The following is a 72,089-nucleotide window of genomic DNA, read 5'->3' on the forward strand; positions in this document are numbered from 1 at the left end:
TTCTCGAATCGAAAATTCATTCGGAACATTTGATTCTTTCGCCCTTTAATATGACTTTATTATTTTGGGTTTTATTCATGATACTGAAAGTTCCTTTATATTGTCATTTTATAACTTTGATAATTACATTATTTGTTAAATTTTACAAAACTTATAGGTTCTGCTTCTTTCAGTTACATAGTTCATGACAGTAAATTAGTAACAATGTATAGTTGCAAATTTGAATGACAACTAGTTGATGCAATTGTTCCCGTGTGAATTATGTTATACAGATTATTAACATTATAACATGTATCATACGAAATTTGATTTCTTATCTTTCTTGTTTTTCTACGATGATATTCCTTGCAAGACTATTGACAGAGGTGAGGTTACGCAACATCTTGATCTAATTCTTAGAACCTGTGTTAAATACATTGGACCTTCTTCTTCATGGATGAATGATATGGTGTTGTTACTAGTGTATTGTACAGAGATACTTGTCTAAGAAGTCAAAATTGTGGTTTATAAAGACATTCTCTCTCTACCATTACCTCTAGCAAGTATGCATAACCCTGAAGATTCGGGTACGCTCAAAAAACTCATATATATATATAGTATATACATACATATATACATACATACATTCATATATATATGCATATAGTCATATATATCTACATATATATATATATATATATATATATATATATATATATATATATATATATATATATATATATATATATATATATATATATATATATATATATATATATATATATATATATATATATATATATATATATATATATATATATATATATATATATATATATATATATACGTAATTGACTCGTGGCACATATATCTTATATGTGTTTCTGCTGGAATATGTCACTACAATGCAATCAATTTCGATATCAATACATTTTTCAATTTCCTTAGATGAGATCATCTTGTTTTATAAGGATCAATATTAATGCTATGATTTGCAAAATATATGTTGTTTCTTTTCTTCTTGGGATAGTATGACTTTTTAAAGTATGACCAAATCGTAGCCCATTTTATCCTGAATCTAACGGATGCTTACGAATGTAAAACGTTCTTAGAACGTACCAAGCCTTGAGAAGCAAAAGTTGTGTTACTGATGCAGGGTTGAGGATTTTGTGACTGGTCATATTACTATCGCTAGGAAAACACTTTCAATGAATATTTTATATAAAGACATCATCTACAAGACCGAGATAAAGTGGACAAATGTTTTCATCAAGATGTGCAGGATCTGAATTTACTGTTTACAATATGTTCCTTAAACTCCATACTATCTGAACGAATTTATTCTATTCCTTATCGGGTTACCTGGGATCAGAAATAATTGGATCACTATGTATATCGAGTCCTATGGAATCTGTCTGACTGGGATAAATATACCCTTCAATCTCAACTAAATCAAAAGGAACATCATTGAGATACCTATCTTATTCTAAGTTTTCAGAAAAAACATCATCAACATTTATGTCGCGTTGAACGGCATCTGAAAGAATACTTTCTATATTTTCATCACGTTCCCCTGGATATGATGGACTTAAGTCAACGGTTGATATATGGACTCCCTTGTAATCTGAAGGATTAAGGTCCGAAGGAATTGGATGGATGTATTCGCTAATATCGCAGGCATGTGACCATATTGGATGGATATATTCATCGGATTTTGTAGGATCAGAAGGAATAGGATTAATATAGCCTTCATGTTCTATGGAATCTGAAAAGCTTGTCTCGATTTCTACAGGGTCTGCATTTATTGAATGGGAGTATAATTCCAGCTCTTCAGAACTGTGCTGTCTTGAAGTTATGTTTGCATTAGATTGCATGAGCACTGAATAAGCTGGATTGACAAACTCACTGCGTTCTACATTAACATTTATTTCGAGATTAGTACAAAATTCTCCTCTTGTGTTTGTCACAATTGTCCAGTAATGTTGCAATGAGGATTCCTCTTGATCATGTTGATGAGATTCTCCTATATCAGATTGCGCATTTATGGTATTGTTTGATACTCTGGCTCCACGTGAGCTGAAAAATAAGACAGTGCTAAAGTTGTGATTAAAATCACAAACCTTAGGAATAAAATTGAAACGTGCTATCCGTATATTTGCATCAGCAATTACATTTCTTGTAATTCAAGGAATGAAGTTGATAGGAATTCGATTATAACGTCATTTTGTAATATTCATTTTATAAATAATTATTTATTAGATTGACTATACAATCTTACGACTATAATCTTCATATCAATGCCTCATACTATCGTGTATTATTCTGGATTAATGCCATGATCAACCCATTCAATACTAATCACCTTAATCACGTTGTGAGACATACAGCCACATATAGGTGATTTCCTAACTATGGCACGAGAAGTAATAATTAAATTAGTTATAGTGTTTGGCTAACTATGCTTTAAAATGAAGCTAATATTTACATGGAAGTTTAAGTAAATGTGTATCAACACAAGCATAACTACCAGTGGTAGCTCGTTTCTTGTAACACTACGGATGCTATCTCAATCTCTGTCTGTCTCTCTCTCTCTCTCTCTCTCTCTCTCTCTCTCTCTCTCTATATATATATATATATATATATATATATATATATATATATATCGCGCGTGTAAACACACAGACACATTACCTTGCGAGGTTTTAGGACTGTAAGATGTAAACGTGTGCAATATATGTACATGCACCATCGACATACTATCGACCTATAATATACCCCTGCAAAGTATACGTTCTATCAAGTTAAAATATTTAAACTTCCTTATGAATTTATGAATTTGTGAAAACATGGTATTAGTAAGCGAGAACACTTAGTTTAATTATATTAGTCTAGAACTTATATAATTTGATTAACAGTATTATGAACTGAATTGAACAATGTCATTTAGGGAGTCCGTTTTGTTAGCATTTCAATAATTAACATACATTTCTATTTATGGTGCGAGTCCTTTTTCCTGTTGAAGTTATTCAAATCAAGATCATATTTAATCGATTAAACTAATGAATTTAAGCGAGTCTTATAAATATTATCTCATTTTAAAAGCACTGTTATGTCAGTTAAGTGGCAATACTTTTTCTGGCCCTTTTATTCTGAACGTGATTGTTTACGTCATGTTCATAATCACCCGTATATATGATTGTGGTGTAAAGAATATTTTGCATTGGTTATCTTAGTGAAACGTTTGAGATAAGTACACAAAATCAAAAATACAAACATTAATTGGCTCGAGTGAATGGACTTCGTCTTTCAGCAGATGGGCCTTTGAAAAAGCAAGCATTCCGCAAGATGATGCAACAAATATCTCGGGTCCGTCTTAAATTAATTTCAAATCATTGATATTATATTTATATGTTTACAATATTATTATGATACCTCCTAATGGCGGTGCAAATCGAATGTCGTTCAAATAATATATCTCACCCTCTAATCTATCTATATTATAAAAAGTCTTTCAGACCTTTACATCTAAACGCACGCCTATTCTAATGCATTTTGATTGTATCTTTTGCGTAATGTTTGTATTATGCTTGGAAAAGGGAACAATCATATGTACCTGTGTATATATTTCTTCAGTAAACAGCAAAGAACAGCTATAATCGTTCCAATAACTCCAATGCCTGGAATAACATGTACCAGGTAACGTGTCGATGAGATGTCTGAAAGACATTATGGTTGGTTTTTCTTTCTTAAAACATCTCATATCTCTCTCTCTCTCTCTCTCTCTCTCTCTCTCTCTCTCTATATATATATATATATATATATATATATATATGTGTGTGTGTGTGTGTGTGTGTGTGTTTGAATTCGTTATAAATGCTTACATAAGGTGAGAAGTTAGCGAATCAGCAAGTGCAATAACGAAACTTTATCTTTATTCTTGATGCATTTTATCACCCGTTCTTTATAAGTGATGTTGCAAAAGTATATACTTCTTACTAGAAAATGCAAGATTAACAGTTAGATCGCATTTAGATTCAGCGCATATATCTAACGACCATGTCTTTACCATACCTATATGCTTCAATATATATTTTTATGTACAATATTGCGAACGGAAGAATTCTGATTCATAGATACATGGACAAATTTGTTTTTCTGTTTGATCTTTTTATTGTAAATATTTGCAAGGCTTTTATTTGTTCGAAACCGTCTTCATTTTATATTTTGCAATATGATTTCTGCCCGATGGTGTTTTTATTAATTGTTAACACTATTATTTTATTTAGTTTAGAAATGATTCTGAACAAATTATTATACTGAAAACTAAGATGTGCATTTGAATATTTAAAACCTTTAATGAACAAATATATATTCTGCATATAGCAACATCTTATCCGTTGAGGCAAAAGCCTATGAGCTTATATATTTATATCAGAATATACAAAAATGCTTTTTACCTATGATAACTTCTTTATCCTGGTCTTTGTCTGCTGTTGATGTAATATTATGAATGTGTTCTACAATACAAAGAGGTATAACATTACACGCAAACAGTCAAAAGGTTTCCTCCGTTTTAAGCCTATTAATGTTTACTATTCATTACTTTATAGACATTTTTAGAAACTGAACACACACAGTGAAAGCTGTCTTGCAAGCACACTATTTTTGACACTGCTACCCTTTAATCAGATAATTTCAGTTGGATTTTGAAATACTACATTGCTTTAGGCAATAAATTCCCTCACAGTGGAAGATATAAGTATGTGGTACAGTTATATATAAATATATATATATATATATATATATATATATATATATATATATATATATATATATATATATATATATATATATATATCCATATATCTATGCATCTATCGTATATATATATATATATATATATATATATATATATATATATATATATATATATATATATATATATATATATCCATATATCTATGCATCTATCGTATATATATATATATATATATATATATATATATATATATATATATATATTGTGCATATAATTTATTTATGCACTAACGTATCATTGAATGTTTACGCCAAATGTATTGCTACAAAGGAAAAGATGTTATTGTATTAAATAACTGCAGCAGGCTATATAAATAAATGCAATTTTCAGGATATGAAACGGACTGCTCTGTGATTGATCGCCACCTATGCCACAATATGCAGAAATAATTAAATAATGAAGGTCTATATAAGCAACATAATCATATTCGTCTAAATATTTGCTGAAATGTTCATTCGATTCTATGATGTATAAAATATCCGTTTATAAAAATGGAGTGACACCATCTAGCATTCTCGATATTATACCTTTTCTAGATATATAGTTATTCCACTATGGTTTTATTACTAGTGGAATAATTTCTAGGTATGCGGGTTCACGGTCTTAGTTTCTTATTGTATATGTCTATTTAATATTGTACAGATTTTTGTTTTGTTCTCTCCTAAAACTGTAAATATTGTTGTTTTTTTTTTACTCGTGCAATTCCTTGTGTATTTGTATTTGAGCTTTTCTTTGCCCCCTTTGGGAGACATTGTTTTAAGTATGGGCCTATTTTATCTTTTTTGAGGTTATGTAATATATTTATATTTTGTCTGCAGTGTGCATTCTCATTTTCTTTATTTTGACTTTCGTGAGAATCTAAAATAATCAAATGCTCGGCTGCTGTCCGTGTCAAATTCAATGAGATTACATGTTCGTTATTTCGTTCTTATTAATTATTATACTTAGACGATTCGCAAGGATAACGGATGTTACATGTGAAGGAAATATTCGACATTCTCGCTCGAAAACAAAATTCTCAGATAAACACAGAAGGGATATCACCTTGAATATTCAGTTAACTTGTATGAAATCTATGCATGTATACAAAATGATGTTATTAATACTTTGCATCACCGAAACATATTTACCTGACTGCATGATATGAATTGTCGCAGAGGTTGTGACATTCATATTAATTGGATTTTTTGCTTGGCATGTGATACTACCAGTAGTTGTTGCATTGACAAGCTTCAGTTCTGCACCTTCTGTGACTATGTCTGTATATGAGAATGTCCATCTAAACATACAAGGTGGGAAGCAGTCAGCAGAACAGAATACTGATGTTGAACTAAATTGATATATGCCTGTACTGTTTTCGGACGTGAATAAAACTACTTCATCTGGGCCATCTAAAACGAAGAATAAATAATAGATATAGCATCTGATATTATATTAATTAAATCACTGCTAAAGATTTATCAACCACATAATCAATGATTGCAAGATGTATAGCATTGCTCACGGTTATATATTAGATATTCTTGGTTCTGGTTGTGCATATAATTCATGTTTTACATTAATGAAAAACAATAGGGACAATACAAAGAAGCATGAATAACAACCAACGATCACCAGCAATATACTGATTCTAGCAAATATGCTTGCCAGAAAAAAGAACAACAAAGGAGCAAGATATTTACCAATGTACTCATATCCAATGATAAGCTACATTGTTAAATACAAATATTACATAGTATCTGGTATACCCCAACTAACTCCGTCCTCGTTCTCAGAAAAAATGTAGGTGGGGAACACTATATTTACTACTAAATTATTGCAATGTCAAGAGGTCACTACCTGTAGCTACAGTAATTTAAGCTTAAACTATGAAAAATAAAATCGGGTTTATGGAACCGCATGGCTAAAAGATGTAGTTCCCATGTCTTTTATGCTATTGAAAAGTAATATCGAGGAAATCTTTAGTTAGACGTTCAGTAATTCAATTTTAAAATAGTGTTAGTTAAACGTGCTATAATTTAATTCCAAATAAGTAGAATATAGTTATATTCCTCAAACTGGATCTCTGTTTAACAATCAACATCATGAAATGCAACAAATATGTAAAGATATACAGATAATTACTGTTACATAAAGCTGTTGATTTACATTGGTAGCTGAAAGAAAAAACGTGGTTAACTGGTAATGCAAACAAATTCAGAACAAGTTTCAGATTCAAGAGTTATACTAAGATTTGCTGTTAGTAAGGATGAAATCTTTGATCATAAATGCCAACATATACGGCAATGTTAAAATATTCAAATGGACCAGAAACAAAATGTTAACGATTAGAGTTTAACAGAAGATTAAACGTGCAGCGGGAGAAAACGTGTGCAGCGTCGAAGAAGAATCAAGCAAGTAAATGTAAAACCAAAAATTATAAAAAGGGGTACAAATAAGCACGAATAACCTGGAGATTTTTGATGATTCGAGATCGGCCAAATCATCCATGTAATTGCCATATATCGTCATCCTTGCATTAAAGTCTTCGATAAATATGGGTCTAGCATTTGGATATATGTATTAACTATATACATTGTTAAACAATACTCAATGACAAGAAATAACATTTAGTACATTCATGGGTTTTATGATTTAGGTTGAGATATTCTCCATATTCTTTGAGCGCTAGCCGGATAATTTTAAAATAAAATTAATTTTCCTGGCTCGGCTGAGGAAAATACAACATTATACGCTGTCAGCAAAGTCGTGTTAGTGGATAAAAACAAACAACAACACTACAAATAAATCACCTTCAAGAAGCATCGAAACTAATGGCATACCATGTGTACTGAAACCATTGCAATCGCTGTATTTGTTTCTCTTGCTTCGATATTATCCGCCATTATTTATGTATAGCTAGAATACAATGTGTAGGCACTTCCCATTGTAAAATTCGTTCTAAAGTCTACAAAGGAGATACGCCTTGCCGGTTTATGTTATATGGTTGTTAAAAGAAAATTGAAACGAGTGAACTAATGGAACCATGATAGTATATAGAGAGCATTAAGAAAACAGAACATAAATTCAGAAATAGAAAATGTCTATATATATATATATATATATATATATATATATATATATATATATATACACACAAATGTAGTTTTTATCGCATTTAAATCGAATTAAAAGATACAAAACTGAGAGAAAATCAAAACAGTCATCCACTTACATATTTTCATTGGGAAAGGATCGCTATGAAATCCACTTCCGGGTTCTGTGCACGTATAGGAGTTATATTGATCATCAGCTGATAAATGTCTTACAGAAAGAAACATATTGTCTTCAGAATATCTATCACTGTTGATTATCATAGATCCATTAACTCTCCACGAGAACCGTCCCGCTGACGTACGGAAAGAAATACACTTTAAGACTATGGAATAATTCAATGCATTATAGTTGGATATATCTATCTTTGGAATCAGTGTTGGGTCTGAAAAGGTGAGAAAATATATAACTCTATTTGGAAACAATCTAATCACATAATAATGACTGTAAGCAGTTTCTACGTGGCGAAATATGGCTAGTTTACGTTATATTTTGCGGCACCAAAATTGTATTCTAAATTCATACACTTTATGGAGAAACCATGATATTATCTAATTTACCACATCATGGTAGCATAGGCATGAGCTTGTACCCTTTGCATGAAGCATTACCACCTCTCCTAGCAGCTGAAAATAAATACATTTATTCTTCTAGAATGGATACATAATAACTTGTCTGCAATTAATCACAACTGGTCTTGTGTTGTAGATCGACTCAGGTAGCTAGGCATTTCTGGGCAAATATTGTCGATAATAATGTGGCATATACTTGAAGAGAAATTCATATACTGATACTTCAGAGTACTTTAAGTAATGTACAAGTATACATAAAGATGAAAAGGATAATAGAAATGTATAAGTTTATCGATACCATATTTAACTTTTATGATAATAGTCTCTAAAATTGTGGCGCTGGCCATTTGCGGATTCGTCGCATGACAGGTGAAGGTACCATCCTCTTTCACATTACGTAGCTTTAAGACTGCTCCACGTCGCATCATATTTTCTCTATATCTTTCAGTCCAGCTAATTAGACAAGGGGGGAAACATTCGGCAGCGCATAACACTGTTATGGCATCAAACTCGTTCACCTCAGTAATGTTGTTAGATGTATTAAACACAATTTCATCTGGACCATCTGAAAGGTAAAAAGCAAACTAAATTAGGCGTAATATCTAAAATGCATAGGAATAGAACAGACATAATACAATAGATGAAAAGAGTCGGTGACACTTCCTATACCCTGAACATTGATGCAAGACAGCAAACATGGGACGAGAAGACTTGTTAGTATTTCAGGCCGACACGTTTATTGGTGCATTCAAAAAATATTCCCCGAAGAAAAGTAATTTGCTAATGCTAAGCTGTATAGTGTACGCATATTACCCGAATGATTATTTTTTTTGGACAGTGCGATCATAACTAGACAATATTCATATGCGTTTCCAAACAAAGCTATCATCCATAATTGCGTCATTCGATGATAACTATGGATACTGCTAGATGGCACAAAACACTATCGATATGATTGTTTGATATTGTACATAACATTTGTTCAGTAATGACTTAAGAAGATAATAATACAACTACTACTACTACTACTACTACTACTACTACTACTACTAATAATAATAATAATAATAATAATAATGGTACTAATAAGGCCTTTAAAACAACCACTGATAATATTATACTCACAAAGAACATCCAGTGATAAAGAACTTTCATTAAATGCACCCGTTATAATATTTTGAACTTTGCACGAATAATTCCCAGACATTCCTCTTGTAATATTCGTTATTTGCAATGTTTGTTCTTCAGACGAAACGTGCTTTTGGCCAGAAGATGGGTCCAATTTAAGCCATTGAAATGAGCAAGTCGGATAGCAGTCCACGTGGCAGTTAATGTTTAAGCCATTATACTCTCTGACTAACACGTTTTCTGGATTGAACTTAATGGAAGTAGGTACAACTGTAAGAACGATACACAGAATTAATTCAGTTATATAAAATGACTATCATCAAAAGATTGCGAGTCAGTAATTCGACATAATGTTGAGGTTGATTGATCATTAATTCCACTGTTCTACCATTTGTGCATGCTATTCAGAAAAGCATAGAATTTAAAATATCGCAATTTTGAATAAAAGTGAGAATAAATTATTCCAAAATACCATATTCACTTGAAAATGTAAGCTTCCCTTTCACTTTAGTACATCATATCATATTTAAGTTACCTCTTGCAACGGATATTTGATATCTAACTTTCACATTATCAACTCATCAATTTTATTTTGTGATTCGTTTGGACTCAGGTGGATGGATGCATATTTTTAAAATCAGACAATGTTCAGCTTAAGCGCTTACGCACCATTTGTTCAAAATAACTAGCATACTAATAACTAGATGAGAACATATTTGCAGGGCTATGTGTGACATTATTTCCTGTAATAAACACACACAGTCATGAACTTACATGCTTTTATCCAGAAAGGATCACTTTGGAGCTTACTTCCTGGTTCTCTACATGTGTACGGGTTATTTTGGTCTTCAGCTGTTAAATATCTTATAGAGAGGAAATCATTATCAGGTGAATATCTATCACTGTGTTTCACCAAAGATCCATTAACCATCCAAAAAAACTTTCCCTTGGACTTGCGGAATGAATGACACTGTAACACTACAGCTACAGAATAATCCGAAACATTATGTCTGACTCTGCTTATCTTTGGAATCAATGTTTCATCTGAAAAAGTGAGAACAATATTAATTTCAATTTCCTCCAGTGAGAATAATGATTTGATATTTTAAAAAGAAATATAAGTTTCCGCTGCAAACCTAATGGCAACCATTGTACGTATTATGTTCTTACATCAATTGGGGTTAATCCTTGATTGACTCGCCCTACCCTTCACGGAAAAATCGTATGAACCAATTGATTTGTTCCGTTATGATTACATCACTGTGTGTTTTTGTGTTTGTGCTGCATTTACATCACACTTATCAACTGCCGGTACACATATATAGATGTGTAACATGGACATAATTGGAACATATTGATAAATATCGATATTGTTCTTGGGGTGAAGATCAACCCTGGTAGTAGTGTCATTTGAGGTGTTTACCCTCTGTATGCCCTTTTGGCCTTGATACAGGTCACAGTCACAATCCCACATGATTTGGGATGATTATTATTAATACTCCAGGAGAGCGCGATTCATCAGCTGTAGAGGTTATGACGTAAATGAGAACTAATAAGGCCAAACGTGACAAATCTAGGCAGATTAATAATACGCATACCATCTACACGTCTACACTCTCGTCTAATGGTAGGCACATATAGTAATTTTAGGCTAATCAAATATTGATTGTTCTGTCACTAGAACTAGTTCAGTTATTTTTTTATATTAGCAGGGCTATTCTAACTCGATGCACATTAAGTAAAATCTAGTTTATTGCTTTATCTAGATTCAAAAGGTACCTAAAATGAACTGTTTTGATAAAATCTGCTTCGGTACGGATGATGTAATTACGCAGTGAGCATATGAGTATCTTCAAAGTAACGATCAATGCAGCCTTGGCTATCAGGAAACGTGCCACTGATGTATACAGGTACTTTACACAGTCTCAAAATCGTGTGCGTGTTTTAATTATAGATGTTGCTGGCACGTTAAGAGACAAATGTTCATGTAAACTAATCCAATAGTATATGTGACTGCAACCTAAAATATATCGTGTCGTGGCTGTTGGCTGTTGGCTCTGACACCGTCAAAAAAGATAATGACGTCCCACGGGTTAATGTGTAATAGGATTTCAAACACAACACGGCACACACAGCAAATATCATAAGGTGTCAAAAACTTCGCATAGGTGTTTACTGAAACACTAAAGTGAATGTGTCCACACTTGAAAAAAAGCAGTATATACTCCCAGATGGTATTACCATATACGCGTATGGCCATCATGCTGTTGTAAATCTACCTAAGATTGCGAATTGCACAGCGATTCAATAACGTACTAAAATCCTGGTGCCAGTTCTGTATTCGCTAGACCGACTTGCAATTACTTGTATATGAAAGAATAAGCCAGTCTATCACGGACATGTGGAAGAGAGAACAAGTGCTTCCTGATGACCCTCAATATGTGACTGGACATGAACCAGCTATGCAAAGTCGTTGATAAAGCACTTGATTGGGCAACAATGTTCGAAAAATTAAATGAGTGACCTTTGCCACGCTTACTAACGTTTTCACGGCAGCTTCATATATCCGATACCTAGGAGAACTGTACTATATCTTGGATAATGTCCAGCTTCACCAGGCTTTGGTAGGCTATTATAATCGATTTGTATATCCGGGCCGGTACCAAGTCCATAGTAATTGTATCTAGGTATATGTATTTCACCAGCGTATTTACTCCCTGGTGTCATCGATCTCTTTATTACAGCAACCGCGACATCACTGCCCATAGTTTTTTTTTTTTTTAAACAGACCCAGATCCTATGCCTCCTCCGATGGAAATGAAAGTTCTAATCACGTTAACTTTTTTGCCGCAAAGAAGACCAAACTGCATTATATTCTGTATTATCTAATCGTATTTCACGAAGACATTTCAATGTCATTGACACTTCCATGCAAGCAACACCAAACCATCAAAGCAATGTGATACATTTCTGAAATCTATTCGTGCCATGATCATTGCTCTTGCTAGATGAAGGAAAACACATCTATTGCTGACTAAAATTGTACGATGGTTGCTGTGAGATCCTTTGTACTCAACTGCACCGTCGCCTGATGATAACCTTGTTAATTTGTTTTGAAAGATCTTCAAAAAGTTCTGATAATTTGCAGCAATGGCAAGACAACTTTATCTTCCATCGAGTTCTTTACTACCTTCGATGAAGCTCTTAACTTTTAATATTTGGAAAAAGACGAAAAGAATTGTCTGGTGTATGAGGATATGCTGCTTGAACACCAAATCAATCCTAAACACATATTTGCACGAGATATACACAAAAACACAGACGTGATCTATCTTAACGATACGCAAGTTTAACTTAAGAAATCCGTCATAACTGACACATGCTAATATGGCGTGGCATTGACGTGCATTGTCCTGGAAATGTACATTGCACTTTTCGTGCCGCCGACCACACGTGGGATGAATTTAATGACATCTTTACGGGAATCACATGGAATCAGTATATTGTTTTGTACCATTCATTTGACTGAGACTTGCAGGGACGAAAATCATGCGGATCTGGATACACTATTTTAAAAATCAAAAGCAATTAAAACAAATTTGTGCTAGTGATGTCATATAAGAGTATGGACGTGACAAAAGTAAAATAAGTCAAGAACAGCAGAAACTGATTTATAATGTTATAGAAGGCCCCATAAATATCAAATATATGTTACAGTAGCAACAACATGCACGAAACTACCCCAAAGTGTGCTTTGAATATACATTTGCGCCGCTTATGAACCAACAGTGAAAAGTGCCAAACATGATGATGATATTGATAGGGCTATACAATTATCAGTGAAACAAGTTTTAGCGCCACTGGGAACAGAAGGAGAACCCTGTCCTATTACTATTTAGATTTTGCACAGCTGTTCGCAAAGTTATTGTGGGGTTAAATATACAGCCACATTAACCCCCCAAAATAACTCCAACGATGTCATTCGGCGATGTGCAGCTGTTGATGATGGTAGAGTTGTGCTAAACATTAGTACTTGAGATGCTTGTGTGATCTCCTTCATATACTAAAACATTACGTCATTTTATCGTTTATGCAATCTGAAACCACTTAAATGCGGTCGTTTCTCTTACATAACACCGATGTGCAATTCGAACATCAATTATACGACAATTTACATGACAGAAAAGAATTCAGCATGACCTTACCGCAACAAAACACTTATTCTTGGCGTATCATAATGATTACGACTCTATGGTCATAAACTAAGTAACAGAAAGATTCTAAACTAATATGTTTTTAAACCTTAAATACTAATTTAATTATCAAATTAGTTAAAATTCTGTGAAAGTTCAAATGAATGAAAACCTAAGCATAAATTTCGACACAGGAAATGTACTGGTCCACCAATAATAGTGACGTTGTCCATAATTCCTTTGAATAATTCACAATATTTCCAAAATAATATTATAATCAAAATAATAATCACATTCTATTCATACTAATCAGCCCAAGCAAACATTTTTCCTTTCGAATTATATCTAAGAACAACATAAAAAATAAACTACAGACTTACAACTGGAACACAAAAAATGAGGGCGACTTCAACATAGGAATAAATCTGAATCCACAGTTATCTCCTTATATACACCTGCTATTAGGACTATATTTCCCAACATACCTCACGTGACAGATAACACTACTCAATTTATTTCAAAACCTGCTTGTCAAGCGACTTAGCCCAACCAATGGGAAGTTACTCACTTCTACATGAGCCGTCCAAACCCCACCAGTCAATGAAAACTTAACGTAAAGTCGCAAGTATGTATTTACACATCTGTTTAATTATGTACTTTAGTCACGTAAGCAAAATCTAAATAAAAATAATCTGTACAACAAACAACCACCAAAAAAACTTATAAAAAATTTAGATAAGACCATCTGAAATGAGTTACACAAATATATATATATATATATATATATATATATATATATATATATATATATATATATATATATATATATATATAAGAAAGTATAATTTGAGACAATAACCAAGCTCAGGGTAAGATGTTATTTGACAGCTTCGAAGTGACTGGGGTTTCTTTGCTAATCAACGGTCATCAATAACATCATAGAGTAATTAGTTTTAACTTTTAAAACCATCATTTATCACGTGCTTATGACAATCTTCTGTCCTATATAAACCAGTGTGACAACGTAGACCCGGGTTTGAGAATTTCCAGACATGATTTTATGACACTCTACATGCTTTATTCCTTTTTCATGGAACACTTGGGGGTGTTCAGACAATCAATTATCACCGTGTACTTTCATGCACGTCATTGCCGATCCAGCTGTTGGTTATCGATGGAATGATGTGACACTTTCTGACATAGCACTATTGTTGGAGGGTGCTTGTGGTCAGATGAAAGTGATCAATGTGTATGTGGAAAATTCATAATTAAACCTGCTGCTTATCCGATTAATAATGTCCCATAATGTGAACTTGCGAAATAAGAAGCAAATGTGGGGATCATATTGAAACTTTCTTCAGCAGTATGGACCAAGAATGTTTCTGTGTGATTATCCCAAACACAGACTGTCCAGCTTAATGCTGCCAAACACAATAACACCTGATTGACATTAAAAGTTTATAGATCAGAGGCGACACAAACGTAAAAGAATATTTCCATTCATTGAAGAAATTCCAACTTTGCTAGCATCATCTGCTACAGCGGTTGCCATGACGCTAGGGGCTGTCTGAACAGCATTAGCTATGACTCTTAAAAAGGCGTTCGATGGTCGTATAAAATAAGGAATAGGCCTTTGATTATCTTGAAGAGGCTGCTGAATACCATCGGGCAGAGGCCGTCTAGTACACGGTTGCAGAAGATCATGCCGTTGACCAAGCTTAACTTACTCGCTAGATCAGTCGAACGACAAGTGTGCCATTAAAATAGTGTAATTAGCTAGATGTGCGTGCACGTTATATGTTTGGACGTGATGGGACCGGACAAGGTCTGCCTGACGTGCATTTGTACTACGTTTATTAGTAATATCAGAACTATGATGGACCATCATTGCTATTGACGCGAAATAGCAATTTAAGCAGAACAATAGTTGTGAGACGAAATTACGACACCGTGCTGATCGTAATATACAAAACGGTCGTGTTTGGTCTTAGATGCTGTTTGCGGTTTTGCCGCGCAAACGACTGTAGGTCTTGACGTGAGTGGTGTTACAACCATCGTAGGTACACTAGTCTGAATTATTATCCGGACAATGTCGATTCTAACACAATTATCTGGTAGCGGTAGAAAATTATTTTGATACAATTGTTTTCACGACCACGTGTCTATTCATAGGTGCTTACAAAGTGTATTCACAATAAATGCTGCGTAAAACAATATTCCCTTTCGTGAACTATTAATCTTATCAATTTGTTATTGATAGTATGAGTAGTGATAGCCTGCCCGGTTTTTGTCACTTTTGCGTTTTGGGGTTTTGATATACCTCATCTCTTATATCCACCATGCCTGGTACTTTCATATATTATTAATGATAATTATATATGGGTTGTGAACATAATAAAATCGCTTGCCGAGTCATTTGGGGATTTCAGGGCCAAAACGGGGCAAAAAGGGTACAAACGACATAACGACACTACTCAAATTGCTGGGTTTCATATTGTTATATTAATACTGTTTCAATTAATAACATAGAAGTTCGTGCGATTAGTGTTGATATAAAATCAAGATTCCGTTTAAAGTAACTACCGACCAGCAAGAACAAAATCATAGCTCCAAGTTGTCATATTCAATGAGTAGGTCCGACATGATGTTTCTGGTGGAGTTCTATAAATGAAGAAAGTCATAACAAAACTGTTCTCACTATACTATGCTAGTGTATCCTTACCAAGTTTAACTGATATGTTGATTGTCTGTGCAAGTTTGGTGCCAAGATTACGATTCCACGCAAGACATGTGTAGGTACAATTGCTTGTCACATTGACTACCTTTAGTGCTGCACCTCCTATATAGTTGTTTGCAGACGTCTCAGACCAGTTAATAATACACGGTGGGGAGCATTCGGCTGCACATAATATTGTTATGGAATCAAATTCGTCCACCTCAATAATGTTTTTAGATGTATTAAGCATAATTTCCTCTGGACCGTCTGAAAAGTAGAATAAGAACTTAGATGCAATATATACGGTACATTAGAATCGAACGGATCTAAAAATACACGACATCAAGAAGAAACGTTTCTAATGAGGTTGACATTATAAACACGCTTTAATAATACAGTGCTTTATGAGTATTTACTTTACAATTCTTAATGTTGATGGAATGTGGAATGACATAATGCTACAATCGGATAAGGGGTGGTTTGTGTTGATATCACATCCTATAACGTGAACATGGATGCAAAAAGAAGAAATACCCAATAGATTGATTAACTAAATCAAGCTGTGAAATTGATCCTAGACAGAATCTGCGCCTCTGAAACAATTTTATTTTATTATCTTAAAGACTTAATGATATCTACTGATTCTTATTTATTGCTCCGCTCTTCATGCAAATAATTGCTCAATATAGCAGATGTAATTTGTTCAATGTTGTGTTAAGATGCAACTTGTATTACTACTTTAACACTTACTACAGTCACTACCACCACCACTAATAATACTACTACCACTACTACTATTATTCTTACTACTATTATTAATATTGCTAATACTATTGCTACTACTAATACTACTACTACTACTACTAATGCTACTATTACTACTACTAATAATAATAATAATGATAACTAATGTTAGTAATCGTACTCACAGTGAACATCCAGTGAAAAAGAGCTTTGAAGAAATGCGCCATTTATAAGATTCTGAACTTTGCATGAGTAATTCCCAGACATATTTCTTGTAGCATTCTTTATTTGAAACACATCATCTATCAATAAAACGTTATTGTGGACTGAGGACGGATCCAGTCTACTCCATTCCACAGAACAAACTGGATAACAGTCTGTAAGACAGCTAACATTCAAGTGATCATTTTCTTTTACCATCATGGTGCTTGCTGTTACCTTGATGACAGACGGGCCAGCTGCATGGATTATATAAATTAATTACACGATAATCAATAACATTTGTAACTGTTTATGCATGAATTTTGTATGTAATGTGTGTACGTAATGCACAACAACGAACTGAATCGAGTGCAACATTATTGAACCAATATATCAGAATGTATGATATCAGCGTGTCAGGCGAACAAGTCACGAATTGGTACCACCAAAATGAAAATATTAGTAATTGTTGAAGTTTTGTCATTTAATTATATCATGTTGATGTATTTAATGTGTTTCTGCGCTCAAGGAAGGCGATATCAAAGTTAGGAAATGGTTTTGTTACAATAAGAATTTAAAGCACTCCGATGCCTCGTCGGAGTTTGGATTTAATACGTCATAGCTAACCGATAGAGTTGAAATTTGTATAGACGATAATAGGAAACTATCGATTATAATACCACAATAGGCAACATATCAGAAGGTGATTACTACTGATGTCGATCACCTCACCAAGAAAAACGAACTATTTTCCAAAACGACCACACTAAAATAAAAAAAAAATTGTAATTAAACTGTTATTGCTTCAATTCATGTTCGCTTGTATTGGTTGATATCTTAATGCTAATAGAAATTATACTGCAAAATTATAATCCAAGAATTATTGCAAGTCATCGGTGTAGCATCATCTTTTAAACAAAACAAACCATTGGGAGCATTTCGTTTAAATGACTTTTCTGCATTTGATTCAGTGATCTTCGCTAAAATCTGACACATACTATTTTAAATAATTAAGTATTTAGCAACTTTCTACGTGTAATTCATTAGCAAATGCAAATGAACATAAATGTCGGTGTAAGTGAATGACTTGCTTAATGTCCACTTTACTAACAGATGATGCAACTTTACCTCTTTATACATTTAAGCCAATATGACAGAATCAAGTTGAACATCAATAATGTATTTTTCGTACATAGTCGGTCTCGATCATTAATTAGTCACCTCTACTTTAAACTATGAATTCACTATTAGGTGGAACAGAGAAGACTAAGTATAAGATATTTGATTCTTATTTCCTTGACAAATTTAGATTATAAATAATAAACTTAATTTGCAAATTTGCAACAAGTCTTTGAACAGTAAACTCGGTAATATACATCCTTAAAATTACACCAATTATAATATAATGATCGTGACGGTTTGTAGGGTCATTGTAGACCAATTTGATAAAACGGTCAGCTTGATGAAATGAATTATATGGCCGAAAATTTTAGATGTAGGAAATAATTCTTTAAGCAAAAGTAATAAATAAGCAGATTATTGTCCTATATGAATCTAAATTATTGACTTTTTTCTCTATCTTTATATATATATATATATGCATATATATGTATATGTATGTATATATATATATATATATATATATATATATATATATATATATATATATATATATATATATATATATATATATATATGTGTGTGTGTGTGTGTGTAAGTGTGTATGTGTTTGTATGATTACCGAGTTTCACAACTGCCACTGTTGCTAGTTTACTGAATCCTTAACTAATATAACACGACAGAACACTGTAGCAAGACAGATTGTGCGGAAAAACCTTTGCTACACCCATAGCTAGGATATATATATATATATATATATATATATATATATATATATATATATATATATATATATATATATATATATATATATATATATATATATATATATATGTGTGTGTGTGTGTGTGTGTGTGTGTCACAGAACACAGAAAGTGATAACTCACAAGTTTCAATACTATATGGGTCACTCTGAATTCGGCGTCCGGACTCCAGGCAAGTATATATGTCGTATTGGTCATCATTATCCAAATGCCGGATGAGGAGAGAATCGTCCATCTGAAAATACTTGGCGTTGTTGTTTATTGGAAACCCATTGCGTCTCCAAAGGAACTTCTGAGCTGATTTATCGTTTGTCTTACATTGCAGCGTTATGGAACTATCCGGACTACTGCTATGAGCTAGATATATCTTTGGTAGCACCTCTTCATCTACTAGAAACGTGAGGGACCATACATGACATTCATGTGGAAATGAAATCTAGTAGTGAACTAACTGTAATACATATGTTGAGGCAATACTTTACACATCCTGCACCGTTCATCTCCTCTTCGACTATATTAATTTGCTTGGCCATGTATTTAAGAAGCTAACAAATTCTCTTGCAGTTTCTGCGTTCCTTTTTTGGATTATGACATTGGTGAATACTTGATCAAAGATCATCTAGGTAAACTAAAAGAATTGACTGAGATGTTTTGTTTCCTTTGATTGTATGTACCATACTGTAGAGTAAAGAAACATTATCCAATCCTATTGTTGTTCAACGACCTTCATATCACAATTTCTAAATCTTTTTGTCAACATTGCTCCAACGGTAAATACAAAGAAGCCATGTTTACTAATTTATGCTAAATATATATAGTTGAGGATCTATATGGATCAACATTAAATAATTGTTTAGTATTGATGTCTGTGATTTTCTCTGCCATCAAATGGTAAATGTTATGTATTCCCTGTAAACGAGTAAGTTATATACATTAGTACCCGATTATAATATTGTTTAAATTAGGTTTAGGTTATCTCATAAATTGAAGAGTAGGCATAATTACGGCCTTAGACCAATTACTTTAAACATGTTTGTTGACCATTTATTTGACAGAGACACATTGAGAAATGCAAAAGGTATATTAAATGCAAAAATATTGAACACATCGCGGGTAGCAAGCCATCTCTTGCTAGAATGCCGGTCATATACCGAAACATATTTTTTAAAGGGTAAGATGTACATGACTTTAAAACTTGAACACTATTCATTGAATTCAGTTATATGTATGCATAATTGTTTTTGTAGTTGGTATCTTAACGTTTGTTAGTTTGGGGTGGAGGCGGCTGTAATTAAAGACATCTGCATGTAGTTTCCGCAAAAGGAAGACATGAACAAAGCTTGTTTATTGAGCTTTCCTTCTTAAAACTCGGTATACGTTCAGTGGTGTATTTTATCAAATCTACCAACCTCTACTAAACTGAAGGAACCAACAGTATTATATTACCTTACAATAATATTCGACCGACGCATGCGGTTTAGTTCCCTTTATCGATTGTTCAATTTATTTTTTGTTGCTTTGAACACCTGACGCTATATCTGATGAATTGTCTGCATCTTTGTAGATGATTTACACCGACACAATTTCAAGCAAAATATGGATTATTTGTCCCTTGGTTAAAAATTTTTAGTCCATTACTTTCTTATTCGAGTTGAGAATGGACGTATAAAGACTATTTAATGTAACAAATATTAAAATTGTTAAATGTGTCTGTTTTCTTGAAAAATTCTATTCATATCTTTAAAAATAAGAAGTTTGCAAAATCAAATAAAAATTAAAAGTGAAAATCGCATGTCAGTTAAACGTTAGCATATAACAAACACACTTATATACGATAAGTCGAATATCCTTCTTATCAGAATGTGATAATATCCTAGATTATTACAGGCACTGTCGGTAGTTCATGTGAGTGATTGTGCATACCTGGACCTCTTCTGAAAGACGAACAATAGTCAGTTGCCTTGAATCTTCTAACACATCTCAAAGAGGGACTTTCGATACAAGCATGATATGGACCTGCTTCCTTTCCTGGTTCCACCGTTATCACATTTTGCTTCTGTAAAATATCACTCACTGGTTGGAGAAGTGACAGTTAATATATAATCTAAAGAGTTCTATTTACTTCTATCCAAATCTGATATCTCGTTTGCCTTGGCATGGCAAGAATAAGTTTGCTACTAATTATATAGTTGACCTATATTTTGTTCAGCCTTATACAATCCCATATTTTAATAACTAGAATCAAGATGGACATCGCATCATTGATTTGCTATTAAGTATATAAATAAATGTCTGTACGTGTTTGTATGTGGGTGCTTTTTATGATATACCCAACACACCATACATTTAAAAAATGTGTTATGCATCACCTATCTATTCGGCTATACTAACATCAAAACTACGAATTAAGGACGAAATAAATAAAGAATTAACAGTATGCTGTACGTTGAACATATACATACCACTCTGGCAATACTAAAGTCAATAATTTACATCACACATAAGCTATGATTCGAGGGTCATATACATTGCTGACCTCCAATGACACATGTTTTCTCACATATGCTAAAGAAAATCTGAGCGATTTAATAATTTTGTTTCTTATGTCAATGCGAGTATCTTTATTCATGCTTTCTTTCATGTGAAGAAACTATTTTTGTCTTATAAGTGAACAATAATAAACGACCGATATGACAAAAAAAGACTTCACTCATAAACCAACGTGAGGTCTCTTCAAATTTAATAACACACTAAACGAAACATTCTGAGACACCCGGTCTAGTTACATTAGCACATAAATGAAATTATATAACTTAACCCCAGCGTGCCAATCACATTAAAAAACTATTTGAATTCTTGCCGATGGGACCTAACTCACCATCACATTTATTAAATACTTTATTTTTAAAGAATATCTTGCACATTGGGAACAAGGAATGGATGAAGAACACAAAACATCAAATAGAGATATATCTTTTTTTTAGAAAGATTGCAAACTACAGATAAGATATTTTGAGCTTAGCGAAAGACAGACAATTTCAATGACGGGGAAGAACGTAAAAAACGCACCCTGTGACAAACTAAGAATGTGGCTAAGCGTATATTTCCAGACAGGTGCATTCTGTCTACAAATATAATAAAACACATATCCCAGTTATATTGACTTGACCATCCATTATAATTTGCCCATGTAACCAAAGTAACTACAAAGTGACCACATGAGTAATAAACTTTTACGGGAAGAGTTTGGGCAATAAAGCTAAATACCGTAATGAGAAACAAAAAGGCTGTGAAAACAAATATGCCAACATTGACTTATAAACCTATTAAAGAAGTAAAGCGCGGAAAAATATTTAAGTCAGAAACTAATAGAAGCACTAATCCAGACAAGGAAGCTATACACATCATTGCCCATTAAAATCCAAATTCTGTCAGAAACTACCACAAATTTCGCATCAGCCTGGTATATGTTATGTATGACATACTTTCTTCACAACAGTGCCACGTACCAATCCGGTTGTTTACTTATCTGTCCACACTATTCCACAAAACAATTTCCCTGTAGCGTATCACTGCACTAGTAATAGCAATACTTATCATCTTTACAGTACATACAATATAAATTTCCAAGAAACAAATGAACTAGAACTTTTTTTAATATTGTGCTCATCGTGATATGCGTTCAAGGGTCTTGAATATATGGTGGTAATGGCGCAACTAATATCATTTACAACATCAGTTAAGCAAAAGAAAATGTGAGTTATATATGATATTAACATATATCTCTACTTCTTCATGAATCGCCAACAAATATAACTTGTCCACTTCGTTAGAAATGTGTACCCAGTATTATATCATTGCTTGCCATATACATTTTCCAGGATAGAATATATGAAAGCTTACATTTATCCTTTAGAATGTGAATCACTTATTTGCATTTTCATACTATATACATCGATCAAACATGATAACATCGTAATTATTTAATTTGTAATGTTTTTATTTTCTCATCCGTAAACCGTACTTACTTAGGGTCGACAGATAATCTACTGCCCTCATTAACATATTTGTATAAACGCGTGGTGTTCACAACAAGAATCATATTGCTATAGACGCCCATGTTGCAATACTCACAACATGTAACAAAGATTACTGTATTATGTTTCCTTTCTAATTGTGACAAATATAACTAGATTCTAATGAAATAATTATTTACCTTTTTATAGCACAGTAAGGTAACGAGTGGCCTATATAAATCATGTAAGGTAAACATAGTAATGTTGGTGCTGAATCTACTAATTATATTCGCAAGGGTTATTTTAAATACAATGGAACGTACTGGATGAGGCAAATAATATGTGCCGGTATTTTAACAGAAGCTAGATTATATATAACAAATATTCCATGTGTTGTTGCCTGCTGTCATGTGGTTTTATGCACACATATTCGAGATTTATGTAGAAAGCATTACCTTTAAGTTGTATGATGCAAAAGGTGTCAGTACATTTGCAGATATTGTAATAATGATGTAAAGAACATTAAAGAAGGCAGCCAACTCATAATAATAATAAAATGAGGATGACCAAAAGAGTAATAAAAATATGAACTTGTTAAGGACTTTAGCGGGGTCTAAACATTATCGAGATTTTTTGTTTCAAAATCTGGTGTAAAGTAACAGCAATGTTAAAATTCTACAACCGGACCAGATTTTATATCCTATACAGACACTGTATAAAATAAGAAAGTTTTTAAAAAAATAAAATTACCGTGACTAAAAGTAGAAGAAAACACCGAATTGTACCGATATTTTTGGAGACCAGTTCATTATATAAAAGTCACCTAGCAACTTCGCATGACGTGTCGTGTGTGTGACTTACTCATCAGAAGCCTTTGACATCAACAACGTGATTACCGATTACATTGCTTGCCTCTAAAAAAATTCAAAGTCTCCAGCTCCAATGCTGAAGACAAGTTCCTGTCAAAATGACAGTGACCTACTAAATGTAGGCCCTTGCGACAGGACATACAAAATATATGACAATAAAGAACAGTCCTTTGTGACAGTATTGTATGGGAGTCATAATGAGTTGATGTAAAACCAAAAGGATATGTTCCTTCTTCCTTTTCCCCAGCATTGGGAATAATAATCAGCCTCAGAAATTATGAGTATTGCCCATCCACCAAGAGGCCACTGAAGCCCAATGCATGCAGCCCATCATTAGGCACGTGTAACTACCTCAGGGGGTGGGGTGTTTAATAAACTTTAGAAGCTACGCTCTTTGATGTAAATAATCGTATAAAACCAAGTCGTTGACCGTAGGTAGCATGTGCATGTTGTAAGAACTAATCATTCACATTAATAAGAGTAACATATAAACAGGATAAATGACTAGTCAAACATATTGAAATTTTAACATTGAATAGACGTATGTATTCCTACTTTAAACTTCCCTGTCAAAACGTAATTCTGCAAAGACTAGTATTGAGCTGAAAATGGGTAATTACTTACCTAAGCAAAGCATTCCATGCAATTGACGTTTTGTTATAAGATAGAGTACTAACAGAGATACATCCATGTAGGAAGCTTCACATCTCTAAAATGAAACTGTCCAGGCAATACATTCTAAGCATACAATTTCAAGAAAGTCACATAAGGATGAAGTATAGGTCAAAGAATTATATTTTTGCAATAAGAATGAAGTACTTATCAAGTTACTTCTCTTCGTCAGGTTCCATGAGTCTTGGTAGGAACGTTCACTTATAGCAAGACAGAAGCCAACAAGTTAACCACAGCTGGTATAAGGTAAAATATTGGTCACAGTTACGTTTCATTTATCTTACGTATATGGCTAACATATGTGCGTTTAACCTAATTAAAGTTTGTGCAGATCATGCAACGCGTTACCTCTTAGCGTTTGTAATGACAGGTTTCTTTAAACGGTAGAAAGTTTAGCAATTAGATACCTTCAAAATTTCTTCAAAAACAGGGCAATTAATACAAAGATTTTATTAGATTTCTAAGTCTATTTTGATATGCGGTTTCCATTCTCATTACCATGATATAATATTTCGTCTTGGACTTCATGTTTGTATTATCACATCGATGTCAAATCTTTACCTTTCTAGCATGTAAATATTTTTATAATTAAATGGTTCTATTCAGCAATTCTTTATCTATTCATCTGTGTGCATAATGTTGCCAATAAAACTACATAAAGTGTGTGTTACTTTTATAACAATTTAGGCTTGGTAAGCAATGCCAGTAATGGCTGTTTCCATGGCCATGTACTACAAGTTAACATGGAATGCTATGATGTAGGGATCAAGATAATAGCTAAGCTGAATTTCATCAGTTTATTTACTCTCGAACCATGTTGTAGATATTAATGCACTGAAAATATTTCAAAATCAAATTCTAAATTCTATATAATATCATCAGATACCCTGTTTTTCATGCCAATCGAACTAGAAAGAAACCAAGACATTGTTCTCTGAGATCGCTCATGGTCGACAACTTAAACATTCGATTCTGATTGCTATAACATCTACTACAATAAAATATTCGTGTTCTGTGTAAACTTTAAAAGAACAAACGTATTCAATTGTAGCTTTTATCTTTATTATAGAATATTCAGTTTCTTACTCAGAATTTTCTGGTAACAGACATGCGTAATTCTTTATAGCGATATTGTCATTCCGTGCGATTTTACTTTAACCTATAATCTATCAAAATACTATTCATGTACGTGACATGTTTAGAAAATGAAATTTAAGGGTACGAAAATGTGCATAAGATTTAAAAATAAATACGAAGATGTTCGATATTAAATATAGTTAAATAGCTGACTCACTCTTCTCTCTCATATATTGGTTTCCCAACATTAGACAAGGACCACTTTTCTAAACATAATACACGATTCTTAAAACTTCATTTGCCTTACAATGGTAAAGCACATGAAGAAGAACCTGGTTATTGTGCTATAGGCAGAGATACTGATAAAATCCCCGAGGAGGAAATATAATCCAAAGTAAAAATGATTTGGTTTGATCTGGCATTTAAAAGTAGAGCAACAGAAATAACTTGCTTAGTGCCGAGGGAAGGGTGGTAACGTGACTAGCCAAGAAAACACCATGGTAGCCGTTCTGAGTCAATCCACTTATATCATTTGGGCCAGCAACGTTTCGGTCACAAGTCCAGCAAGCCAAGTGCTCGCCACCGCAGTCCTTGTCTTTATTCGTTGCTCTTACGACATGACTGATGGCACATTGATACAAATTGCATCTCCTGCTCGACAGGGAGAAGAAAAACTGTACTTATTTAAAAGTCAAATTATATGGGGGCTGTTAGTGTTTAGCCTATATAATGATAATAGCACACCATTTTATATTTTTGAAAACTAATAATGGTAGTTGATGGCCATCGTATAATTTAATGAAAAAGACGGGAGTAGACATAAAGTCAGCACATATCAAAGTTCCAGTTTGAAAATACAAGCCATATTAGTCAATTTATTTGTCTACTTGTACTGCAGAAATTGACCAATTAGGCTCTAAATGTCTTCCGCCTACGGACCAGAAATAAGCAATCACCTTACACAAGTAACGGAGAAAACGTTACCACTATACTACTAAGAGCAATAGTAGTAGTATTGCGACAATAAGAACTGAACTTCTATTTGAAATTTCTATTTACACACAAAATATTCTTTTTAACACAGTAATAAACTTATATATATATATATATTTATATATATTTATACTTCAACTGAACTCTGAAACATAGGGAAGCCTTTTGCTTCTATTTCACTGCTCTAACTTTTTTCTGTGCGAGAGGTATCCTAATTAGTCATAGTTTCTGCTATCAGTCTGTAATTAAAGAATTATATGAAACTTCTCAGCAAATACGTATTTATATGAACTGATTAATACTTCTCAGCAAATACGTATTTATATGAACTGATTAATTCTTCAGACCTGTTTTTTAATAGTTGATTAACAGGCGTAATATAAACAATGTCGCAAAGTAAAACATACACACTTTGTAAAAAGTCTCAAAACAACTATTCATTTTCAAGATCACGAATAATATGCCTTAAGGAAAAATTGAAAGTACACGAATTGTTCTTCATTATTGGATTTGTTGAAGCAAAACACGAGTATCATACTAAATATTTCAGTAGCGTATTTGAGGTGTTCTGCTTAGCGTGAATGAGCACAAACTGAACGATCGGCTTTCAACTTAACAAGATTATCATTAATTTTATGCAGATGTGTTTGAAGCCAAACAGTACACTACGTTTGTTTTGTGTATCTTCTTGATGTATATTTTTATATTTGGTACCTCCTGGTACGTGGCTATATATATATATTTTAATTTTAATGATGGCTGTAAATTGTATTGATTATCTTTACTTGGATTTTGTCTACGTCTGTTTTGTAGACATATTATGAACGCAACGTTATATATGATCTATAAACACACACGTACGGATGTATTCACATTTAATATTAATAAACTTAATAATAAAACTTGTGGACGACTTTTGGTTTATTTATCATTTGCAGGTGGGGTTTGCACATTTCTTGAATAATTAGGTAATTTCTTACTGGATGGGCTAGAACACATGAATAGATATTTCAAACTATTTATTGAGTAGTATGTTCTTCCACGGTGGGATATGTTGTGAAATAAAGTCACCATATAAGGCATAGATAAAGAGAGAATTTAGCAATACAGATTCATTCCTATTTTGGAGTCGTTCTTGTGTATTGTGTTCCTGTTGTAACGTCACGTCTGCAGACGCGCTTTATGTTATATATTATCTGAGAGGAAAATATTTGTTTCGACTGTTCAACGGAAAAAGATCTAGTTTTAGGATTATCGTATTATTCTGGATCTATTGCTAATTATTCAACAGACTTCTGGATAATGCCATTTTGACAACGTCACGATTCTTGTCTGACTAGTTCATTTCCAGTACTGAAATTTATCCGGAACCTTTAATCCATTTGGACTTTAATATACCCCTTTCAATATTATTTTGAATTCACTATATAATAATGCATGTTCTGCTCACATTGTCATGTATAACTCTGATAATCAAGTTTTGCAAAACTTGTTGGTTTGCATTCGTTCTCTTATTTAGTATATGACAACAGAGTCATAATTAAGTTAAGTATCTTACAATAATAATTGTGCCACAATACAGGAATCGCATACTTTACTGGAGGAGAGAAGTTTCTGTTCTCTGGAAAACTTCTTTCCAAAATGAATTAATATATTTACTATTTTATTCTTGGTGTAGTAGTAACTTTTGTGTCTCGTTTGTTCCATCTTACATGCTTGTAAGGTATATTTAAACTGGGCCATGAATTTCATCGTCATATCGCATAGAAAAACATGCCCAAGCCTATTGCGCAACAATATATTATAATCGATACCTTCTCTATACAATTCTTGTATAGGGTCATTCCGTCAGCGTACCACATATTGTTTACAATTAGCTTTGTGTGCAACAATAGTACTGTCGTCTGCAAGGAATATTGCAAACAACAGGATGATAAATCAATGTATCAACAACCTAACGATCAATGTCATGAAAGCAATTTACAGCACTGCTTAACATAGCTTTATATAACCGACAGCGCACAGTGAGTTGTTTGTCACTAGTGCATGCCGTGGAGTGAATATCTGACCCATGGCACGTTGCTTTATTTACAGGTCAACAATTGAATGTATGCAGATTAACCTATGACAAAAACGTCACCTAGAGATCATCCTTGAATACAGCTTGAATGACTGTATAATACATTATAATATGAACACATTAAACATTTCAATATTGACAAAGAAATAAAATAATTTTGTTTTTAATTACGAGTGGTATTTATGAACGGACTGATGGAGAGACAGGCAAGAGTAATACTATATGTCAAATGCACATTCGTGATAGAAGAAAACACAACTAAAATTTAAAAATAAAAACACTGGACATATTATATATTGGTATGAAGCGAGGACGCGAATAACCTAATGAAAACATTAGCATACAATAGGAACTCAAAAGGAAAAATACCCACTTTTGGATATGAATGGTTTATAATTCTCCATGATGCAATAATTTAGTTTGACCCAATAATTTGTACTGTTTTCGATATCTGATAGTGACCTTGACTTCAATCTTGATTTTGCTACTTATTTTTTAAACTTTAGCAATCAATATTAACCTGCGCTTTATTCTTGCAATAGGTGTACGTAGACCGAGATAAGGAATTCTGCTCAGTTTTATGAGAAGCTCGATTCCTAAAAGTTCTGTCACAATGAGATTTAGAAGTGTTTTTATGAGTAAGAAGTTTGGTTTTGGGAGCTTTTGTTAAACCAAAAACCTGCACAGTTGAAGACTTATTAACAAATGAAACCTTGTGAGTCAAGGAATAATCATCATCTGGATGAGCAGCATTAACTTCATATTTTCTACTTTTCATTGATTTCTAAAAAAAAGTTGCTTATATGTTGGCATTAAAGGATTGCACACTAGATGCAAGCTTTGCTGAACTTCGAAATCAAAGAGCGTTACCAAATTCAAATTGCAATAAAGATATATTCCACACTGACTGCGATAATAAGCTCATTTAAGCGCATCATGGTACCAATTGTTTCTAACGTTTCGGTTAGATCCTTATTATTCATACCTGTATGTCAAAGCGGTGGAATGTAGAGATAATGTAAAAAAACTGAATAGTAAATAGCCATATAACAGAAGTGCTAGACTAAAGGCAATGATGCGATTATGATTACAGATCATCAACTATATAACTATTAAAACACGCAATTCTACATATATCTGAATCTATTGTTGAACAGACCAACGTGAAGTGTTTTTATTATAGGATACAACCATGATACCATACATATGTTTTCATCCCTATTTATGTCAGTGTTTGAGCTAGAACATCGGGATACCTCCATGATCGGAAAGGCTATTTAGGCAAAATTCACCCTAATTTACTTGATGTATGGAATGAAACGTCTCCATTTCTGCCTCATAAAGTGCAAGATGTTGCCATGTATTCAGTTACCACAATAACAAGATCAATTAATGATGAAAGGAAAGAGGCTCTTACTTTATCTGAAATAAACGACACAAGACCACGTGTTGATTACTAAGACAGCAACTGAATAAATTGTACAGCGCTACAGCGGATTAGTGACGGACTGGACTTTAGTAATCTCTTGGAATAACCACCAACCTTGGCTTAGCAAATTATCATAAATTCCGAGTCCAGCAGAATGGGTATTCATGGGAAATTCATATGGTGAATGCAATGTATACGGGTTTAAAGGCATGTGTAAAATCTTTTAAGCTTAACTTTAATATCAAATAGGTATGATACAACAATTTGTTCTTTATTCAGGTGTAATCTCCACATTTATTATTTGGTATCAATCTAGCACCAGACACTGTCTATTTTCACTCCGGACAGCACGAACGTATGTACTATGTACGTAGGTCTGAGTCTTCGAAATAAACCAAACACAAGAAGTCGTATATGTGCGTGCTTGGAGTGCAAATGAATGCCTGAAAGTGGCTATGCCAGTTGATATACTTATACAACTGTAACTGAAAATCCTTTTCTTAAATATTGTCTCATAGTTTATATATTCTGCGCCTGCACATTACCGCTGTAAAGGGGCTATATGGATTGGTAACAGGAAGTAAAATCACATCGGATCTGATTAAGGTTGTGTTCAACTTTACTTACGTTGTATCCAAGCCAGTATGCTGATGCTGCAGGTCTACCACAAGCACTGACATCGAGAGAAGCAATCAGAAGTGTATCGTCAAGTTCAAAATTGGGTTTACAATGCAAACTTGGTGCCACTAAGAAAGATAAACATAAATTCGATGATTGAATGGCGAACACTTTTGTGACGTCAAAGTTACGAAAATCATAATGCAAGTATTATACATGTCTTGGCATGTCTAGATTAAGGCAATACAATGGTATTTTATATGTTTCAGATTTGGTTCGTTCTTATTTTTATTTTTGTTGAGGATGAGAGGGGAGGGGAATATTGTTTAAGTACTCCACATTCATTTTCCATCTTAGTCCGTTCGTATCATTTGTATATAAAGCTGTTCTTATCCTCAGATCATTTCATCTTGTCGCCTGGTACAAAACTCATTAAACGACACACAATCACACACATACGCACAAACACACATGCGCACACGCACACATTCCCATTGAAGGCGCCGGTTAGGAGGGTTCTTTTGCGATGTGAGGTATTTGTCAAATGTCATGTAGTGGGTATGAAAAAAATACATTTTGTGGACCAGGTGTTTGTAGAGAAACGAACAAATGCTTTTATTCTTATTTCGGATTCTCCTTTCCTATGTCATTGGTGTGATATCTTCTGCATATGTACTTATTATTATGTTTAGATATTATTTGAGCGGAAATATTTGTTTTGATAATTCCTTGGAAATAAAGTTTTCATTGAACTGAAATATTATTCTTGTGTTACTGTACATTTATTCAGAAGAGTTCAGGACAATGTCGTTGTTAAACAACATGACTTTGGCAACAAGTCAATTCAAGAGCTGAACTTCATTCTCAACATTCAATTCTTTTACACTTGAGTACAGCTTATTAGTATTATCGTGGATTATTTCATGCATAATATAAGTTTCTCTTATATTTGCATCTAACAGCTTTGATAATTAAATTATGTTTTAATCAGCTTAAGAAATCGTATATATTTTTGCATTTTTCTTAATCAATAGCTGACAGATGAGATCTTTTGTCGGAGACAGTGCCTTGGGAGTACTGTTATTCGCCGTATCATATATATATATATATATATATATATATATATATATATATATATATATATATATATATATATATATATATATACATATATATATAGATACATATATATATATATATATATATATATATATATATATATATATATATATATATATATATATATATATATATATATGTATGCATGTGCGCGCTACCATTAGGTCATATGGATAGTAGTGTAGAAACAAACATGTTCATGTATGCGATAATGTGGTTGTAAACTGGATTGATCTATGACCTTTACAACATGACTTCAACCAAGTAGCAATATATATATATATATATATATATATATATATATATATATATATATATATATATATATATATATAATTCTGATATGTATGTATGTATCTATGTATCTGTGTATCTATATAACTATGTATGTATGTATGTATGTATGTATGTATGTATGTATGTATGTATGTATGTATGTATGTATCTATGTATGTATGTATGCATGTATGTATGTAATTATGTATGTATGTATGTATGTATGTATGTATGTATGTATGTATGTATGTGTACATGACGTGGCAACTATAACACGATTGAATACTAACCCAGAACAATAACGTCCACTTTCAAGACATAACCGGCTCCGGTATCGTCTGCAGACAATAAGGTATATATCCCATCGTTGGAATGATGTACGTTTCGCATCCATATGTTACCAAATTTATCAAGAGATAGTATTCTCTCGAATCGTTTATCAATGAAAGGATGTATAACAGAATCATTTATAGACCACTTAGCAATCTGTCTAATTGCGTCACCATAGTTCTGGTTAATCACTATTGTACGTGTGCGATTGTTTAAAAAAACATTTTGAAACAGTTGCACGGAATCCTCAAGGCATATATATTTAGAACTAGTTTCTGTACCTCCTGAAATTGAAAAGTTTGTACGATGATTAAGTTATAAATATTTAGTATCAAAACTTAAATCGCTTCAACACTATTACCGAAATATTAGAAAATAAAATACGCTGGTTATCCATGCTTTTCCTACCACCAACCAACTCCATTTGCGGGTTATTCATGTCCACTTGTTATACAATTAGATTTGTACTCTTATTACCAAGTAGTGGTCAGATTTTAAAAATCTCGTTTTTTTTTCTTCAAAGAAAGTTCAAAATAGTAAACGGGTCCAATGTTGGTCATATGGTAATGTTTTACACTTCAGACGAGATAATAACAAGAATACAATTTCAGAATAATAAAATCATCCTCTTCAGTTTAAGCGCGGAAATGTTGTTGACTTTCCCAACTCTTAAACTTCCATAGATGCGCTTTACTTGCTGACGTAGTTGCAATCAGAGCTTGACTAGTCAACTTCTGGAAGAATTTCACATTTAGAGAATTCATTGCGGATATTAGCTGATGTTTAAATTGCTTATTGTAAAATAGTAAGGTGTGATGTCTATGACATCAGGAGATTATATACGGGCAGGTGACTATTTTATTCATATCGTATTACCAGCAATAGGATAAGCTTTTGTCATGCGTTTAACAAAGTGATACGTGGCGTCATTGTTATATGTTTGAGATGGCTCAAGGTGATGAACTAATTATGAACTGATCCAGATTGGCTGAAACGGCTCTGTTGCTGGTCAGTCGTAAACAGAAAGGATGAATGACCATACCCTAGTGTTATATACCATGTTTGAATGAAATATTTTTGTCCTTTACTATTCCTTGCTATAAAAACTGCAGGTCATATACGTCCATGAGTGATCTAAACTATTTTCTACACAAAATAGAAAGCTTTAGATGATACATTAGTCCGTGTTATACTTGGACGAGTGTTAGATTTGCTAATTTACAATACTGCTACCGCTACTCCTACTAATATTTTGTTAGTAGAAGCAGTAGCATTGTTACATGGAATGTTCTTGAGAGACTTTCAGGTAGTAAAAGTTGGATAGTAGCTTATTTTCGGAAGACCCATAATCCCTCTCTCTCTCTGATTACATTGCAGGATATAAATTTGAATCTTGCTGGAAAGTGCATTGGCACTCAGTTTCAACAAATCTGCAATTGCTGCCAAAATATAAGATACTATTTTACAACGACACACTCATTAAACGCACACCCCCACACCCATCCACCCGCACACATTTATATCTATCTATCTATATATTTATCTCTCTCTCTCTCTCTCTCTCTCTCTCTCTCTCTATATATATATATATATATATATATATATATATATATATATATATATATATATTTATATTTATATATTTATATATATATATACATATATTAACAATAACGGAGTTGCATTATCTACCTGAGGGTATTCCAGTCAAAAGAGTTACCAGCAGAAACACACAGCACAGTAAGGTTTCCATCATCTTTCTGTAATTAAAATGTAAACACTATGGCTGCAAGTAAACAGTGCTATACCTAGGCATAACAGTCCTAACAAAGAAAAGAAAACCACGCCCATTCAGTGCAGAATGCACGCTAACAGCTGACTATTGAACCATCACAATCCTATTACAAATGATAGATCTAGCATAAGCAACACAGAAGTATCACGTGACTGGTTTTATTTTGAAGTACATCGTAATTATCGTGAGTAAGGCCTTCTCCATACCTTTGCCTCCAAGAGCATAAAGGAAGCAAAATCGACGAAGACGACAGCCACATTGAAATACCAACTGAATATAACAAACTTGAGTAGTTAAGATCTTCAAGGGTAAATTGGTTAGATCGATTTTTTGATATTCATATAACGGTATCATCCAAACTCCCAAATCTTCTCTTTGTATTTGTGCATATATATATATATAAGAACTATGATAGACACTCGATGCTTAAAATGTCTAAACTAAAAGCGAAGTTGAACAACAAATTAAAAATTAAATCACCAAGAGAATGTCATTGAACTTGAAATACAGTCAAATGTGTTTGACCGTAAATGCAATGTTCAGGCTTGCCGCAGCAGCAACTGTTGGTCTTGGTATGGAATAATTCACGGCTGAAGCAGTCATCATAGGTGCACCAATCGTATGTAATGTTGGGGTTATATCGATACTAACCCGTATCTTCTGTTGTGCAAGCAAATTCATTTTATATACGATATCATTGTCGAATACTTCAAAACATTTAGCGTCAGCACAATATAGTTTCAGTACGGTTAATAAACTGTGTTCGATGATTTTTGATGATAATTAATTAGCATCACCGAGTTCAAGATTGTGCTTACGGAAATAAAAAGTAACTGACAACTAAAAGATGGTACGAAAGCTCGGGATATAAGATTTATAGATATTAACTATCGAGTAATTCCTTTAAAAATTAATATTACGTAAATAGGAAAAGCAATTATCACATCACAATATCAAAGACATTTACAAAATTAGCTTGAGACTGGCTACAGACTTATGGTTGATATAGATCACTGCCTTCCATCCTCATGACTGTCATCTTGTTTGGTCACATATAGGTCGCCTTCACTGATTAAAATCTGGTGGTTTCGCACACTAATTACTTTTGACCAATACAAACAGAAGTTATGGGGCATATAACTATGTGACCTCTTATTCAACCATATGTCAATAACCACAGTATAAAACACATTATCACGCCACTACGTTCTTGAATCAATGATAATTTACTTTTAGAAATTTGATTTCTTTATCATTTGTTTGGTGGAAACTAAGAAGACAAGAATCGACAGTCCATATGCAATGTATTAAAAGTTTGTTTTCAAAGCTAATTATATAATAGTCAAATCAAAAGGGACGATAAAGATTTAAAAAATAAGGCCATGCTTTGGTGTTACTTTGCAAAATTTGCTTTACATCGTAACCCCGATTACTCAAGCATGATAGCCAAGGATTCAAAACATAAAATATGGTCTAACGACAGAGGCTTATCCAAAATAGATCAGTCCTTTTTCTATTAATAATACGCTGAATCGTTTGGTTAAAACTGATATATTCTGATTGAAACAAGCCACGTGATACTTAATGTTAACTGTATTGGCGTCCGATCTATTATATATCTTCAAACATATTTCCTGGAAAGGAATATCTTCTAAGCAATACATAACACTTATTGAGGAAGTATTTTGTAATGGTGTGATATTAGTTATCAAGAGTAAGTACATACATAACTGTTTTATATAATAGAACATTCCGGTTAAGTAAGCAAGCGAATTCGCTTAATATAACATTAAGCCAGACATATCATTATAAATAAAATGTTTCAGGCAAAAAATATTTTCAAAGCAACAAGAATCAAGTAAATATAATAAATAATTTAAATACATCTACATCTATATCAAAGACATCACATGTTTCAAAAAATAAAATGTCACGAAATCTTTATTTTAAAGCTTTGCACCATCTTTGTATTTTCATGCAATTATTATCTATCTGAAGAATGAAAAAAACATTATTCACATTCCTAAGTCTTCATGAACAATAAAATTGAGAAACAGTTGAGTAATTGGAGTGATGATCACAGAGGTCCTATAGTCTAACGATTGTGAGCGCTCGGGTAATCAATTTATGTAGAGGACTTGTTTATAACATATTGAAGTGCAGCGACAAAGTTATCAATGTGACGAGAACCATTGAAAATTTCCATATAAAGTCGTTGCACAGGCGTAACCAATATAGTAGCAGTTTGATCTATTTTCATACTCTTCAAACGCCGCTTAGTGGGGGCGCAAAATAAAAATAAACGTCGATACGGTGGCCATATATTAACGAATAATGGTCATATTCTTCACGTATGTTGGTCTTATGATAATTTAATACACGAAAGGAGTCTTCTGAAATATTGTCCGACATCATCGATGAGCGTATTAAGATATCCATCGTAGACAGACAGATTCATGCTTTTTCATCGAACGTGTAAACGGTTGGCTATGCTTTTGTGTTCTTTGGACGGATCATTATCCAATTAATTTAGAGATTTTTTGAGGACATTTAAGTGCAAATTATTGTATTTATGACGTTCTCACAACATACTATATAACCATTTGGGCAAGGTATCCTTGGCAACTCAGAGTTCAGAGCAAAAGTATATTTCATCACTCTGCCTGAGGCAGTAATCACTTCTCAGAACATAGGTCCCGTTAACGTTTAGGACTAAACTCTGCAAAATGCAGAAACTTTTAAAGCCCTTAGATAAAATAGGTGGACAGCGTGGTGTTGATTTCCAGCTGTGCTAAAGATGTAATATTTTCATACTCACATCTCATTGTCCATTTACGTTGTGTGTCTAATTGTATATACGTTAGTCATGGATATGGAATCAAGAGAAGTCACCGTATCCTCTATATCTCAGCTTCAGATTTATTTATATGTCGTACAAAATGCTGCTGGTTTGAAAGTGTCTAAATCCTTATAACAGCATGCCCATGAACTCAGATGATAATATGAACAAAACGAATCTCCATAGTTTTTTAATACGAAGCATACACAATATTTGTATAGAATGTAGTAGTAATAGCAGTAGTAGTAGTATTAGTAGTGGTAGTGAAAGTAGCTGTTGAATGAGTAGTCTTTAAACAATAAGCAAGTATTGTAGTTGAAATTAATAATACGATTGCGCTGGAAGTATCAATAAATGTTGTATTTGCAGCTGTTATTGTCAAAGTTGTTGTTTTCATGGCATGATGGTTGTTGTTGCTGGTTTGTAGCAGCATTAGGACAATTGGATTACATATGATTGGTTTTGACAAACAATCCACGTTAGGGCTTTTACAGAAAGGGAAGATCTAGTGGTAGTTGACACATTTTCAAAAGCGCTTCCCACATCGTTGTAAATAATATATTTCCTATATTAAAGACCTATGCTTTTATTTTGTTTTGAATATATATATATATATATATATATATATATATATATATATATATATAAGTTCTGTGCCCGATTATTCTTCTGCCAAAGCAAATACATTAGTCGATATAACTAAATGCGACTAACTAACCATTCATTAAGCATTTTCAGATGTATCTACCTTGTTACTTTTAAACAGTGGGGTTTTTAAATGAGTACCTTCAAATGAAACATAAACAAATATGCTGCAGAGGTTTATACATGTGCAAACCCTTGTTCTGTAGAGCTCCACCTTATTTATGTCGAAATAAGATAATTAACAGTAATTTATGCAAGTGTCCGTCTCCACTTGAGAGGTGGCATGTGAAACGGTTAGGTACACATCTGGTTAATAAGTTAGTTACCATACCGGTATCACACTGAACACATTTTATTTTAACTTGGATTATTTTAATAAAATGTTTACTTTATCAGATCGTTTACACAACTTGGCAACATCGTCTGTGCAGGTAACGCTCATGCTTTCCAGTATATTACAAGATAGTGTGAACATTTCCAGATCAATAATGTATGTTTGTCGGTCTGAGACATCATTACAATAACTTCTTTTGGGTAGAGCTATCATGCAAGGTTTTGATCATTTAGATCTTGCTGAATGTCGTTGTGAACCAATAATCTGACAAAGAATGTGAGGATAGCCATATAGTATCCCATGGACACAACTATTGTTTTCAATAAGTCTTCCTCTGATACTGAAAAGTAAACGTTTACACTGATGTATATTAAAAAGAAGACCAATAACAATACCAAAAAGTAACTATATCATGGATACAGGCAAAAACATCCAGAAACACGTGTAACCTTAATAAAAAATGGGACTAAAACTGTATGTTTTGACTGTGATTTTATAATTTATATGCGCGATTTTTACATTTGGGAACGTTTCAAAGGATTAATTAGTCGTATTTCAATAAGATTGCATTAATCAGGATAACTGAAATATTTGAGACAGCATGTGTTATAATATAATCGGGTTATTTCAATAATCGGTTAGACGAGCATGACTGTTCTGAAATCTAAACTTTGCCACCTTGAATGATCTATAGTCTGCATAACTTGTTGAGAATTTTACTTACACCATGCACGACTTAATTATGAAATACATAAAACAGAACAACTAACAACTGATAACAACCGATAATCACTAGAGAACGGAGACATCAGTTAATTCAGAATATAGCTTTAATGCAAATGCTAAGCCTCTACACTATATTGAAGTCAATTTTCAAATATATTTTTTAGCTTTTCAATGACAACAAGTATGACCTAGCCTAACAGAGCAAAGAATATACATAACGTAGAGCTAGCGATGTGTATTTGAAAGTTGCGACCGAAATTATGTTTAAGTTATTTCACAGATACAATTGTCTACTCATGTATTATGACACAATGATCTTAAACTAAGTAACATAAAAAGAGAAATCAACACGTTATGTAACAAGTTATAAAATGAAAATTCAGAAGGGACTTATTGCCTGATGAATCGATTCCAAATTATTCCTGACACGTTTATTCACAAATCTACTGTAATAGAGGGTTGAGAATACATTCCAGGTTTCGAATGTAATGAATTATCAACATCCTGGAATATGCTGGATTACTATCAGTCTTGAATGATTACAATGGCATTGCCCAATGCTCTTTTGAACGAATTCACAATAATACCATAATAATAGTTTAGTCCAAAAATCAAAGATTACTTCATAGTTGTCTTGAAAACTCTAAACAATTTAGTCCTTTCCATTTATTTCTAAACAAAACAATACATAAATCTACAAATTGATATCAAAACAAGAAGATAGGAAACTAGAAATATTGAATGAATATATATCTCATTGCTTACATCTCCTCGACTTTATCATGACCTAAATCGTAATACCTCCTACGCGATTTATGTTGCAACTCACCCGACCTGATATTTTGTAGCAACATAACCCACCTGAGTTGATCATCCAAATGGAAATTACCAGAAACTTGTCAACATGTTCAATATATATGACACTAAAACTAAGAAATGATAGATTTTGTATTTATAGCTCAGTGCAATGTACAGTCATAAACCAAGCGTTAAAGACATAACATCAATATAAATAACACAGGTTAATACCTTGAATTATGTCTAAAAATTAAAATTATCTGCCCGGAACGTTAGGTTCTCAACATCCAGTTTAGTTTGTCTTTCAATGATACCAGATCTGAATAAAAGCAGTGATAGAGCTATTGTACTTGACAGTTGCAACCAAACAGATGTTCACGTTAGGCAATATTTGTGAACATATTTACTCCAAAACATCTGGCTTTCTTTTACAATGACATTGTACTAATCTTACATAATCTACATGAAGGTTATTCCACGTTTAAATTATCTCAAAGATGTCTTACTTGTATGAAATACAGAAATATTATTGAAAATGGGCAAGTGCTAGTCATTTGGCAAATAATGCAGAAAACTTGTGTTCATGCCGCATCTTAAATTTTGCTTAAAGGTCACCTGCCACCTATATTGTACAAACGTGTGATATTATTATAGTTATAAACAAAACGCATTGGTTATATATGCACACTTTAAAAATGTTTAATCAGACTTAAAACTCCGTTTTATAAAATGGAACAATTATCCGGCAATCTCCGTTAACATTTGGTAGTTTCCTTGTGCCAAAACCGGATATGACGCACATTTATCCCTTCTATTCAACCTAGCAATTCAAGTACTTAATTTCCCCACGGAAATGTCTATGTGATATAGCATACGATCATGCTTTTGTACAGCAAATATGGGCACTGTGTTGCATACGGATTTTGCCAAAAGAGTGATGATGGGGAAAAAGCGTTCTTTATTTTTCCGAAAAACCATGTTTACCAGAAAAACGTGTATTTAATCTGTGGGATCGAATAGGGGAGGGATTGGAAAGTTGTATAATTTATGCAGGATTATATTGAATTTGGCCCAAAGACAATTCGGCCCAACTCGAAATACGATTCGGCCAAACTTAACAATCATTTGTACGTTCTTTTTCTTCAACAAAGAAGTAGATGCTATGTAAGATAGGTTTTCGGGGGAAAAAACTAAATTTAAATAAACTTTTTTGATATTCTTTGAAAGAAAATAATCATACTTCGTAACGTACATATTTATGAGAGAAAACACAAACTGACATATCTTGCTTGTTCTAATTAAAATATTTCTATACATTTTTATGCTAACAAATATATATACATCTAGACAATGACATTCTCAATTTAAGTCTTCCGGTCAAATTATCAATCATCATTTATGAAACATAAATACGTAACGGATAATATTCTACATAATACGTATACATTTTGCTAAGGGTAGTGTGCATGAGATATTATGACAAATATGCTTAATTTTAGGCTTCACGTTGTAACACAGCTGCATACAATACATACTAGATTACACATGAGAGAGAGATAGAGAGAGAATAATGTTGACCATTTTGTCAGTATTCATTTGCTGCAATATGAAGTTCTTACCAGTTAATTTTATTGTTTGTTTATATTTTTCAAGTTGTCTTATTGTTTGCGCGCGTAAATTGAAAGCTTGTCATTACTGGTCAATATTGTCAATCATATTTGCTCCATTATTCCGTACAAATTAGAAAGGAAGTCATTTTGTGTTTAATTTGTGCCCCCCCCCCCCCCCACACACACACAAACACACTCACGGTACAAAATAAATTGATCAACATACACTTGTTTGAAAATAAAATGAAAGAAAGTAACCTTACATTGTTATCATATATTCCTTCTTTTTGCATCCTGCGAAAATTATTTTAAAAATATATATATCCACAAACTCCTTATATGTAGCGGATGCCGGCTTGCGTATGCATCCTTAGTGTAGTGTGTATCGCTTATGTCAAATAACAAAATCGCAAATGAGACGAAAGTATCACCCGATTGCTTGAAGGCACCTGCCATTTACGCACGATACGTTACTTATTGCAAACTGACACAGATTGTATTGTATCCAGGTTAACTATAAGTCGGTATCTCGCAAATAATAAAAAAATCATTTAAAAAAACCCACATTTAATGTGAGTGCAAATGATAATCTTTTTGCTAGCATGGGTTAAAAATGTATTATTAAAGCAAGTTATTATTGTGTATAATATTTGCCCTGCAACATCAATTATGATTACATATGGCAAACAAATAGAAGCCTGTGTGATAAACGCAACTGGCATGGAACAACAAAATCATTGTTTAAACTTACCAACAGGATATCAGATACATAGGTTATTTTATTACAATGCAAACCAACCCCGGAAAATTGACGTTGGTATCTTTTTTGTGTGCCGATTTTTTCTTCTGAAGTCTGCCGACAAAAGGAAGTCAAGTTTGGTCCCTTTGGATATTTTAAGTGTGCCGATTTATGTCATCTTTTTTTATATAAAGTCTGCCGACACAGGGAATCTATATTAACAGGAATTTTCAAAATAATTTGAAACAATGGAACAGTTTTGAAAGCGACAGAATCTAGTGCGTCATGCACCCATACCGATATAAGGCTGAACAATAAATTAGTTTTCTTTAGTTTTATTTAAAATATTCCCTATCCATAGTTTATAGTGTTTTATTTTTCGACGACAAGAAGCATGTACTTCGTCTTGTAGGGATAAATGTACGTCATTTCCGGTTGCGTCCTCTATAGGTGGGAAATTTTAACTAAGGGGAAGTAACAGCGTTGTATACTTCTTATTCGAGTAATTACATTATTATTTATTCTTTTCATTTGATAAATGTTTTGGTTTTTTGCGTGCAAGTATTACTATTTTTATCATGTAATGCAAATCTGATATAAATAGGAAAATGTTGGAGTATGGCCGGTGACCTTTAACTGCAATTGTGGGTTCCATGACCTATAATAAGTAATGTGTAATTTCTATTGCACTCGTGCAGCGCTCAGTACAATTAACCTACTTTGACATGACCATATACATTCAGCTTACTTCAGTTATGAAAATAATCATACATTAAACAGAAACAACATAAGCACACACACTCACACACATATACACACAACTACAGGACATTCACCCTTAACCCATACACCTAAATTTGACTGTCGATTTCATATATATGCCATTCAATCATTGTCGGTATTATCAAGTATTATATTGACACATTTAAGAAAAAAATAGAGATGATTCTACCACTTTTGCTTCGATGTTAAAAATCGAAAAGCAAACAACTTTTTTATATAGGGAAAGTGTGCCATAATACAATTTAAATATAGACTATATGACTTCTACAAATGTCTCATATAATGGTTATTCTAGGAGTTTGCAGAGGAAAATGAAGTTATGGAATGTGGGTATAGTACGAAACTATTGCAAGCAGTTATGGGATGAACATTGTGTTGTCTAAAAAGGACTCTTAAAGCAAATTCAATGCGAGTGAATCAACAGAGTCATCGTACGCCACGAAGAGTGGAAAGTGAAATTCCATATTAAGAATTATCAGAGGCTGTTAAACACCATTTTAATGATAAACGACCAGGTCTTGACTGATTTACCGTGGAACATTTGTTTAGTCCGTTTGGAAGCATTTGAGGAAAATTATCCTGCAGCAAAAAATACGTTATGGATACACCACACCCTCACCATCAATTATGCTTGAAAAGGTATACTCATGTAAACAGAGCCGGGTATATATATATATATATATATATATATATATATATATATATATATATATATATATATATATATATACTGACCAGTGACTACTCTCGACCGTCTAACAAACGCAGCACGTAACAAAATAATATTTCTGTATGTGCGTTCGAATGAAATGCATATGCCATAATCTAATCTTGCTACAAATAAAAAGAGACTCGGAGGGTTCAAGCGATTCATTTGAAAGATGTGATACAGGAGAAGCGATATTGAGGAGGCTAGTAACATAACTAGATCCCTCGACAGAAGAACCCGCCTGAAATATAAAGCTTCGAAAACCAACCAAGCATGTCCACTTCATGCAAACTTTCTACATCGATGACCTAAACTTGCAAAAGATCATATGCATACATTGGCATTATACTGAACTTCCTGAACGTCTCGGATATATTTTAAGAAGTTCCTGTAGTTGTGCACCATAGACCTAAAAGATCTCAAGCACCGCGCGGCCCGTGCCAGGGTTAATTTCGAATAAGACCACAGGATCAGGCACATACCATTGCAAGCGTTGTCTAATATATAAACATATCACTGAGCACAAATCTTTCCGACGTTCGACAACAGGAGTTAACAACACGATCAATGCGAAGTTAGGATGTCGAATAATCAATACAATGGATTGGTTTTATAAATAGAACGGATAATCACAATAGCAACAACAACAAAATCATCGCCACCCACTACATCTCGTATGGACATTCATTCTGGTTCCTTGAGAGGTTACATATATAATCTAACCTGAAGTGACCAGTCATAGAACATAAGGGGAGTTTGACCTAAACAAAAGTGTCTAACCTTCCCGTTCCAGTCATATCAACTTTACAGTAGTCATCACTTTTGCGCCTTACACAAATGTTGTGCTAATATCTACGCAAATAATTTAAACTATTATTATTATTAGTAGTAGTATTAGTATTATTATTATTATTGACGGTGGCAGTGGTGGTGTTGTTGTTGTCCTTTATCCCGCTACAAAATTATCTAAACATTTTTCCTTTAGAACCACCTTGCAAGACTCTAATATGATTTACTTTCTTTACCAAATTCTGTAAATGACGTTGATCTCTCGCCAAGCTCTGTTTCCGTCCTTTGTTTACAACTTAGAATTAAGTTAAAACACTGGCTCTCTATGGGATAGACACAGTAACCAATCGTCTATTATTCTTGCACAACTTTGTATTGTTATCTATCAGAAATTAGTCCCCATTACTTCATTGGTAACAGCAATAACCCAGCTGTTATGCATTGCTGAATCTGAGGTGCATTGCTTTCAGATAGAGTCAGATAGTTTGCAAAATGAAACAAAAATGTAATTTACTGCGCCAGATTACGTCAACCCAATCCTACAAGTCAGTCACGCATATTTATATGTTCCGCTTGTGAACGTGATGTAAATTTAGGAAAAGAGGGTGGCGATGAACGAGTTGTGCCGAAGAGTGAATGTAAGCTTTCAAATCTCGATTCTGGAGCAGGTTTGGTATATTTAATCAAAATGAAATTTTGTTATGATTATTATTATTATTATTATTATTATTATTATTATTATTATTATTATTATCTTTGCAAATCCGTCAAATTATTATTACCAGACACTGTAATACAAATACTTTCATATCTTTGCTTCTCATGTCCGGTAGATAACGATAACAGCAAAACAAAAGTGATGTACCACCAAAGATGGTACTTCAGGTTAGTGATATTTCTTGCGTTGCAGATAAATGTTGAGTTTCTAGAGAGAATTGTAATAACAGTGTCAATAAATTCCTCAAATATCTCCACTTGTTCGTGAAAACATGCCATAGCTATGTATATCCAAGAAAAATATATATACACTTCCAAATATAACAAATATACTAAGTTCAGTTTACATAGGTAGTCTAGTGACTAATCAGTTGAATAATTGAAGGTCTCTGAAGGGATTTAATATTCTCCTTGAAAATCCTATTTTTCATGAGTTTAACCCACATTTTTGTATGTTTCCTTTAGCTGTAGCATAATTGAATGTGTCTCCCTACACTTAATTGTTAACCTTTTACATATCAAGCACTCGAAATGTAGAGAGGCACCCTGCGTATGCTCAGTTCTGGAAACGAGATCAAGTTCCCAACACGCACGTACCAGTAGCCCATCCACGCCTCATTGATTTGTACACTTTAAGAAGAATATGTTATAACTATTCGATACAGTCATCGGTTCGATATTGACTCTACTCTTGTATGTGCTTACGTAACCATATGAAAACAACAATACAGGCTTTACGAAGAACCGTTAACTGCCATGTTTATACAGGGAACTTTGTGAACTTATATAATCATTTTAGAACTATTTCTAACTTGAACGTATGACTGATACATTGATGACTCGGATGCCAAATGATAATTGTTACACCAGTATTATAAAATATAGGTTTTGTTTGGTTTCCTTTGGTGATTTACGACACAACAACATAAGTAGATTATACACTGCCTAGGTAATTGGAGTAAATTACCTCATTCAAGGAAACACCAAAGTACTGACCCGCGCTAGTCTGAAGTTAGATGTAGAACCCCATAACTTTTCGGTCGTGGGTCTAGCCAGCCAACCACCGAGCCATCACTACTATTTTATATTTTATAGCGTTAGACACATCAATTGACAGACAGCAAGACAGAAAAGGTACTGAATTAATTAAAAAATTCATAAATGGATGACTTATCTATATGGGTACTAAGAAGGAATGAGTTACATACCATTTTTATGCATCAGAAAACTGGCATTAGAATCACAGAAGTTTCACCTAGTACATCCAATACATCACTCTCCGTGATTCTCAATTATCGTTTTAACCCCGTACATAGGCTGCACTTCAAATATTACTCATTAACGAAATAAGCAGGAAGAGATGATGAGCAATGACATACTAAAACAATGGTATGCCTACTCGATTGTATTTCTACATGCATGACACATAATGATACCTTGAAAAAAACTCACTATGTTATAACTCCTATCAAGACTACAAAAAAGACGGCTGCTTAAGCCCAAATGACGTAACGAATCTTTCGGAAAATAAACGTGCGCTTAGTACACGAAAATTTATAAACTATTTCATAGCAGAAAGCTTCACAACTCAGGAGTATTCGAATCGAATATGACTATCACATGTTTGGCGGTAGGTTAGGGGCAGCCAAATAGAAATAGGAAATTGGGCATGAAACTGAAATAGATGAATCATAGTGTTGCTTGTATGGATGGTGACGGCCATCAACGGAAGAGGATATACGGCTCTTATCTCAAAGATATCAGTGAAGTGGAAAAAGAAAATTAAAAGTTTTCTGCTCGTGGAAATACTTTCCATGTAATACTCGACAAAACATCGCTTCTTTGGGTAAGAACAAAGAATACATGTATTTATAAACATGTAATAAAAACCAAGATACAATGTCCGAATGGTAAATATGAAAATTGGTCCAGGCAGCTAGGATGTGCAACTGGTGTAAATGAATGGTCGAACTATTTCGTTGTGGCTAAACGTTGCACAAAGACACAAAACTGATTAGCTGTAATTTTAGATATCTAGATAGAACTATTGCCACACACCAACTTTTGAAAAGGATTAATTTAAGTCATAACGATAGAACGTACCTTCTCTATGGAAGAAACACAACAAATTGATCGCTTATTATATGAATGTTCAGTTACATTTTTGGAAATTAGTTGTGGAATTATTCCAAAAATAAGACCCACATTTTAAATTACACGAAGCGATGTATTTAAAATAAAAAAAGTTATACGATCATGTTAGCTTACTAATCTTGTTTACAAAATACGTTATATACAAATCATGTTGTACATCGAAACTCCCAAATCTCACATATTGTAAAAATTGTGTTTTATCGCACAAAAGGCTGGAGAAAATATGTTGCCAAAGTCAATAACATAACTGATGATCTTAAGAAAAAGTGGACCCTTTGTCAATATTTTCCTTTCACTTAGTTTTTCTTCACTTTTCAAAAAAACAAACGGCAGTGTAAAGCATCTTGGGATTTGTAAATGAGTGGTTCTTTTTACAATAGTGTGGGAGTTTATATGTCTGTGTGTGAATGTGTGCATGCATGTGTGTTGTATCTAAATGCAGGAACATAAACACCGGCCGCGGAACATGGATGGTCTTCTTCCCATCCACAAAACTCTGTACTGTTTGCTTTTTTATATTTCAGCAATAAGAACATATAAAATAGATCCTGTTTTTTGTCATGATCTCCGTTATCATTTGTTTCTCTTTGCATTTACTATAAAATAATACTTACAGTGATGTCGCGTGCTTTGAAGGTTTTCTGAGTAGTTTTACGTAACATAACTACGGATATAAATATACTTGAACGTATTAATACATTTCAAGTCGTGGGTCAGCTTTCAGCAGTTTGAGTTTAGATGCAGCTTTGGAATAAACAACTACTCAGGAATTCTCCACTGAACATAATTAATAAAACTGTACCTAAAGCAACATAGAAACCGCCACCTTTAAATTTATTTCAATTGCCAAGCAGAAATAAATATATTTTATTTTAGGGATCTGTGATACTGTAGCTGTAGATATTTGCCCTGTGTTTTGATAGAGTCATTATCTCTCTCTCTCTCTCTCTCTCTCTCTCTCTCTCTCTCTCTCTCTCTCTCTCTGTATATATATATATATATATATATATATATATATATATATATATATATATATTAGCCGAAATGCGACCTTTGGTAGACATATGAGCAACCTGCGGTCGCCTAAATGATAAATCTCGTGTTGCCCAAAAGTCAGACAAGATTTTCAACTGTTTCTGTGAAAATAAAACTGTATTGGTCAATTGATATCTATAAATGACATAGTAATAAGGTTTAAACTTATTTTTAAGTCAACTTTATTTAAAAGGATACTTAGATATTTAAAGTTTAAATTATATATATATATATATATATATATATATATATATATATATATATATATATATATATATATATATATATATATATATTCGGGGTGCAACATCATGTATATTACGTATATCTTTGTTGGTAGCGTGTAGGTTTATATCACTAAAATAGATTTTAAGTTTATTTTTGATCATCATCGTTTTGCATATCGCACCGATAGCATATATGATGAAATACCATAGCCCCACATATAATCTAAATATTTTGCCCACTTCAAGGTTTAACTTCGAAGTGATACCTTAGAGCGTAATGCGCATGCTTATATATTGGCCTGTCAGCTTCCGGAAAAGCCGTCTCTGTATTTTCAAAAATAATCGCGCGTTTGTAGTTGCTTTACGAAAAGCGCATTGTAACTACTGCAAATGTAATGCAGGAGTTGTAGACGTAACAGGGATCTAGCAGTGTAGCCAGTAGGAAGAATATTCCGAAATATGGAAGAGGTTGGTTGATCATGCAATTTGACTGAATGTGACTGTTGCTTGTTTATTCCGTCAATAACTTGTATCATTCTTAGACTTAGAAATGGTGCATACTGTAAATTAAAGATTGGCCTTTTGATTTAATTTACATGCAATTTAGGTGCTGGAGATACTATACAATGCCACACCATTATCGGGGCGGGGTGTGTCTCGTATCGCTGCTTAGGGTAGTTTGCCTATAAATGACTGACTATTTGGAGTAACTTGTTTTCGCCCGTTAGGACATGCACGACAATTGCCTATAAAGAATATCGGGTACAGATAAAATACCCCCAGGACAACACCCACCTCCCACCTCTTAAAAATAAAAGACAAGACATAATTCCCTCCCCCAGTACAAGTTTATCTCCTTTTAAACTTTTATTTTTAACCAACACAATATATACACAGCTGTCGGGCATTTCTGCGCACCTAAGGGTTTCATTTCCAATATTGAAGCAAAACGCAGACCGAATTCGAGCGATTGACAAAAATAAAATACAGCAATGCTTACCATTTTAAAAGATGCAATTGTCACCAGAAATGTCTGTTTAAAATAATATTAATTTTGGTCACAGAGGATACCACCCCGTTTTCATGACTCTCGGTATGTTGGCCTATTCTGCGCATAGGTTTGAAAGATGTAATGTTTATCCATCGAGCTATAGAAATGAAATATATTACTTTGTTTTGTTTCTGTCAGCAGTTCAGCCAAGTAATTAGGTCAGGTTTATAGCTAGTTTTACAAAATTCAACATAAAATTGCCATTAAATGGCAAGATATATTAAGCAAACTAAACCAATCTGGTAAAAAAGTTAGTAAGGTTCAAAATTTGTATGAAAAATAAGCTATTACGTGGAAGAGAAACAACAATGAATAGGAGGTAATGTGATCACAACGTCTCTTTGATGGGAAAAATTACTACAGAATTTAGAAACAGAGTACAGGCTCACTTGGCCACTACATGTGTATGTTGTACCTGGCTTGACCATGCTTCTGGTGCATGACATTTGCGTTTGGATTTGCGCTGACATAGTCACATATTTGGCCACCCATGATAGAGTCCACTCATATCGTGTATTATATATTTCAGCGATTTCCATTATCAACTCGTAACATGTGACACATATTTTCAAATTAAACAAATTTTGAATGATCATTCTGAAAAATGAACACTCCATCTTCAAAACAAGCATGAAATTGCCGTGCTACCCCATCTAGATCTGTCATTGATGATCAAACATTGGTGACTCCAAATCAGATAGTGGAAATTACCTGAAGAAAGATCATAAGAAAGAAATGACAGTTTTCAGTAGTGAACGGGAGATTTAATTTACTTCAGTGAAAATCAGTGGATCACATGGTAAAAGTCTATACTGCTTAACTTTTGTTTAGATTTGCTTAGCTACATATGGGTGATAGGGCGTGGGTTGGCATGGTTTACACTACTTTAGGCACTATTAAGAATTGTTATTAGCTTTACTTCTAATAGAACAGAAGAGGTTATATAATTGTCTATCATGCATCATTTTTTATCCATCCATTTGTCTGTTACTGCTAATTTGTTATCAAATCTCCTAAACTACATTGAGGATGGCAGTGAACTTTTTCTTATACACGCATTCAACTCATGGTCTAGTTGTAACATACAGGTATCGTGTAGTTGAAAATCTTGTCATTACTTCTCAATGGATGGTGATATAATGTCTTAACTAAAAGACTTCTCATGATGTCTAGTTGGTCTTAAATGAAAAGGGCGCTGATCTGAGTTCCATTATAGCTGTCACAGCATTGATCTATCTTAAAAACTTTTCATCATTACTCCTCCATAGCAAATAGTTTTGTGACAATGATGCTGTTCACAAATCCAATATGGCTATCTTAATGGCCATTATGAGGATTTTGTCATCACTTCTTGTGCTAAATAGATTTCTTATTAACATGTGGATTTTACTAAAAACTTAAGGTGTCTAATGAAAATGGTGCCACTCAGGCCACCACAGTGACCAATGTAATGGTCATGTCAGCATGGTGTTTTAACTGAAAGACTTGTTGTGATGTCTAGTTGGTCATAAATGACAAAGATGCTAAATTGATGACCCAAATGGTCATTTGGAAATTCTTGCTCTACTCTTCAATGGAAAGTCATTTTGAGATGGGTATTCGTCAGAAGAGTTCTTCTGATGTCTAGTTAGTCCTGAATGAAAACAATGCAAACTGACTCACATTATGACCACCATGCTGGCCATGTTGAAAGTGTTATTATTTCTGCTATTCCTAAATGTATGCTTATGTCAACATAGGGTTTTCACCAGCAAACTTATGATACCCAGCTGTTTTTAAGTGCAAATGTTGCCATTGGTAGATCCAATATAGATGTTGCATCGGCTGTCTTGAAAATATTGCAGCAGTCAATACCACCCCTCCCCCCCCCCCCCGCATGGATGGTTATATTATCATCAGGATTTTCCTAAACGACTTTTCATGTTGTCTTGTTACAACTTTGTGGTCTTCAACTAAGTAAAAGAAAAGATAAAAAAAAATCTTCAAGTTTTGTAAAATTCAACAGATAATTTATTTCCTTTTAGTAAAAGGAACTTAACAGTATTGTGAATTAAATCATAAACAGTTCTATAAATTTTACCACATTTCCAAGAGTGTAATGTTCCAAAAGAATTCCTGTAGTGTTCCAAATAAATTCCAATCTTGCATGTTCTGATATGTGAATGGTCTTGAATTTGCAAATTGTCTTGCTGTTTCAAATTGATGTAACCAAGAATATCTCCTTGAATTAATTCACAATAACCCTTAAAGAGTGATTTTATCCTAAAGTCAATGAAAACTTTGTAATTCCAATGACTACTGGTAATTAAAATAAATAAATCTCCTCAGATAATAATTGAACACTTCTAAAAGACTAATTCCACTACAATTACAAATGTTAAGATAGGAATAGTAATTCTGATCTAAACAACATTACATGCATGATGAATATACCTTATTTCGTGAGCTATGTTGCAATAAACCATTTTTGGGAAATAGTCTGTCATCTCAGTAGAATTTCCATAAAATTTGTATTTTAAAAAAGAACAGAAAAAGGTCATGTCTGTTTACATAAATATTAGCAAGCTGTTAAGAAAAGGGCAGGTAGGTCATGTTTTTCAGAGGGGAATACTAATGTCCTGAATTCACATCCATGTTAACATGCTTACAAACATAATTACATTATCTTAAAGGAACAAGCCCACAATAACGGACAAAATTACTATTTAATATATTGTTTACAAAATGACCCGGGGCCCCGAGTGGTCTAAAGCGCTCTACATTATGGATCACTGCCATCTCACCTCTGTCTTTGCCGGTTCGAGTCTCGGATTCAGCCAATGTGGGTATGTGAGAAAGCTTGCCAATAGCTTCTCGTGGGTCGATGGTTCTTTCAGGGGTTTTCTCCGGTTCTTCCTCCACCATTAATACTGACCGTCACGTATAGCCTATCGTGTGATGAAAAATGGCAATAAACCCCACAACAACAACAAAATGACAGCAGCAGGGAGGGCAATCAGACCAGGGGTTCATTCGAAAAATAAAACCTTCCACGGAAAACTCTCTCGTAGAAAGGTTATGTTTACCGAATAAAGGCTTCCTGGAGAATTTTATTGGTTACTGAACCCTGTTCCATCAATAAAACCTTAGATTGAAGATTTTAGCTGAAATAAAATATTCTACGTTAATTTTAATTTTTTGTGTGTTTATTACCGTACGACCAACTATAGGTAGAGCCCTCCCTGCTGCTATCGTCTAATTGCACAAAATTATACCAATCAGCGTTAAAAGATTTTATCTAAACCTATTCGATATCTTGACCTGGAATCACATAAATTTACCGTCACAAATCCATGAGGTGTAGCTTGAGCTCGTGAGAAGAAATTTTTAAATTTATTTATATCCATTCGCCGCTACACCATGTTTGATGAATATTTCTCAATGAATGAACATCGACGCCGTTAAAAACAACTAAAACATTACAATTGCCTCTGATCACCTTAGGTATCTTAGTATACCTCTGAGTTACATAAATAACATCAGTGTTTTTATGTCGACCACGGGAGAATTTTCTAGCTGGATTAGTTTGTTTATCGAGCATCACGTCGTCGGAAACTACTAAATTATTGATTGACCAATCTAGATCATCAACAGAGTTAGCCTCTTCGATATCGGTGATAAATTCAATTATATTTTCACCATTATTCAGCAAGGCTGCATTTCATTAAACTCTGTCAATACCTGATAACAACGTTGATCATCCACAGATGGTGCAACCAAATATAATTTATCCCATTTTAACCATCTCATTATCATATTTAACAACAATTGGGATTTTCCACTCCCTAATGTTCCAATTATTATCATTCTAATTGAATTAGGTAATGCAGCATGATGCTTGACAGGAACAGACTTTTTTGTAGCTGAAAAATCAATTACATTCATGATATAATAAATATTATGGATTTATATTGTATCAAATGTAAAACATGTACACCAACGGTGGATCTAACTACGGTTGTTACTCGCAACAAGAGATCTGTCGTTACCGGTAAATGTGCAAAATGCGGCACAAAAAATTTAGATTTATCTCATCAACTAAAAAAAAAGATTCCACGGAGGTGACATCACCTCAAAGTTATCATCGTTACCAGGATTCCCCATGGCTAAATACTCCGGAGAAAAACACCTACCAGGATACAGTTACTGTGGACCAGGTACCAGACTCGATATCAGATTAAATAATCAGGATCAACCAAATTCAGGTGAGGAACCGATTAATGCGATTGATCAGGCATGTCTAGCTCATGATATAGCATATCGAAGTAAAGATATTCAACAGCGACATATCGCTGATATAAGTTTAATTCACGCAATAAATTCTATAAAAAATAAAACGATTAAAGAGAGAATAGATTCGTGGTTAATTAAAAACGCAATGAAGGGTAAATTAGTTTTCGGTGCTTGTAATTAATAATGGAAGCGATTTATTATTCTCCTGCTGGATTTTGGCGGGGCAAACCAGCTATGAAGAAACTCGCAAAAGTCGCTGAGTAAAACCATATACGGTCGCTGCGTGGTTATCCAAACAAGCTATATGGCAAATTTGTCTACCACCACCTAAGCGAATTGAACATGCGCATTTTGATGTTAGCGTACCAAATGAAGTTCATCAGGCTGATATAATGTTTTTACCACATGATACTGTTGATTGTAAAATCTATAAATATGTGTTGACCGTAGTAGATATTGCTAGCAGATACAAAGAAGCTGAACCATTAACTATAAAAACAGCCGCTGAGGTAGCTGATGCATTTGAAAAATGTATTAACGAGGACCACTAAAATATCCGATTTTACTTCAGGTTGATCCCGGACGGGAATTTCTTGGTGCGGTGACCTCATTAATGAAACAAAAAAATACAAAAATAAGACGCGGTACGGTTAATATTCATAATGATCAGACAATTATGGAGAGATTCAACAAAACACTAGCTGAACGACTTTTTGGTTATCAGTATGCTATGGAGTTTATTCAGGATAAACGATCTAATGACTGGGTTATCAGGTTACCCGGTGTTATATCTGCGATAAATAATGAGACAACAAGAGCTATATCAATGAAACCAGGAATTGACATACAGAAAGATTTTATACCGATAAAACGACGCGATTTGTCAGCTCGACCTGTTCTTGGTAGTGTTATCGTTAGAAATCTATACAAACCAGGTGAGGCTGAGGGTGGCAGAAAAAGAGCAACATATCCAATTTGGAGCACGACAACACATAAGACAGTATCAGTGACGAGATCATCAGGTAGACCAGCAATTTATATACTCGATTCATTAGCACCTCAGCGAGGTTTTACTCGTGAAGAATTACAGGTAATACCAGCTGATACTCAATTACCGCCTCAATCACTCCGCGTCGATTACACTCTAAACACGTCAGAGTAACGTTATCGCGATTGTGACCTAAATTAGTATTTATTCTATCTACGGTAAATTATATGGAATCGTTTTTTGATAATTCCATGTCATTATGCAATTACAACTGGCACAATTAGTTTTATTGTTTCTTTTTCAGCGATAAAATAAATTCGACATCTAAATCAAATTCGTGATAATTCTTTGTATCGGTTTGCTTATAACTCAACAATTTTTTTTAAATCACATACTCGTCAATTTCATCGTTAAAAATTATTCTATCTAAAACAATCCGTCCTAGCCGATTTATTTTTCTGACTCTAGATATAGTTAAATACTCCAGATTAGACCATTCTATGTAATCGTCAACAATCCAAACTCAAGTATCGGTTATGGCTAATCCCTGTGAAGAATGAATTGTCATGGCATATCCTAGCGTCCACGGAGATTTTTCTGCATTCAGCACATCATTGACAAAATTAACATCAACGACGACTATATCATTCAACACAAGATTTTGCTTCCCTTGTCCTGGTATATCACTGTCAATATTCTGCAATCTGGTATCGGCTGGCCTGTAACACAACGGTAGGGGCATCAGCGGAAATTTTTTCTTGATGTAATTTTTTGCTGGAGTACGTCGTGTATTATTTTTCTCCTAGCTACAATCAAATCATTTGGTGTCCACGTTGATAAGAAATCTTCCATGGATGTTTTTGGAATTATTTCGCGCATTACACTACATTGAATTTTATTTGGTTGTAATTGAATTAATCTCTTAAATTCACTCAGCCGACCATCAAGAGATCTATAATCGGTGTTTACCTCTTCATAACAGTCAACCAAATTTTTTAGCCATTCATGTGGTGATTCTCCATCAATAGGATTAGGTTGACCGTGATCTCCGCACATAATTACTGCAGTATTCTTTGTTAATAACCAATCCAGAAACATTCTTAACGTTTTAACGAATACAGTACAAATTTCATCCCATATAATTATTTTATTTATGTATTTTTATCCCATTCGCGAAGGATTCCACGTACCACCATTATACTTGAAAAAGCTATGATATATGCATGAGTTAACGCCGCGTTGTCTCATCTCTCGTGCTAATCGATGTGTTGGCGTCAACACAATTACAGCAGAATTCTTAAATAATTCTATAATTCGAGTTGTCTTACCTGATCCACCTGGTCCATTCACGTAGACTGTTTTATATTTCGACGTAGGATCATACACAGATGGTGCTGTCGAAATTTCTGATACACTATCAGAATAATAATTATCCTCGGCAATCACATCAGCGTTTTCACAATACCATAAAATAGTTTCGTCTTTTACTTTCCACTTACCTCACGACCCATCACCGGTTATTTTTTCCAACTCTGGCAGATGCTTCTCATCGATATAAAATGAGTCAGTAGCTACCCTAACAGCGTCATTGGGGAATGTGTTTATCATCGATAGCAGATTTATACTCGCATACGCCAGCATTGACGATCTTAAGTGAGTATACTGAGGTGATTCTCCTTCGAGATAGCTAACTACACTACCTAATTTTGTTCCGTTTGATAAACAAATACTCTCTCTATTGCAAAATACACCTCTCTCAGCGGTATCAGCGATTATAAAATATAATTCAGCTTCGTCCATGATCAATCTGCAATTATGTCTCTGATGATCACACGAACCACCATGAGTAAACTTTCCGATTATTTTTCTACCTAAATCTTTTGCGTCGTCATGTTCAGTTGGTAGCCAAACATCGTTTTGTTTTTTATATGATATAATAGCCTCGCTGACCGTCAACGATGTTAGCATCGCAGAATCTAGCATATATCGTAATAAAACTATTGGAACCCATTGTTGTTCTGAAAAATGCTCACCAAACCAAACGTAGCATATTTTATGCAAACAATCATTAAATTTAAACGATACAACACGAGCAAATCCTGTCAGGGGAAAATCTGGTAATGATCCATTAATAGATACACGAGTCATCTCGTCGCAAGGATGGCCAAATTGAGTAAAATATTTACTACACTCACCCATTCCTAAAAAAATCTACCAGGATAACACGCTATCATGTCAAATGAAACCATCTTGATAAAATTACATTTGGTATTCCATAATCCACTATGACCGTATTCGATACAGCTCTGTCGAATATCTTTAAGAAACTCACGTCGAGTTGGTTTCCACGAATTTCTCTCTCTCTCTCGCTGCGTGAGCAACAACAGATGGAATAGTAAAACAATTAACCAGTAAATTTTCACCTACATATTATTTTTTTGCTATTGCTGTCATCGAATCATGTAAAGATTTATTTCTATATAATTCTCCGTTAGGCCATACAAATTGATCGTATCGTTGATCACTAGAGAATGACCAAATATATACCAGGTCTGAATTACTTATTTCATAAATAAAATCAAAAATATAACCTCTGTACAATTTAACCACGCGCGTCGAGGAAAAATTGATACCGCGTTATTCCATGCAAGCTAATTATGATCAATTATTTCGATAGGAGCTCCTCTGGATTTATACGCTGATGAATATAAAACCTCACCTGATATTGTTTTTACCGTAATGGGAAATTTTTTATTTCGCTGATAACGCAGCAACATCATCAAGTGATGCACCATCAGCAACAGATTCTGACCAAGCATTAATTTTTTCTCGCCGCATGTCAGTCAACCCATTTCCGCGTTTCGCGTTTGTAAAATGCTCTACTACTCGCTCAGATACGCAATTTATCTTTGTTGACATTTTCATCTTGGCAAGATTCTCGACGTTAGGTTTATTTAATTTATATATACCATAAACAACCGCGGTAACAGGATAAGCTCGTACATAGTATGGTTTATCTATGCCGGTTAATAATCCTGGTTTACAATTTTTACTTACCGTTACAGATTTTTTCCATCTAATTACAGGATCGCGTTTGTCACGAGTAATCCATGCGTCATTTTCGTTATATACGATAAATTTGATTCTCAGTATATATTTGTCATCACCGAGTAAATTAATTATTTTTTTCAGCTCTTGTATCGTTCATGGTATTATTGATGTCGTTTGTTCTCCACGTGGACCATACATGAGCAGCTCCATCATCGTAGAACTCTTTCTTGGCGCGATTTACCTCAGGAACATCATACTCAATATCATCAAGGTCGAATATTTTCATTATTATATTTTAGACAAATGTTTAATAAATGAAATGAATCAATGCAAATGGTTAATGATCTGTTCGTTAAATTGCTGTAATAGATCGTGTAGAAAAGAATATTGTGGAATACATTTAGCTTATATACGACGAGGTGGATGAGGTCCAACAAGATGTATCAGATGTAGCATTGGAATTCGAGGAGGAACACGTATTTGTTCAGAAAAAATAAAAAATATAGAGAGCTCAAGCGATATTATGATAAAAAATATTCCGATAGTGATCTCGCTATCAGGCGTGAGAAAGATTATCTAAATAGGTTTTCAGACAAACTTCGATTTAAACAAATGGATATTGTATAATGAACCCTATATTTATAAAACATCTAATCATTGATAACTATGAAACATCGCGCGATGGTGTTGTCAGACATTGCAGAGTAAAGAAACCGGTTGGTGTTGTTAGTAATGCCGGTTATCTTAGGTTTGTTCCACGATATGATGGTAAAAAAGATAGCTATCTCAATCATCGATTTGTGTATTAATGTTTTCACGGACCAATCAAGCATGGTCTGGTGATCAATCATATCGATGGAAATAAACTAAATAATGCCATAGAAAACCTTCAAGCCATCACGCAACGTGAAAAAACGCTGAAGGGTAATACGGGTTGTGGTATTAAAATATCAAAGGCGGTCAAATCAATCAACGTGGAAACCGGCGAGGAATTGTATTTTAAATCAATGAGTTCAGCTGGTAAATATTTTGGTATTCACCCTGCATCAGTACAGAACGTCTCAACAGGGAGATATAAATCAACATTATCATACAAGTTTGGCTATTGGGTCAAATTCGGTTATTATCCTTTCATATTGGATTCCGAATAAAGATCTTTTGATATTAGACTCTGAATATATATCTGAAATGATTATTTTTTTTCTTCACACATTTAGAATTAAGCTAATATAAATATGAGTCAAGAAAATGTTCACAAAATAATCAAATCTATCGAGGCCCTTCGAATCAAAGAAATTCCTTTATCGGATGATTTAGACGCCGATAAAATCACAATTTATTTTGAAACATTAATTCAGAACAAACAAGAAGGTCGATACACGTTGTCTTCCGAATACAGATTAATCAAAAGGATTCAGTCGGCGATGTATAAATCGCTGATTAACATCGATGATATACAAATATCAGATTTTACCCCGTTGGCGCGTGCCATTGAGAAAATTCGATCAGCATTGTCTGACGAGTATGAATCTAAAAAATGATTGATACACGAGGGAGGCAGCTGCGAAAATTGATTCAGTAAAATTTATTTTATTTCTGAGTAATTTCTTTTCTGAATAGTTCTGATAAAATCAACCATTTTGGTGGAAAAAATCGACCTTTTTACATGATTTTGTGAAGGAAAAACTTTCAAAATGTAGATTTTCGTCAGGTCAAACCTTAAGCGGTTCTCTAACTGATTTGTCGATAAAACGTGAAAAATATCAAAATTGACTCAAAACCACCAGGAATTTATCAGAACAACATCAGCAATTGTTGATTTTTGAGCTGATTTTGGTGATTTTTGATGATTTATCGATGAATCAATTAGAGAACCGCTTGAGGTTTGACCTGAAAAAATCAGCAAAATTTTGAAGTTTTCCTTGACTAAATCGAGTAAAAAGGTCGATTTTTTCACCAAAATGGATGATTTTTCATCAAAAACGGCTAAATATGTCAAAATCCTCAGAAAAAAAATGGATACAAAATAAAAATAAAAATTAACTTTTTTATGAATTAAGATTTTATTAGCAGATTTATGCTCAGAGTTTCCCCGCGTATATAAAGCAGGTTCCCAGATTGATCAGTCAATGAAAAATTCACTCTAGATAGTAGTTTATTGTGACACCTTAAATACACAGGATTGATCGGTTCTTGTATAATTAAAAATCCGGGTGGAACTCCCGGTGAAAACGAATATAAAACTAAACCTTGCTTGGCCTGATCAGACACCGATGCATCAGCGCTGTAGCTGTTTTCGATGATATCACAATTAAGATTAACCGCGACAACGTTGGTTATATTTACTATGCCAGGCAAAATACGCCGTCCAGTGCCATCTGGTGCGTTATCACGTTTAAGAATAGATGGTTGTGGTAATTTTTTTATCCATGCAGCGTGTAATTTGATGAAAGATTTGTTGATTTCATCAGCAACAGATTCTTTTAATTCATCTGCGTTATATTCGGGAAATTTAAAATTTGGTAGTGGTCTCCTCGGTTAGTGAATACTTTGTTAGAAACCTTGAATTGTTGATTGTTGGATCATCAATCAACACCTGAATTAATTGTTGATTGATGTATTCCATGTCAGCAGCGAGTTGATTTAATATCTCCACATACTTGATGATCTCATTTGATTTTGATATATCAAATATAAACTCCTGAAAATATTGACGCAGTAAATTTAAATTTTCTTTATGTTTTTGTTTAATTTCCTTAAATATCTCACTGATTTCATATTCGTTATAAGAAAATGCCGAACTGACTGCTCCTCGCGCTTTTCGTTCTTCTGTTAGCTTAATATCAAAATCCCATTGAAAATAAAATAATATCTTGTCTTCCCTCAAGATTGATATAAATCTGGTGCCTATTTTCATGTTTTTAATCATGGATAAACGATGATATAATATAAGGGATAACCATGATAAAATTTTTTGTCTGAGATAAAATCTTCTCTCTTAGGTTCTGTTGGTAGTGGTGGTGCTGGCGGCGCAACCTCTGGCCAACCTAGTATGGTTCTTATTGAACTCGCGTATATATCAACGCTGTAATTTGAACTCACCTCGATGATCGACGATAACGTCGATTCGTGTCCAGATATCTTTATTCCGGGATCCTCTCCGGTTATATTTTTTTATTCTCCATGTTACCTCGTCATTGATTTGCTCAATTTGATAACTACCGGATGGTAATCCAACTGTAGTCCAATCAGGTGTTCCATCGGGTTAATTTTCATTAGTTAACACAAATTAATTATTCAACCGTAAATTTCCAAACGATTTTGATCTGATATTTGGCCAGATGTACTAAACTCTCAACTGCGTCAATGCTATTTCGTTGATAAAAATCGGCGTTGGAAAATTAATGCTGAATTCGGATTTGATTGAGCTTGCTGAGATCATCGTCGTCTTTTGCGGATTTGTGTTCGTCGCTATCTGCGTCAGTAATTCTCTAATTATTTATACTGACGTCTTTAATCGTTTGATTATAAATCTTAGTCATCAACGAGAACTCAGCGTCAGATACAATACCATCATTTAGACTCTCTGATATCATCGAAGATAATTTTGAGTATGCCGCCGTCGCTGTGCTTAATTTATCTTTATATTCGGTTCATTTTGCGCTAGTACATGAGGATATTTTTTTTTTATTATACCAAATACACCGGATAACGCGGCGGTAACAGAAACAACGATAGATATCGCTGCCGGTGCTATCATCGTTAACGCGGATAATATTATTCCGATACCAACAACAACGGCCAATACAGAGTAAACTGTAACATCAATTACCACTAACCTGCGCTGGTATTTTTTTATTTTTATCTGATAAACATCGATTATGTTTTTTAGAGACTCCTGCCATGCACGAGCCTGATTGTATCGGTATTTGGACGCGCTCATTTTATATTAATTATGATGTTTTAGCTAAAAATTCTAACACGTATCAGTAAGATGCTCTGGATAAATTATTATCATCAGATTGTAATTCAAATACTGTTTCAGTGTCTTTTTGTAATTCAATTGTTACCGGGTGAGGCGATTCAATTGATAATCCAGCTATAATTACCCTAAAGTTCATCATACTAAGTACCGTTAATCTGTATATGCCGGTAACCGTTGGAGTATATTTTATTGTATTATCTGTTCTTGTCCACGTTGCAGATGAAGATGATGATACCACACGAACCACATCATCCAGTAATTTTTTTAATTTTTAAGTTTTATGCTAACTACAGGTGGTCTAGCAAAAAATTCATCAGCTGCTTTATTTGCTGCTAAGGTATTTCTTCTAAAGTTTGTGAAAGTTACTATATGAGAATCATATTCTTCACGTAGAGTACGTAATTTTAAATTTACATCGTCGACGTATTTTTTTGTTGTAGCATCCTCACCTGCTATTGGATCCTCTAGTGAAGATATTCTATTTTTATTCATGTTAAGTTCTCCTGACATTATATCGCCGGTGATTTTTACATGATTATCGAATTTTATATTAATATCGCGAGTATCTTCATTAGCACTTTTGATGGAATCATTAATTTTTTTAATATCCTCTTTAACAATATTAAAATCACCTACGTGAGTGTTATATTCGTCTCGTTTGATTATATCACCTATTTTAAGGTTGCTGGTCTTTAGTTTTCCGTGCTGATGCTAAAAAATATCAACCTCGTCAGGATCTACCTCCGTTATCGACAAAAGATTGTTTATGTGATCTTTTGTTACATAGTTAGATAAATCAACATCGATGGGTGTTTTTTATTGATCGCGAAGAGAGGGATCTACCAAAATATCAACCATTATTTATACCTGATTAATCTAATTTACTAGACGTGTACTCGTGGACTGTTTTATGATACGGTTTGATAGATTTGGATATCGCATCGAGTATATTAATTGCCTCATCATCGCAAATCGGAGGATCTGTTAGTGTTTGTGTTGGTAACGTGGAATACCACGTTGGTATATTTAATTGAGATACATAATTAAGAAACTCACGAGGAGGAGCTAATCCATATGAGTCCGCGTAGATAACCTCGTGTGGATTTATCGCATAAGCAGCCCAATGAGTACGTGGCCCGGTGTTGTTATCGAGGTTTATAATTCCTGCTTCATATTTGTTTGGACGAGCTGGTAATTGATCTCGCATAAATACTCCTCTGAAAAATTTTATTTTTTGTTTTTTAGCGGCGTCAATTAAATCAAAATTTGACATTGGTGTTATTTTGCTAATCGAAGACCTTTTCCGTACCATGAGTGGGGTGATCCTGGTAACCGGAGGCCTCGACCTTTTTTTTGGCCATATCTTCCACCGACTATCTTATTTACCGCTAATCCTCCTAATGATCCAACAGCGCCTAACGCGACGGCTTTTGCTATAGCTGGTGCAGCCGCGGCGGCAATCGCGGGTGCAGCAGCGACTTTTGCTGCGATTAGTGCTGGTATCGCAGCTAGCAGTGGGAAAATCCACCTGTCTTGGTCATGTCTTTAATAGCATCGGCGGATAAATTAACCTGAATTCCTGTTTTACCTGACTTAGCTTTGTTAAAATGTGCTAGTTGTGTTTTAGTTAGAGATAGTTTATTTGGACCACCCTGAATCTGACTATGCTTCAACGTTAATTTTGTCACGCAGGTTTTTGTGATACTCGATTGTATTTTTTTTATCTGACTCGGAGTCAGAATTACGCTGACGTGCTCGTACATTTTGTGGAAAAACAATTGATTTAAATTACATTTTCTACACAGTCAATGATCCTCATGCGACCGCCAATACCCTCAAGAATCATGGTTCTGTCGCTGAGTATGACAGCGATTGCTCTAAATTGAGCAGCAGCTGCGTTGACTATTATTGCTTTAAAATGTATATCAACAACAGACTGCTTTACCAATCCATGTGTTCTAATGAAAAATAATAGATGGGATAAAACGATTTAGAATCCAATTGAGATACTTGCAGGCCGGTATCTACATTTTGATCACGTCCCATGTAGCGTCATAATGGATGATAACCACGCGTCACAGAATTACCTGCGTAATCTAATGAAATTTCTTCGATTGGTTCTTGATGTCCGTTTATTCGCAGTGAGATCTCGCTGGCATTAAAATGATCAAAAATCATGTGAGTTTGTGCTTGATCACCTAACCGATCAGCTAGCAGAAGAGCCACAAAGATATGTCTTGGTGCAGAAACACCCTGTTGTGATGCTATATGCCAGGTAAAATTACCGTTGATGTTACTTTGAATACTATGCTTGACTGTTGTCAGCCAAGACATCACTGACTTACCACCCTGATTCATAAATGATAGTAATTTTTCTTCTTTGCTCGCTGATGGTGTCATCGATGGCATCCACAGGGTTAGGTTGGTTAGTACAACTTTACCGTCGTCAACACCAGCTCCCTTCCAGATAGCATCGTTGCTGTCACCTTTTCGGTAAAAGACAATTGTGTGTTTAGCGCAATAAAAAACTTCCTAAACCATCTGCAAAAACCAAAAATGTGAGATAATGGAATCGCACATGAAAATCTTCGACGAGTGCCAGATAGCATAGACTTGCGCATACTATATCCAATATTATAACCATCGATAGTTTTTATCATCACGGCTTCTGTATCGACATCATCATTAGCTGCTGTATGTTTTTTGGGTCTTCTTATTTCAAACTGATCTGGATTAGCGACATTCGAATTATGCTTGGTAAACATCATGCTAGGTCCAGCTGATCTGGTAAAATCATCTGAGTATCTTACCAAACCAATAATTGCTGTTGCTACATTAACGTTATCATTGATTTGTTCGATTTCTTTTCCATCAACCATGTATGCGGCGCTCTTGAATAAAGCCATAATACCGTTGTTAACAAATCCAATATTGTCGCCTGCTGCATACACGGAGCCATCAGCTCGTTTGACGATCTCACCAACAACCTCAATATAAGCCTCACAGGGAGAAAAGTAACGCGTTTTATCTTGTACTTGTAATTCAATTCTGCTGCTGATATTTGGTGTCACCGCGTCATATGATTAATATTGATAATCCTGAACAGAGAAATCTTTTCTCACTGGCTCATCCATGTTAAAAGCATCATTGGATGTCGGTGAAAACATTTTATTAATAAAAATATTCATCGTCTAAAACGAATATTACCTCCGTATGCGCTGGTGCTAATTACATCTTGAGGTTGTGCTAATGATTGTTCCAGAGCTTCTTGTTGCGCTAACTCTGCTAGTTTCTGATTAGCTGCATCATTTACTACCTTGCTAATCTCAGCAGGCATCTCATCGGTGATAGGTAGTTTTGCTGGTGGTTTTATCGTCGCACTAAATTTGATAATTTTTCTTTGATAGCATCAAAAGCGTTGCTAGTGGCATCACCAACAGCACCGAAGACTTTATCACGAATAACACCTATTGCTTTCGTTGATAATTGCTTAGCAATACGTCCAACCTTAGGAGCTATCCTGGTGAAGAGATCACCCAATCCTGACCCGTAGTTGTATTTGTATACGGGTAACCGTGATTTGACCACGCGAATCTGTGTTAATCGTTGATTATATTTATGGACAATCATTTTTATTTATTATTTGATTTGTTTAATCGCTGTAATAATCAACGATCTCATCGATGAAATCGCGGTAAATAGATGCATCGATGATACCACCCTGAAATAACCTTCTGCACATATCGGTTGCTTCATTGATTATTTCGTGAGAATTATTTCCGGCTCTCATTCCTCCAGTTAAAACGTCTAACCGAGATGCATCGTTAACAACGCTATCGGGACAAATAGTGTTGTATCCGCTGCCTGTTACAGGTTTTTGTTGTTGTGTTCTGTATACGTATTCCATAAATGTTTTGTAATCTGGATCTTTCAGATTAACCGGAGATTTCTTGTGAGCAAAATATACCGCGGGAATTCAATCATCTTCAGTTATGTTAATAAATCTTGGTAATAAATATTTTCCTCTATTTGGATAATCAAATGTAGCCACATTGGTAGCGTTTTTTTCATTCTCAAGATATCTAATGGCATTTCTATTAAACATGGACACAGTATCGCCACGTAAGGTAGATTTATCCGGTGGAGCAGTAAATTCTTCAACTTCTTCATATATTTCTGCCTCCGGTGTTAATTTTTCCTTATTGACCTCTTTGATAAAAAGTTTATAATCCGGATCATCGCTATCAAAATCTTTATCATAGTATTTGAAATATAATGAGGCAGTCCAATCATCTGGACTCATATTGATATAATACTCTGGTAGCAGATATGTTTTTCGTTCATCATAATCATGTGCAGCAATCTCAATTATTCTTTCATGATTTTTTAAAAATTTAGAAACATCCGCCTTGAATATATCAGTGGGCTCCGGTTGTTGCATAGGTCGAACCTGCTGCACAGGATGAGATTGTTGTAATCTTGCATTATACCTGTTTATTGCATACATGTATTTAATAAACTTTGGTTCGGTTGTCATTGCCTTATTAGTATCGTGATGCACATTAAATACCATTCTAAACCATGTTTTGCGATTTGTTGATTTATAATCGGCTTTTAATATTCTTTGTTTTTTAAAATTTTCCACAGTTAACCTGACTAGATCATCATTTCTGATCGATCTTATTTTATTGATATTGTCTTCGGTAAACTTTTCAATAAAAGGAATTCTAGCAGAAGCTTGTCCTGTATCATCTTCCTCATATACATCTGCTTCTTCGTCTGCGGTTGGAGTTTCGGGTATAGGTTTTTTCTAATTCCACTAGGTCCTTCTTCAACAGGTACAGGCTGAGGTCGTGTTTGTTCTTCAATTTTTTCAATATAGGAAGAACACCACCTTTCTTATCCTCAATATCTTTTGTGTCGCTCAAAATAATCTTCTCAGTGGTCTCGGTAATTGGTCTAAATAATAATTCGGTTGACTCAGTAAATCCTTGTTTTGCATCTTCAACAGCGCGTATTTTCTGCTTAACCGCTTCTTTTATCGGTATATATTTCTTCAGAGTTTCCTGTCGCTCTCTTTCTATTCTTGTCCTCAATGATTCTCCAACATCCATGATTATGTCATTATTGATGTAAACTCTTATATAATCTTTGTGCAATTAGACGATAGCAGCAGGGAGGGCTCTACCTATATTTGGTCGTACGGTAATAAACACACAAAAAATTAAAATTAACGTAGAATATTTTATTTCAGCTAAAATCTTCATTCTAAGGTTTTATTGATGGAACAGGGTTCAGTAACCAATAAAATTCTCCAGGAAGCCTTTATTCGGTAAACATAACCTTTCTACGAGAGAGTTTTCCGTGGAAGGTTTAATATTTCGAATGAACCCCTGGTCTGATTGCCCTCCCTGCTGCTAAATGACCCATAACAGTGCATAATCATTAAAGAAATTAATATAGTATACATAACAGTCTACATAGTCTTTACCCCAAAAATGGTATTGTATTAAATTCCTGGAAATTCTTGTTATTTCTATTGTAATAAAAGTAGTATTTGTTGTTATAGTTGGGAGATTGTTGTTGTTGTTATTTTCTGGAATATGACAATGAATTTTGTGCATGAAAATTAGATGTTACTTAGGAGCTGCTCTTATTTTTGCATAGTATACTCCCAGCAAGAGGGGAAAAAAATACTTAGATAAAAAAGAACGGAAATGCATGCTGCACTATGAATTTTTCTTTTGTATATCCAAGTAGGAAAAGGTGCAGTTTGGATCTTCCAATTCACCTGTTTTGAAAACACAAATAAAAAGTAATTTATATTGAATTATTTTCCAAGTGATAAGCTATTGTAGTTACAATTGGCATTTTTTACATGATAATTAAGCGTTGGTAGTTTTTAAACAGTATATTGCTGCATTAATTGGCATCATCTTTTCATTTGTTAGAATCACAAATGTCAGCACAAAAAACCTCAACCAGTGAGCTGTTATTACAATTTTATTTTTTAATTGCCATAGCTGAACTTAAAACTACATTATGTCAGCCGTTTGGAATAAATATAAATTGGATAGGCTAAACATTTAAATTCAAACATTAATGAGTTTCGACATTTATTGAAATTCAAAGATTAATAAGTTTTGACATGTCAAAACTGGTTCATATTAAAAATAGTAGCTAGTTGAAATTTTGGAAAGCAGTAAATGATGTAACAGTCCAATTTGTATTAAACTGGCTGACTGTATAATAAAATAACATTATTAATTATTTTACAAATTCCGTTTAGCCCAAAGCGGCAGAGTGGTCTAAAACGCTCACTGTTATGGATCTCAGCCATCTCACCTCTGTCTGTGTGGGTTTGAGTCTCAGGCTCGCCCAGTGTGGGTATGTGAGAAAGCTTGTTGGGAGCTTCTCGTGGGTTGGTGGTTCTTTCTGGGGTTTTCCCAGGTTCTTCCTCCACCATTTATACTGGCTGCCATGTATAGCCTATCTTGCGTTGAAAAATGGCATTAAACCCTATAAAAACAACAAATTCCATATGTTGTTGCGGGCTGCAGGAAATAATTCCATTGGCTATTAGTTTGAGACCTCTGGACTAGATATATGTAAGCTGTACCTTCTCGTAATGCATGGCAACCTTAATATTTCTTCTTACGGTTTTTATACAACAACCATTTAGTAATATACGTGCACCTGTTTTACAGATATCAGTCTGCTTGTTCTTTATTTTATTAGGAATAAGTTAGGCTCCGTACTGTCTGTGCTTACCAAACTATTTGATCAGCATGTCTTTGGGAAGAGTCTGATTAATTTTAGGTATCAAAAGTCAGGATGACTAGGACTAAAAGACTGCAGATGGTTACCTACATGCATACTCACTGCTTTGACCAAACCATGTAAATGGCCCACTCAGGAGATGAAAAGGACACTAAATGATTGAGAACGAATACCCCAATTGTTACATGGCACTTTTGTTGGTTATTGTTATCTAGGAGATGATTGACTGTGGATTCATTGCCCAGATTGAGTAAATAACAATGTCAAATATGAAATTAATGGATGGAATAACAGAGATCTGAGTAGTGATATATTATAGGACAACACAAGCATCCACAGACACACCTTTAAAAAATAACAATTTAATCAATTACATAAACAATATGAAATTGAATATGACATTGGATATACTTTCTCTCAGAAATAGAATTTCAAAATTTATAAGAAATGCAATTATCCATTCTGTTATACCGATAAAACAAATTTGATCATAGAGTCGAGTTAACAATAAAACTCTTTGTTCAGCATGGCAGCATAATCTGTTTGTGTCTCCTTCCAAATTCAGTGTTTGTGAAGGGTCAGAGTCACTGTATTCCTTTTCCTCTTTTCTCTCTCTCTCCTGCCTCATTTGGGTCTTCCGCCATAACTTGGTTGTCTGTTCTCTTTCCCCACTGGTTTACATATAGAGCTCTTTTCCCATTATGCTTTCCAAGACACTCTCTCTTTTCTGTGACTGAATGTCTTCGTGTCCCTCACTTCCAGACACCCATCCCATGGACAATGTTTTAATGAGAAAAGATACTTGCTCTTTTTCTTGAAGTGGGGCATCCACTTCCTCAGAAAAAACTTGGACTGCCTAAACGTTTGGGGAAGAATATTTAAAACATTTGAATTTTGTATTGGATGCACACTCCTCATTTAACTTAGAATGATTCTCTCTAGTCCACCTTTATTAATAACTCTTCAGGAAAAAACTAATTTTAGACACTTCTTTCCAAATGGCACTAGACTGCTCCAGTGGCCTAGTGGTTATATTGTCTGCCCCAGACATTTGATCCAATTCCAACATCACTGCTGCTTGAGTACTTAGATCCAGTAATGCTTTCGCTAACTGATGCTATTAATACCTTTCTCTGATCAGGGGAATTTCCATCATTTTTCAAAACTGCCATTGTAAAGCCTTTGCTGAAGAAACTAACACTATACCATAACGAATTAAAGAAATAACACCCTGTTTCTTATCTCCGATTAATATTAAAAAAAATATTAGAAAAGGTTCTTCTATCACAGCTTGTATCTCATCTGAATTATAACAGTCCTTTTAGCAATGTACAATCTGCATATGGCCCTTGCCACAGTACTGAAACAACTCTTCTAAAAGTAGTTAATGACATTCTCTCTGCTTTGGATAACGGAAAGATTACAGTTTTCACCCTCCTTAATTTGTCTGCAGCATTTGACACAATGACCATGATATATTATTTCACCGTCTCCAGCATGTATTTGACATTCATGATACAGCCTTACTGTGGTTCAGGTCCTACTTGGTCAACAGCACACAAATTCTGTCTTCAAATGGAATACACTCAAGCCCAGCTGATCTATGTTGCGGTGTTCCACGGGGTTCTGTTCTTGGACCTTTTCTCTTCATTCTATACACTCGGCCACTCTCAAATGTCATAGATCATTATCCATTGTCTCACCAATTGAACACTGATGACAACCCAAATATACAAATCTATCCAAACAACTGAAGTTGATGCTACCATCCAAGGTGTAGAGAGGTGCATTTTTGATCTGAAATCATTGATGACATGCTACAAGCTGCAGATGAATTATGATGAAGCTGACGCCATTCTGATTACAACACAAAGACTTTCTCATTCACATCCTTTACCTCAAACAATAAAAATCAGCAACACCAACATTACATTCACACAATCAGTACGAAACCTAGGTGTTACTCTGGACAGTACTCTCACATTGCACCAACATGTCCTGAACATATGCAAAGCTGCATATCTTGAGCTGAGATGCATCAGTTCCATTCACAGATACCTTTCAGTTGATGCCACTAAAACACTTGTATGTTCATTAGCACTTTCAAGACTGGACTATTTTAACTCAATTATGTCTGGTTCATCTCAATATCTACTCCAAAAACTTCAAAAAATCCAAAACACAGCTGCTCGGATCATACTTAGAGTACCACGATCAGAGCACACCTCCCAGCTGCTCTGTGGCATACACTGGCTATCCATTTGATCCAGAATCAAGCACAAAATAATTTCTCTGTGCTACGTTTCCACACCAGGCATATACTAATGCTCCTCTTCTGACAGTCGTACACTCATTATTTCTACTATAAAAACAAAGTCATATGGACAACGTTCGTTTGCATACAATGGCGCAGAAATGTGGAATGAATTGCCCACTGAACTTAGACACAAAGATACAGTGATCCTATTCAAGAGTGCTCTCAAAACTCACTTATTTCGACTGCAAGAACAAACTTAAGGACCTAATAATGTTTCCTACCTGAAATATTCTCAGCATATGTTTTTATATTATATTTTTGTATGTTTTTCTAATTTCATGGTGTTTGTGTTTGTAATCATATCATATATATGTTTTTTATCTTATAGATGTCGTCTAATGTTGTATAGCGCTTAGTGCTTCTAAAGATTTGGCGCTATACAAAGTCCTCATTATTATTATTATTATTATTGTGAATTTAATGGGAAAATATTGCTTACTTCCGAGTGATTCATTTCATATCTTAACATCAGTCTAGTGGAGTCAGTTGTGTTTAATTATATTTTGTGAAGATTTAATTTATTTATTTTAATTATTGATTGTAGTTAGAAAGTGTTCTTTGAGTTTAGGACCAAATTACTATCTTGGAATTATTGTGAATTTATTCAAGGATATTTTGTATTATATTGTTGTGTTACATTGAGACTGTCAGCACATACACACTATTCCTGATTTTTGGTACATTCAGTATCGGTGTGTAAAAGATATGTACAATGCTGGTATAATGTAGTGCCATTTTTCTTTGCAGATATCCTAGTAATTGTATACTTTTTATAATTATGAATTTTTGTTTAAAAAATGCAGCTATATTACAGTAGTTGCAAATTGTCATATTGGTTCTTTAATTAAATTGGAAATAAATTAAAGGATACTGAGTTTCTCTTAAACAGGTTTAACATATTCTTGCCAGGGGGAGCAGGGTCAGAACCCTTGCAAAGT

General features: G+C 33.9%; 2 protein-coding genes across 2 annotated transcripts; both read right to left on the bottom strand.

The window, feature by feature from the left end:
* Nucleotides 1-913: 913 nt before the first annotated feature.
* On the bottom strand, nucleotides 914-8,271 carry LOC149774253 (uncharacterized). Its single transcript, XM_089945583.1, has 5 exons — nucleotides 8,013-8,271; nucleotides 5,929-6,189; nucleotides 4,437-4,496; nucleotides 3,593-3,695; nucleotides 914-2,055 (listed from the first exon to the last, which is right to left on the bottom strand). The coding sequence occupies exons 1-5, from the start codon at nucleotides 8,152-8,154 to the stop codon at nucleotides 1,461-1,463; spliced, it is 1,161 nt and encodes a 386-aa protein (XP_089801709.1). The 5' UTR covers nucleotides 8,155-8,271; the 3' UTR covers nucleotides 914-1,460.
* Nucleotides 8,272-16,486: 8,215 nt separating this feature from the next.
* On the bottom strand, nucleotides 16,487-19,801 carry LOC149774254 (cell surface glycoprotein MUC18-like). The gene is made up of 3 exons (XM_089945559.1): nucleotides 19,452-19,801; nucleotides 17,430-17,702; nucleotides 16,487-16,767 (listed from the first exon to the last, which is right to left on the bottom strand). Exons 1-3 carry the CDS (start codon nucleotides 19,561-19,563, stop codon nucleotides 16,487-16,489), a joined length of 666 nt encoding a protein of 221 aa, XP_089801685.1. The 5' UTR covers nucleotides 19,564-19,801.
* Nucleotides 19,802-72,089: the final 52,288 nt, after the last annotated feature.

The sequence above is a fragment of the Sinohyriopsis cumingii genome, unplaced genomic scaffold, assembly GCF_028554795.1.
Source record: "Sinohyriopsis cumingii isolate HCF-2022 unplaced genomic scaffold, ASM2855479v2 utg000360l, whole genome shotgun sequence".
Classification (NCBI taxonomy): domain Eukaryota; kingdom Metazoa; phylum Mollusca; class Bivalvia; order Unionida; family Unionidae; genus Sinohyriopsis; species Sinohyriopsis cumingii.

Coding starts and splice junctions, on each gene's coding strand:
- LOC149774253 (XM_089945583.1), bottom strand. CDS start 8,154: ATGATAATCAACAGTGATAGATATTCTGAAGACAATATGTTTCTTTCT. Junction 6,190..8,012: donor TCCTTTCCCAATGAAAATAT/GTAAGTGGATGA, acceptor TCTTCGTTTTAG/ATGGCCCAGATGAAGTAGTT. Junction 4,497..5,928: donor AATTCATATCATGCAGTCAG/GTAAATATGTTT, acceptor TTTGTATTGTAG/AACACATTCATAATATTACA.
- LOC149774254 (XM_089945559.1), bottom strand. CDS start 19,563: ATGGACGATTCTCTCCTCATCCGGCATTTGGATAATGATGACCAATAC. Junction 17,703..19,451: donor CCCATATAGTATTGAAACTT/GTGAGTTATCAC, acceptor TAATCCATGCAG/CTGGCCCGTCTGTCATCAAG. Junction 16,768..17,429: donor TTTTTCACTGGATGTTCACT/GTGAGTACGATT, acceptor TCTACTTTTCAG/ACGGTCCAGAGGAAATTATG.